Source organism: Phaseolus vulgaris, chromosome 4 (assembly GCF_000499845.2).
Source record: "Phaseolus vulgaris cultivar G19833 chromosome 4, P. vulgaris v2.0, whole genome shotgun sequence".
NCBI classification, from domain to species: domain Eukaryota; kingdom Viridiplantae; phylum Streptophyta; class Magnoliopsida; order Fabales; family Fabaceae; genus Phaseolus; species Phaseolus vulgaris.
In genome coordinates this window covers 30,093,279-30,165,367 of record NC_023756.2, presented here as the reverse complement: position 1 = coordinate 30,165,367, position 72,089 = coordinate 30,093,279, and the positions used below count along the sequence as shown (strand labels likewise).

The window sequence follows — 72,089 nt, the reverse complement described above, 5'->3', positions numbered from 1 at the left end:
ACTTATATGAAGATGCTTGCTGGATTTTGAGGATTGGAAGAAGCCATTCACGCCACTTGGAACCTTGAACCAAGATAAGTGATGGAGTGCCACCACTTGAAGCTCACCATAGCTCACAAGATAAGGCAAAGAAGAGGAAAGACTCAAAACTCACAAATTCTCTTCCAAATTGAGTATAGTCTCTCTACTATAAAATTCCAATCTGAATTGTACAAGCTAAGCACCTTTATTTATAGCCTAGAGGTGCTGAAAATGCAAGCTAAATGGCACACAAATGCAATGAAATTCGGTTTGGCACCCCCTAGGCTCCTATCTACACTCCCCCCTAGACTCCCTTACTACTTACACCTTTTTATTACATTCACACCCCTATTCTACAAAAGAAATAAGAAGAGCCATTTTATTATACTCTTGTCCCAAAGCTCTTGCCATGCTCCTAGTAATTCGTTGGGCTTGGGCCCCTTGTTGGGCTTGGACCCCTTGATGAGCTTGGGCCCCTTGTTGGGCTTGGGCTTCATGGCCTAGAGCATCCTCTACTTGGTTTCCATCATACTCCCCGGGTTGGAGAGAATTCGTCCACGAATTTGGGAAACCTGCAGCAAAAGGAGTGAGATCAGTAACATTGAAAGAATTACTACCAAGATAAGTAGAGGGCATATCTAACTCATAGGCATTATCATTAATCCTCTTGATGACTTGGAAAGGGCCATCACCACGAGGCATAAGTTTGGACTTCCTTAGAGAAGGAAATCTATCCTTTCTCAAATGAAGCCAAACCCAATCACTGGGCTCAAAGATTAATGCCTTTCTCCTTTGGTTGGCAGTGTCAGCATACTTACCAACTTTCTTCTCAATTTGTAACTTGATGCGGTTATGCAAATCTTTAACAAAAGATGCCTTTTCAAAACCGTCTTTGCATAGAACCTCATCAAGGACAGGAATGGGAAGCTGATCTAGAGGTGTGAGGGGATTAAACCCATAAACAACCTCAAAAGGAGAATGGTTAGTGGTGGAATTCACTACTCTATTATAGGCAAATTCAACATGAGGTAGTAAATCCTCCCAAGCCCTTGGATTCCCGGAAATAAAGCATCTTAATAATTGACCCAAAGTTCTATTAACCACTTCGGTTTGACCATCAGTTTGGGGGTGGCAGGTAGTAGAAAACAGAAGTTTGGTGCCAAGTTTCCCCCATAAGGTCCGCCAAAAGTGACTTAAGAACTTAGAATCCCTATCAGATACTATACTTCTAGGAAGTCCATGCAAACGAACAACTTCCTTTAAGAAGAGATTTGCAATATGGCATGCATCATCCACTTTGTGGCATGGAATAAAATGAGCCATTTTAGAAAAACGGTCCACTACCACAAAGATGGAATCCTTACCCTTCGATGTCTTGGGTAGTCCTAAGATAAAATCCATAGAAATATCAACCCAAGGCATTGTAGGGATAGGAAGAGGGGTATATAAACCATGGGGTTGGACCTTAGATTTAGCCTTCCTACATGCTATACATCTATCACAGAAGGTATGTATGGATTTGCGCTTGTGAGGCCAAAAGAAATGTTCATGCAATGTTTCTAAGGTCTTAGCTACCCCAAAATGTCCCATAAGCCCACCCTCATGAGCCTCTCTAACAAGAGATTGTCTAATGGATCCTTGGGGAACACAAAGTCTTTTTCCTTTGAAAAGAAAACCATTATGTAAGAAAAAGTCTTTGTGACCTCCCTTGGAACACTCTTGATAAATTAGAGAGAAATCTAAGTCATCATGATAAAGTTCCTTTATGTGATCAAAACCTAAATATTGAACATTTAAAACATTTAATAAGGTATATCTTCGTGAAAGAGCATCGGCCACTACATTAATTTTACCTTGTTTATGTTTGATCACATAAGGAAATTGCTCAATAAACTCCACCCACTTAGCATGTCTCTTATTAAGCTTGCTTTGGCTTTTCAAATATTTAAGGGACTCATGATCACTATGAATCACAAATTCCTTTGGAAAAAGATAATGTTGCCAATTTTGCAAAGCTCTAACAAGAGCATAAAGTTCTTTATCATAAGTGGAGTAATTGAGATGACTCCCTTTGAGTTTCTCACTAAAATAAGCGATGGGGTGTCCTTCTTGAAGGAGGACGGCCCCAATGCCTATATTAGAGGCATCACACTCTATTTCAAATGTCTTAGCAAAGTTAGGAAGGGCTAGAATGGGGGCTTTAGTTAATTTATCCTTCAAAGTTTGAAAAGCGTTTTCTTGCTCTTGTCCCCACTTAAAAACCACATCCTTCTTTACTATGGCATTTAAAGGTGCGACAATTGTACTAAAGTCTTTTACAAACCGCCTATAAAAACTAGCAAGGCCATGAAAGCTTCGTACTTCATTGACATTGGTGGGTGTAGGCCAATGTTGAATTGCTGCAACTTTTGTTTGATCTACATGCACCCCTTTATGACTAACCACAAACCCTAGGAAGTCTATATGATCTAATGCAAAGAAACATTTAGCATGGTTAGCATACAACTTCTCCTTCCTAAGGGTTTCTAGAACTTGTCTAACATGTGACTCATGATCTTCTAAGGACAAGCTATATATAAGAATATCATCAAAGTAAACCACAACAAACTTGCCAATGAATGCTCTTAAAACATGATGCATGAGTCGCATGAAGGTACTAGGAGCATTAGTCAAGCCAAAAGGCATGACCAACCACTCATATAAACCAAATTTGGTCTTAAAAGCGGTTTTCCATTCATCACCATGTTTAATTCGAATTTGATTGTAACCACTCTTAAGATCAATTTTGGAAAATATTTTAGACCCATGTAATTCATCCAACAAGTCATCTAACCTAGGAATGGGATGCCTATATTTGATGGTGATGTTATTTATAGCGCGACAATCCGTACACATCCTCCATGTCCCATCCTTTTTAGGGACAAGTATGACAGGCATAGCACATGGGCTCATGCTATCTTGTACCCACCCCTTAGCTAATAAATCCTCAACTTGTCTTTGAATTTCTTTGGTCTCTTGGGGATTGGTCCTATATGCAGGGCGATTTGGTAAAGAAACCCCGGGCATGAAGTCTATTTGGTGTTCAATCCCTCTTAGAGGTGGTAAGCCTTTAGGAGGATCTTGAAACACATCTTCATATTCCTTTACCAAATGGTCCAAACATGTGGGACTATCCTTAGCCAACTCATATTCAATAGGTCTAGGAATAGCTAAAAAAATAGGCTTGTGAGTAACTATTACCTTTTGAACTTGTTGGGAAGATATGAGAAGGCTTCTCTTGGAATTTTTAATTTCTTTTTCTTTCTCTCTCTTTTCTCTCATTTTGACTTGGTCCTCATGTACCTCCTTTGGAGAGAGAGACTTGAGAATGACTTTGTGTCCATGGAAGTTAAAAGAAATTTTGTTGGTAAAGCCATCATGAAATTTTTTTCTATCAAATTGCCATGGCCTACCTAAAAGGATATGAATAGCTTCCATTGGAACAACATCACACAAGAACTCATCTTTATATTTGCCAATGGAAAATGTAATGAGGACTTGTTTGTTCACCACTATCTCACCCACCTCACTCAACCATTGTAACTTGTAGGGCTTGGCATGAGAGATGGTAGGCAATCCAAGTTTGTCTACCACTCTTGTGCTTGCCACATTTGCACAACTCCCTCCATCCACAATCAAAGAGCTAACTCTATCATTAATAAGACACCTTGAATGAAAAATATTTTCTCTTTGAGTTTCATCAAAAGGTTTTAACACTTGTCCAAGCATGCGTCTTATTACTAATAGGTCACCCTCATGTGGGCTTTCACTTTCACTCTCACTTGGGGATCTAGAAGGTGAGGAATGTCTAGAAGATTCGGACCCATGCTCACTACTATCAACCCCATCATGCATATACATAGTTCGTTTAGTAGGGCAATTAGAAGCAATATGTCCATAGCTTAAACATTTAAAACACTTCTTACTAGACGATTTTTGTGGTGATTTAGGCCTAGCATTGGAAGTGGAAGGCTTAGACTCTCTAGGTTTGAAAGTAGAGTCCTTAGAAGGGATGTTTGAAAAAGAGTTTTTATTTTTCCAAGAAGAGTGGTAGTAGTTATCTTTAGAAGAATTTTTGAAAGCATTTTTCCTTGCAAGTTGATTTTCAATTTTGCTAGCAAGGTGCACCACATTTTCCAAAGAAGAATATTCTTGTAACTCTACCACGTCTTGAATATCCCTTCGAAGTCCACTCACAAACCTAGCTATCTTAGCCTCCTCACTCTCATCCATATTAACTCGAATTAAAAGCGTGTCTAGTTGTTTAAAGTAATCATCCACACTTAGCGCGCCTTGATGAAACCGTTGGAGTTTCAACATAAGGTCTTTCCTAAAGTGTGGGGGTACGAATCTAGCGTGTAAACATGCTTTCAAATCGTTCCAAGAGACCACGGGCGGCCTCTTGTGTAGGTCAATGTCCATGAGGTATTGATGCCACCATTGCATGGCATAGTCCAAAAATTCTAAAGAAGCTAACTTAACCCTATGCTCATCCCTAACCCCATTTACATCAAAAATTTGGTCCACCTTAGCCTCCCATCCTAAGTATACATTGGGATCACTATCACCACTAAAACTAGGAAGTTTTACATTAGGAGAATAAGGGTCAGCCACATGTTGGCGCCTCTCTTCATGGTGATGATGTCTTGGCCTTGGATTATCTTCATAATAACCATGGGAGTGCCTTGAAGAATGCCGACTAGGAGGAGGAGTTCTTCTCTCACGATTGTGATGCATTTCTTCTCGGTTTAACTCCAAACTTTGGAGCCGTGCTTCCATCTTCCTTATCACCTCAAGATAGTGAGCATTGGATTGCTTGGCATTCTTTAAGTCTTCATAAAGGGCTGCCTTTTGTGGTGAACACGGTTTGGAGGACTCTCCACTAGAGAAATGAGCCATGAGCAGAAAATACACAAAAACAGAAAACAAAACAGTGAAAGAAACTTGTTAAACAATTAAAAACAGTGAGATATAGGTTGCTGGAAAATGCCCAAGAAAGCACTCAAACCACTCCAAGAAAATATTTTGTCCTCAACCAAGCCTTGCTTGTGAAATGGAGTAGCTTCAACACGGTCGAATTCTCTCCAACCTGGGGGGCATGATGCAAATCAAGCCAAGAAGGAGATGCCCAAGGATGCTAATTTACACAATGAGAAGTGATCTCAAAGTGGAGAGCTCACCAGAGGGAGAATTGGACATAGACCAGAGCATCTAAAGTTCTTCCTGCTGGTCTTCTTAATGATTAGAAATGTTGTAAATAAGTTGGGATCACTTGAGGGGTCCAAATAGTAGAATAAACAAAAGTAGGTCCATATAGAATAAATAGGAGGTGAAGTTATAAAATTAGGCCTATGAGAAGTCCATTAAGGAAGGAAGGAAGGAAACCCTACCTTCTAGAATATGTATGATGGTGCGGCATTGACCTTAGTCAATGACCTAGGCCGCACCATATTTGCCTTTCCCTACCTACCCTCACAACTTGTTCTCCAAGGCTCCTCATCCTATAAATAGGAGGCCTCCCTCATTGTATTGTCAAGTTGAATGAAATAGAGAAAAGTTACTATGCACATTTTGTGTGAAATGCTAGTGAGGCTTGTCCTCTTAGCCTTTTAGTCTTATCTTGTGAGAATTTGAGAGCTCTCAAGTGGCGGCTTCCAACACTTATCTTGGAGTCATTTCATCATCCAAGTGGCCTGCTCATCATCTCAAAAACTATTTCTCATAAGCTTCCTTTTCTTTCATCTTTTCCTTCCATTGTCATTCCATTCAATTCATAAATATGTTATTGTTTTGCTTCCTTATTTCTATTTGGTCATTTCCTTTTGTTATTGCTTTCATTGTTTAATTCTGCACCATATCTTGTCATCATCTTCACATTATAATTGTGTTTTCCTTCTGCCTTTGTGAAATGAACCTTCACATCTACTTAATCACTTGGTTAAGTTAATATCCAGTGGGGATTTTCCTTAGGTTTTCACTCCCAATTGCCTTAAAAATATCAATCACAAATATAAAGTGTCACCTTAATGAACAATCCTAAAATCAACTCACATCACAAATCACATCACAATGTCTGATGCTCTGTCCTATCTCCAGTTCTTCTTCTACTGAGGTCCTTCTAAAGTTTGGTGGGGCCTTGTCTTGGATGTTAAGATAAATGACTTAATTGTGAAGTTTCTGTTGTATCCTTGGTTATCTCATTGTCTAGTTGGTTTGCATCATGCCCCCCAAGTTGGAAAGAATTCGACCTCGAATTTAGAACTCCTGTAAATAACATAGTTTGTTCACTAGACAGATAGAAGCATTTATAGTAATGGACTGTGAATCAAACTTTTGTTCATGAAGCTTTGGGAGTTCACATGGGTGAATTCTAGATACATGCCATGTAAGAATTAATGGCCTAAATAAGAGGGGGTGAATTGTTTTTGAAATATTTTCGCAATTATTGAAGGTAAAGTGAAAGACTACGAAAAACTAATCAATGGAAAATCTGTCCAGCGAAATATAAAACTGTTTTTAAGGTTGATGCAGAAAATCAACCGGTTGTTTTTACTAAATAGTTGGTTCTTTTTATCAGCACTCTATAAAAGTAAAGTTAAAGCAGTTTAAAGAGTGTAAGGATAGAGAGATTCATACTAAATGTTTATACTGGTTCACTCTTCACCAAAAGCTACATCCAGTCCCCAGAAACCACTAGGTATTCTACTATGTAACCAACAACAAATTACAAATTACACACACACACACACACCAAAGAAGTGATCTTGAACCCCTCAAGCACATTCACTTCCTTTGGCTACAACACAACACATATCAAAACACTCTCTAACTTTGTGCAACACTACATCTTTACAAAAATACAAATCAAACAGAGAAAGGAATAGAATACACTTGATACAATCACAGATTGGATTGAAAAAATACACAACAGTCATATTCCACTCTTAGCAAAAAATCCAAAGCCTTAAGCAATATTGGAAAAACTAATTTTGAAAGTGTTACTTTGAATCCATAACAACAGGAGCATATAACCACTTATTTATACTCTAATAAGTAGTTAAAAACATTTAATGCAAAAGCTAAATCAGTTTTAAAACAAACAAAACAGATTGAATCAGTTAAACAAAATTATGTTAAGGATTTTAAAAAAACAATCGGTTGATTTTTCGAAATAACCGACTGAATTGGTTTGACAACAAAGTCAACCAAAGTCAAACAGTTTAAAAACCCTTCAAACAAGCTGAGAAAAAAACAACCGATTAAAATGAGAAATCAACAGGTTGTTTTTCTGTTTCTCTTTGAAAACAAATATTTTTCAAAAGGGTTAAAATAAAATAATCTTGGATCAATTCTATGAGTGGATTACAAATTCATACTACCCAAAACACACCCAGAAACCCATCGTCAAAGTCTTCAAGAAATCCACATAGATTTGGAGACATCAAAGCCAATGTTCAACAAGCCATGCTTGTAGAGAATTTTTATGGAGGAAATGATTTGTTTGTGAAAATCGTCTTAGAAGGTGGGAACCTTTAGAAGCTTTTTCAATATCATCCCTAAACTTCTTTATCAAAGATGTCAAGTATTTACAATGATTTGATAATGCAAAAGAGAAGGAAGAAGTATACCTAGGAGGCGCAATTAGGTTTGGGGTCAACATTATTGTTTTGACTGTGTAAGATGAGATGAGACCCATTTTGATTTTTCTTTCCTCACATTTTTCATTTCTCTTTTGGTTTTCATTTTTACTTGATCTTCATTAACTTCCTTGGGAGAGAGGGGTTTTAAGATAACCTTATGCCCTTGGAAGTTGAAAGAAATCTTATTGGTATGGTCATCATGTAAATTTTTTCTATCATATTGCCAAGGTCTTCCCAATAGAATATGTCTTTCTTCCATTGGCACAACATCACATAAAACCTCATCTTTATACTTTCCTATAGCAATAGTTATGAGGACTTATTTATTAACCATAATTTCACCCTCTTCACTAAGCCATTGTAGTTTATAAGGCTTTGTATAAGAGATAATGGGTAATCCAAACTTCTCCACCACTCTTGTACTTGCCACATTAGCACAACTACCCCCATCTGTGATCATGGAACATAACTTGTTGTTGATAAGGTTTAGGGTTTAGTGGATGTGAAAAATATTTTCTCCTTGGGTGTAATCAAAAGGTTTTGGAATTGTGGCCAACATTCGCCTCACCATCAATAAGTCACCTTCACAAGGTGTCTGACATTCATTTTCACTAGGGTTTTTAAGAAGGGGTAGGGGAGTTAGACCTAGAAGATTGATCACTATGGTCAGTGATTACTATCACCCTTTTTACCATCATGGTTCTTTTATTAGGGCAATTTGCAGCAATATGACCAGAACCTAAACATTCAAAACATTTTTTATTTTAGGTTTCGTTGGCGATTTAGTCCTAGAATGAAAATGATTGTCTTTAGAAGTTTGTAGAGTGGATTCATTTGAAGGATTTTCTTGTTTTGGAAAGTTATTTCTATCCTTCCAAGATGAGTTGTAAAACCCATTATTATGAGTATGTTTGAAAGATGTTTTCTTTAAAAGTTGTGATTCAACCTTTATGGCTAGGTGAACCAATTTTTCTAAAGATGTATACTCATAAAGTTCTACAACATTTTGAATTTCTCTTCTTAAGCCACTTACAAATCTAACTATCTTTCACTCTTCACTTTCTTAGTCAAAGTTACTTCTAAATATTTAAATACTTGTCTACACTCCTAGATCCTTGATGAAGTCGTTGAAGCTTCAACAAGAGTTCCTTGTTATAATAAGGAGGAACAAACTGTGTGCAGATGCATAACTTTAAATCGCTCCAAGAGACCATGATTGGCCTCTTGTTTAGCCCAATGTCCATTAAAATTTGATTCCATCATTGCATGGCATAGTTATGAAATTCTAGGGAAGCTAACTTAACCTTTTTGTCCTCTTCGACCTTATACACATTAAAAGTTTTTTCGACCTTAGCTTCCCATCCTAGATATACATTTGGGTCATTATCCCATTAAAACTAGGTAATTTAACAAAAGGAAAATAAGTCTTTGGTGGTTGGTGTTGGTGGCGCCTAGTGTCCACATTTTGCACTCTCCATTGTTGTTGTTGTTCTTCTTCTTCACTCCATAGTGCCTATGATGTTGTTCTTGCCGATTGACTGAGTTTCTGGTTGACTCGACATTGAATGCCCCCTCCTGAATCTACCTCTCTTGGAACCGAGTTTGTCAATCTTTGCTGCACTAGAATAAGGCTCCATTGAGACAGAGGGCGCCCTACCTGTTGATTACACTTCGACGATCAAGTCAGCTAGGGCTCACCAAAAGTAACCAATCAAGAAAGTGCGTAAAAAATAGCATACCTTTACCTGGAGACTCACTCTCTTTTTATTGTCGCACATGCCACATGCAACCATTCTCTGTGGAGATAAGCAAATCTTAACCGAAAATATTCTAAGCATATTAATCTTTTACCTGTAACAAAAAAATTTACCTACCATGGTCACCAGTGATCTTCAGGTACCATCCGTAGGCCCTTTTCTGTTACTTCCGCATAACCCTATTTCAATAGGGTTATAGCTAGCCCCGTGTAACAGATATGCAACAAAAAATATGCAATGGGAAATATCTCATGTATTCATAACAAAACATGTAAAAAATAACAACATTATATTTACTGCCCCCAAATCTATCTATAAGCAGGTGTACATATAAAATTACTATTGGCAATGACCCTAACGTGCGCTAGGGCCTTCCCTGAAAAGGGCCATCTGCGCGGGTCCATCTAAGCCCATCGACCGAGCTGACCTCTCATACCTCAAAGAATCGAGCACACGAAAATAGTACCGAGAGCCGAGCACTGGTCAATACAGATATCTCGTAGTGCGTCTTGGTTCCCGCCTCCTTTCTCTAGGTAGTTTCTCTTATGTATCTTCTGGCCTTTGCATTCTTTCCACTAATTGCCTCATTTCCTCTTCTTTGTGGGCCAAACTCCTCTTGGCATCAACAAGCTCCCCCAAAAGATGTGCCTTTTGAGGAAATTGTGGCTTTGAAGACTCTCTCGAAGACAAATGAGCCATGATTTTGCACAAAAGAAAGCAAACAATAAGTGAAAATAACAATTTAATGCACTCATTCATGTGTATCACTCAACTATTTAGTAAAGTACGGAAAAAATAATAATTCTCTCAAGGAAGATTTGAATTCCAAAAGGTCTACACTTGGTAGCAAAACTTCAAGTGAAAGAGGTCAAAATTCTTATCACTCGCTCACCAAAGAGCCCCCAACAAAACTAAAGAAAAATTTGAAGACAAACAAGAAAAGATAAATGAAATAAAGCTAAACCAAATTAGAATTTAGAGGATGACAAAACTTTTAACAGGACAAACAAGAAAAGCTCTTATGAAGACTCAAAGAAACTTACTTAAACTTTTAACTACGAAGTTTTTTAATTTCTTAGAAAGTGTAAAAGTAAGAAGGATTAAGTTCCACAAATGTGAAAACAATTTGCCACATAAAAAGAATCCTCTTAATATTTTAATCTTGAAAAGTGAATTGCATTCAAATTGTTTTTGTATTTGTTTTTATGGATTTAAAATGTCCACATTCTTGACATGCATATTTTTACTTCACTTTCAAATTTTCACAAAGAGAAAGGGATTCAATTCATATGATCATTTAAACTCTTTGTTAGGAACTAATTCAGCTACCACTTAAACAATTTCTAGTTTCTTTTAGTTCTTTGCAATTAAAAGAAAAATAAGCAGAAAGGAATTAAAGACTCCTAGAACACTAAAAACATAAGACTAAAGAAAAATAGGGAAGGGAAAAAAAGTGACACAAAATAATTTAAAATCAGAATTTAAATCGCTTATTGAATAAAAAAGGCGGAATTATAAATGACAAGAATTTAAAGGTGAAATTGAAATTGCTTGAAGAGAAAAACAATAATTGAAATGTGCTGAAATTTAAAGGCATAAATCAACTCAAAAGCAATTAAGCACAAGATAACCATGCTCTGAATACCATATAATGTGAGTTGATTTTAGGATTGCACATTTTATGTGTTACTCTTTTGTTTATGAGATTTGAGATTAACAATTATGTTGAGAAACCCGAAGAAGATTCCCATTGGACACGAACTTAACCAAGTGGTTAAGTAAATGTGAAAGTTCACTTCTAGTAGGCAAAGAAAAAACACAAATATGGTGATTATGATGAAGAAGGTGCATAAATAAAGGACATGAAAAAAAGCATAAGATGATGAAGAAAGCCAAACATAAATGAATAAGAGTATGGAAGGAAAAGGAAAGAAAAACAAAAGGGTGAAGAGATTAAGAGATGCTTATGGAATAAGGAATCACGCCACTTAGAGAGGGGGGAGACTTCAAGATGAGTAGTGAAGAGCCGCCACTTGAAGTGCACCAACACCCAAGATAAGACCCAATTTCTAGGAGACAAAGCTCATTAAACACTCCAATAGAGTTTCTTTTATTTTTCCCAAATTCAATGTGTAAAAACATGGGGGAAGGCACCCTTTTATATAGGAATGAGTGACTTGGAGAGAAATATGAGAGAGGGGTAGAAAGAGGAGAGAACATGGGTGGCCTAGGGTTTGACTCTAGGTCAACACCGCCCTCTTAGGCCTAGTTTATAGAAACTAGTTTAAAAACCCTAATCCTAGGTCCAATGTCATGAAATGTGGGCTTTAGCATAACCCCCAAATATACTAAGTGCACCCTACTCTAGTTTATTCTTCTATTTGGATCCCTAAAGTGAGCCCAACTTATTTACAAACACTTGTCCTTTAAAAAGACTAGAAGAAACTTCTTTTGTTCTGGCCTATGTTTAGTTCTTCTTTTGTTGAGGTCCTTATGAAGTTTGGTGGGGCCTTGTCTTAGATGATGAGATAACTGACTTAATTATGAAGTGTTTGTTGTGTCCTTGGTTATCTCCTTGTCCAGTTGGTTTGTATCACTAATTTTCTCGGTCCTTACACCAATCACGTTGTCCACTAATAGATATTTTGAAGTTCTCTATTCTTTGGGTAAATCATTTTGCACTGTAATTTTGTACTGTGATAGAAAAATGTCAATGTCAGCTTTTTCACTAAACATGGCAAGGTTTTCCTTTCCATTATTTTAAATGTAGCATTTGCAACCAAACACCCTTAGGTGACCAATTTTTGGTTTTTCTTCCATTGTACAATTTATAAGGGATTTTCTTCAAAATTGGTCTAATGAAGACTCTATTCATTACATAATAAGTTGTGCTAACAACATCAACCCATAAATATTCTGGTAATGAAGATTCACTTAAAAATGTTTTGGAAAGTTCCTCAAGAGATGTGTTTTTCCTTTCAAGGAGTAGAAAAATTGTGAAGAATACCCTGTTTTGAAATTCTTCACCATTGTCACTGCGAATGGCACACATGTTACTGTAGTAAATCTTGAGAAATCATAAAAAATTACAAGAGCATAGTAATTTTCACCAAGACTCATGGTTTTTGAAGGACCAGAGAGGGTCTTCGTCGAGTACCTCTGCTTGAAAAAGATCAAACGATTTGAGTAGGGACAACGATAGCGGGAGGCACGGTCGATAGCCTAGAAGAAGCGTAAGATGGGGGAGGAGAAAAGATTGGCAGGAAGGGAAGAAGCCGAGAAGGTCACCCCGGGACACCACTATGTACGAATTGGTGGATGGTGCAACCAAACACAAAGAAGCAAGAGAACCATAGAACTCAAAACCAATGCCCATAGAACTCGAAACCAAGCCCCAAATAATATTACTAGCAATCTGCAGCAGCCAGTATTCAAACCCAAGTCTTTCCAGTGATCAGAGGAAGCATTGACCACTAAACCAGACAAGTTCTTTGGTCATATTATCATTTTTATTATACTTATACATATTAATATAATTTATACATATTAATATAATTAATAATAATAATAATAATAATAAAATAAATTATATTCATATTATTAATATTATATTTATATTATTAATATTATTAATATTTATTAATATTATTCATATTATTAATATTTATTAATATTATTAATATTATTAATATTATAATTAATATTATTATTAACATTATATTCATATTATTAATATTTATTAATATTATTCATATTATTAATATTTATTAATATTATTATTAATATTTATTAATATTATTATTAATATTATTAATATTATTAATATTATATTCATATTATCAATATTATATTCATATTTTTAATATTAATTTTGATATAAATATATATTTAGATATTTATTGTGTGTGTATAGTAGTTTTATTTGACTTGAGTAATATTACTTTTATCCGGATATAGATAGATAGAGAGAAAAAGGAAGAAATTATATAATATTAATATAACTTTAATACTATAAATACATATATATTGATTAATATATTTTTTTATTTAATCATTAATTTTTTAAAACTCATGGTTAAATTTTAATTTACTTTCATATTATATATATATATATATATATTAATATAAAATTATTTGATATCTTATTTTCAAATATAGGTTATTATAGGTAGTTGTGAAATTTTTGTTAGATGGCTATATAGGTGCTTGTATCTTACACTTCTTTTCTGATTTGAGATTCTTGTATAAGGACTGAAATATCCTTAAAATGTTTCCTTTAATTTTTTTTTATTCTTTTTCGATAAAAAAATCTTATTTTCAAATATTTACTTACATAGATTAAAATTGATATAATGTATAATTTTTAAAATATTTTAAATTATAAATTATTTAATCACTTTGTCATTATGATTTATATTATATATATATATATATATTAATAGAAAGGGTTATTTAGTAACAACTTTTTACATAAATTTATGAAATAATTAATATAGTTTAAACTATAATGATATGCTAACTAGTAATCTGTATTAGAGATTTAATTAATAGTTAATGTAAAAGTCATCATTCTATGTTAAAAGATAATATTGTTTGTTGACAATATTTTTTACTATAACACACAAGTAAAATCAACTACCTATAATGAACTTAATTAAGTCAATATGATCGTAAAATAATAATTAATATGATAGTTGATTTTAATGTAATAAGTAATATGATGACAATGAGTATGACATATATTAAATGTGATTCATACTAATAGATAATATAATAAATTATGTTTAGATTCAAGTAGATTATAGATAAATTAAATGTGATTCATATGTTAATCTTGTTAGTATCATTAATATTTTTAGTATTATTATTATTGTTAATATTATTAATATTGTTAATATTATTAATATTGTTAATATTATTAATATTGTTAATATTATTAATATTGTTAATATTATTAATATTTTTAATATTGTTAATATTATTAATATTGTTAGTATTATTAATAATAATAAGTATAATAAAACTAAAGAATTTGCTTGGCGTAGTGGTTAAATTTTCTTTGGTTGCTGAAAGGTTGCTGAAGGAACCTGGCTTCGATATTTTGTACATTTCTTGATCCTAGAGTCGTCCTCTTTATTTTAATTATTATTAATTTCTTTTATTGTCACTATTATTATTTTATTTGAATTAGGAAAATTTTCTCAAATGTAATAAAAAGCCCTTTACTACGACTCAATTAACTTTTTAGTATACCTTATAGGTATGTTTCCATTATGATAATGTTTTAATATTATTTCTTCATCATATATCATAATTTTTTGTCAAATTAAATTTGGTGTTTGGTGATATTTTTTAAATATACTTAAATTTCATTTATTTAGTTAGTAACTATTTTATTTTATAAAGGTTAAAATGTATTGTGTTATTACAGAAATTTGTGATCCACAAAGTTTGACATTTCAAATTTGAATGGCATGTGAAGATATAATAAAAAAAGAAGGAAAAAAAATAAAAAAAAAGAGAGTATGAAATGACTACATCAAAACTCATAAAAAGAAATTATATACACTTATATTTAGCTAACAGCCCTAATACAAATTTATTCCTAAAGAAAACTACGAGGCATGACTTATTAGTACTATATATTACGAAGTTGGGATCTCCAACAATATAACCATTCAATAATAAGAAATACAGGAGATTATATTGAAATAGGATGTGAGGGTAACTTTAAGGTCTTGAATTTTAAACTTGTTGAATTCAATCCAGAGAAACTATCCTTAAAATACTGTAAAAATAAAAATAATAAAAAATACTCCTAAATCACAAAAGAAATTTGATGAAACATTAAGTTTGGAGCATCAATAAAGATTTTCATCATATAGTCCAATATGTTATAATAATATAGTATATTTACAAGTTTTAGAATTTTAAATACAATTTAGTGTTAATATATTTGGAGAAAATTAATCTCTCCTAATTTACATGGTCTAAATTATAAGAATTCTAAATAATTCAAGAGATGGTCCCTCTTATTAGTTAATCAATATATATTATTTTTATTGTATCGCAATACACCAGATGAACGTGTCAACAATCTCACGAATTTGGCATCGACAACTATAAAATTTTGTTCTTTGCTATAATTTGGTTTCTGCACACCCCTTCCTTTTGTTACATTAAAGGAAGCTCCATTTTCAAAAACGTCCCTTATTGAATGAAAATTCCATCTATCTTCACCTTTATCATTACCCTTTCTCCATGTTACCTACGTAATAAATCATTAGCATAACAATCATAAATATCTTTATAATATGTATATGTATATATACACAAATATTTAAGTGATTGGTTTTCACTTGGAGATCAAATACTTCAAATGATATTTCGAAAATTTATTACCTCCTTATTTCCTATTGACGGTGCTACAAAGAGGTTAGCTTCACTTTTGAGACTAGGTTTCATGCTTCCACCAATGGCATATTGAAGCCATCCTTGATAAAAATTGTTGGCTACATGTGCGTATCCATGGCGAATCCTAGAATATTAATTTTTTTTATTCATAAGAGCATATAACATTGCTTACTACTTTGTGTATTTTTAACTACTTAGTATAAAAACTATTTACCTTGGCATACGTTGATTACAGTTAGGTCCAAAATGGTTGTACACTACTGTAACCTTCATATTTTGGTCTCTCACATATCCATCATCGTGTCCAAGAAGCATAACTTTATCTTGATTTTTAAACCAATTATTAGAGATAGTCACATCAGTGGAACCTCGTGTTACATCAAGCAAACCATCTTGACAATCATACAATGTATTATGGTCAATCCAAATCTTTGAAGCGGTGACCAATCTTATTGCATCCCCGTCTACTTGGCCTAAAGAAATCACTTTTCCTTCAGGTCCCATTACGATCCCAGGAGGTTGAGGTTTGCAATGATGAACTCGAATGCCATGGATAATTATATTGGTGGCCTATAATCAAATAAGTAATGCATACAAGTTAGTAACTTCTAAAACTATTTTTTTTTAATGTTTAATTAGCAGAAAGTAAAGTGATTACCTTAAAGATCATCAAGCATGCACTATCAGCAATGTGGATGTTAACACCTCGACCATCGATGGTGGTAAAACTACTAATAAGAAGGGGTTTCTCTAGTTTAATGTGCATGTCCTTTTGAAATGTGATCCACACTTTACCTTGAATAATAGAAGTTCCGTACCTCAAAGTGTTGGGTTTGGGGTTTATAGGATCATCACTAGAGTCAGTAACTTTATAATGAATAAGGTCATTACCAATGTTGTTTATCATCTTGCCAACATAACCCACAGAACATGTGGCTAACTGAGATCGGTGTCTCCTCCACTCAGGATTTTGTCTCCAACATCGATCAATAACATTCATTTCCAAACCATTTTTCTTTGATTGCTTTGCAAAACTAAGGTTTAAAAGGAAAAAGAAAATAAAACAAGACAAAAATAGGTGTCGAGGTTCAAGAAAGGCCATAACAAAGAATACTTGTTCTTATGGAAATTAAAGAGAAGATAGATAGATGAAAGAGAGAAAGATGGTTTTCTAGTATTTTTTTTATATAAATTATGGTATAAGGAAATTATTATATATAAGAAAAACATGCTATTAGAGTTAGTTTAAGTTGTTTTACAAGCTATTAGAAGGGATGGTTCCTTACCAAAAAAAGCTATATAAATATAAATAAGTGAGTAGGAATGTTTAAATAGTTCTAAATTTTAACCTCTCACCTAAATGTGTTCTAAATTTTAACCTCTCACCTAAATGTATGCATTAACTACAGAAGCTAAATTATAAATTTCAATATATTAATAATATAATTTTCCACGGATGAAATTTAATTTAAAACTTATTAAACAATAATTTAATTTTTTTCTTACGCTCTATTGGTATGAATATCGTCAATATCATAAATGGATATTGTGATGGGACTTAACTACTTATTTAGTGCCAAATTAAATACACTTTTGTTTCACATTTTATGTTGAAACTTATCTTACAATTTTCTTATTCATGACCAACGCACACGTACAACTGTTATTTGAATTTTCTACGTCTTAACTATAGTTTTCTCAATATTATTTGTCCCATCTATCTAAGGATAATAAACAAATAAATCCATACTTAAACGTTTTGTCTAAGCTCATTTCAACTTTGATAAAGAATACTGACATTAATAAGATATAGGTATGAGTAAGGGGAGGTGTATGTATTCATCTGGCCTTTGTGCCCATATTCATCTTTATTTTTGTTCTCGTCAGTTGACCTCGGTTGGATTGAATGGGCAAGCTCCGCTCTGACTTGTCTCATTTGGTGCTTCGATGTTGCTCCACTAGGACAAAAGGGGTTCTACCTGTTGATCACACTCCGACGCTCAAGTCAGTAAGAGCATTCAAACTTATAAAATATGTTTCAGTCTATTTAGAAAAGCATCCCTTTACTCTAGGTCTCAAACCCCTTTTATAGACATTCCTTCAACAACTTTCATCAATGAGAATAAAATCTCAACAAACAGAGCATGGTTTCAACGAAAAGAATATAATTTCAAAGTGAATATAATTTCAACAGTAAAACTTTTTGTTCACAAACACCTTTATTTCTGGGTGTTATGCCACATCATTCACAACAACTATTATTTGTATTTATTAGACATATACATTATAACTAATTCACCTATTCCTTTTGTTACCTTTAATTATTTTTTTCACGTAAACTACCAAACATCAAGGTCGACCTCATAACTGTAGAGCATGGAAGCTTTGATGTTTCAAATCCATGATGAAGCTTGAAGCTATGCTGCTTTTGGTTTGGGTTTAGATTAGAGTGTTTAGAATCTAAGTAAAGATCAGTTTTTGACCCTTGCACAAAGCATACCCAATCTGTTTTAAAAAGAAAAGTGTTTTTCTAAGCAAAGAGAAAAACAACCGGTTGAATTATCAAAATAATTGGTTGTTTGTTACTTGGCGGCTTGTTTAAAGGTTTTAAAATTGTTTTTGACTTGGTTATGTAACTTCCTAACCAATTCAACCGGGTAAAACGACTTTTCAACTGGTTGATTGTAACATTTCATAAAAGCTTTTTGAAAACCTGTTAATCTGTTTTGGATGTGAATCAAAACTTTTTTGGCAATAAAAGTTGCCTAGAACGGCTAGTTTAGTGTGCTATAAATATAGCTTTTCTTTTGAAACAAAAACACAAGTTCTTTTTACACAATTTGAAATCAAACAAAGTGAGATTGAGATTAGTTTTGAAAGAAGTTTTTCAAAACTTTGCAAGATTACTACTTGAGACTCTTTAATTAATAAAATATAGTTGTTGTTACACTCCAGACCATTTTGAATAAGGAAGCACTCATGCTAAAAGAAAAAACAAAAATGGGAAATGGACCGAATTAATAGTGGGTTGGTTGTCTTTATTCATAAAGTAAGCCACCGAAATAGACTAATTCATTAAAGTTGGTAGAAAATACCGTGAAACCCACATGGTGCTGTCGACAATAATCATCAACAGCTACTCTACTTCCTGGGCATCAATCCTTTATTGAAGTAAAGCCATCTTCAACAGAATACTCACTCATTCACCTTTCGTGCTTGTGACTCTATCTCTTATCTCAAGATTGAGAGCACTAAGGAACCTAGAAAATGTTGTCATTTCTCCCTAATAGAGGCTCTCATCATGTAGAGCTCCATCTTTTGCCTATATTCCTCCACACTTATGGTCTCTTGTTGGAGTCTTTGGAGCTTGCCCATCAACTCCCTATTGTAGTAAGAAGGAATATGGTGGCGTCTCAAGGCTCCCGTAAGATCATTCCAATATGCTATGGGAGGGTCCTTGTTGAGACGCTATCTCTTTCTAGGGTTGTCCACCAATACATTGCATTAGATTGAAAGCTTAAAGTTATTAGGGGTACCTTTCTTTCTTCACTCACACTATGGCAGGCAAAAAGTTATTCTACTTTCACTTCCCAATCTAGATAGTCTTTAACATTTTCTTTTCCATAAAAATAAGGTAGGTCCCCCTAGTCTCTATTTGTTGGCTTTCTCTTCTAGTTCTTCTAGGTGTAGGTTGGTAGTAATAATTAATTCTAAGACTTTCTTTCTCGGCATGGAATTCACTAGACCTAGAACTATATGCATATGATTTTTTTAATTTTCTAATATGTTCATCTTTTTCTCTAGCAATTTTCAATTCTTCTTATAGAATTCCAAGATGAGCAACTTTTTCTTTCTTTTCTTCTAAAACTTGATTCTCATGTTGCAATTGTTTTAGTGAGAGTGATTCAAGATCTTTTTACATCTACTGCATCGTGAAGAAGATCAAGATCAACTGGATTCATATCATCAAAGAACATATGCAAAAATCCATGAGGTTAAGTGACTACCACTATCCCTATGTTGTTTTAATCTATAAATTCTTGCTCTATTTTGAAGTGAATCTTGAAGATGAGACCTCTAAGCTGGTTAAATCAACACAATAAATGAATAATGGTTCTCTAAGCAATATGGGATTCACCAAAATAAGTGGAAGATGGGTGAGCAAAGATGGTGATCATTGTGGTTCATCAAGTGCTGCAACTGCTAACTTTGATGAAGAAGGTCAAGCTGCTTACATGGACATTCACAATGAAGATCATCCAGCTACCTTTGATGCTGGAACCAGTGCAGGACATCAAGGAGATGAGATTCCTTCTATGTCTTCCTTTGAAAGATACATGGTGAATAGACTTGATGGCTTTGCTGAGAATCAAAGAAATCTCCATGATCTTTGTGTGACCAATTTCCTGAGCATTGACAACAGATTTCAGACAATGGACAATCTCTTTATGACCATGGATGAAAATATTGAAGTTGTTCAAAACCAGATTTTTGAGCTTTAGTATGGCAAAGATGACTGAAGAGAGAAAAACAACCGGTTGAAGGCTCGAAACAACCGATTGTTTTTGTCTTGTATCTAAAAGTGTTGTTTTCTTTTAAATTCTGTATAATCTGGAACAATTGCCTTTTTTTTATCTCTTCTTATTGTCTATTTGTGAAGACAAATAGGGGGAGATTTTATGCTGTGTTGTCTTTTATTTTCTGCAAACTCTATGTTTTCTTTAAGTGAACTTTAATTCTGCTGATATGCTAGTATTTTTGGTGGTTTTTGGCTGTTGTTTTGGTTAAACAAAACATGTTTTGTTTTACTGTTCTAACCTACTATCAGAGATATGATGCTTTGCTTAAAATTTGTTTTGCAGGAACTGCTTCAGATTCAATCAAGTTAAACACAAGCAACCAGGGATTTGTCTTATCAAATAGGGGGAGATTGTTGAATCAAGAGTGTTCAAGCTTTGAAGAATCCAAATCCTTTGTGTTTGATGGAAGGCTGAAGGTGCTTGACGTTGTAGAGGTGCTTTAGAAAAGGATCTGGGGTAGATTATATTTGTAATCCACTCTTTGTTGAATCTAAAGCTTAAGTGTTTTCAAATCTTTTAAGTTTAAAGTGTTTTTCAAACTAAGTGAAAAACAACCTGTTGTTTTGTCGAAACAACCGATTGTTTTATACTTAGGTGTTTTTGAAAATGTTTGAAAACTATTTTGGATGATTGACTTGCTATCAAACCAAAACAACCGATTGATTCGCTATTTCAACCGATTGTTTGTTTGGAATCCTAACAGAAACAATTTTGTTTGTTAAAAGAGCTTTAATTGATTTCATAACTGAATATGCTCCTGCTTTAAATGCTTTGACCAATATTTGAATACTATAAATAGTTTGTTAATGTTTTATAACAATCAACAAGAAAGAAAAACATATTTGAGTTTTTCAAAGAGCTTTTCAAAGATTTGAGTTTTCACTTTGAGCTTTGGTTATTCAAGAGAGAAGTGGAATAGGATTACTCTGTATTGATTTCAGTTGATTCTGTAACAGTGTAATTCGTTCTAAAGAATTGTGTACATTCTGGTGTTGTAAAGCCAAGAAGGGTTGTGTGCTCTTGGGGTTGTCAAGATCAACATTCTTGGTGGAGTGTGTGTTGAGCAAAAGGAAGTGTGTGTCTTAAGGGGATTAAGGTCACTTCTTTGGTGGTATGTGTATGTAATCTGGATTTGATTACCTAGTGGATTACCTAGTGGATTCCCTAGTGGTTTCTGGGAAACTGGACGTAGCTCTTGGGTTAAGAGGGAACCAATATAAACTGTTTGAGCATTTCTGTCTTAAACTCTTTAATTTCAATTGTTATTATTTTTACTGGTATAAACAACCGATTGTTTTTGTGGTGTTTTTCTGTTTTGAGCTTTGTTCTTGGCAAACTGAATTTCTAAATCTGGTTTCTTGCAAAGAATTTCATTCTATCTTAAAAAGTTTGCGAAAACCCTCTTTAAACCATTCACCCCCCTCTAGTTTAAAGCCATACATTCTAACACTTTGTACCTTGAAGACACACTCACCGAACTAAAAACAAAATTAATCCACTAAGTAATCAATTTTTTGCAAATTACAACTCAAAGAAATACAATAAAAATTAGGTCAACAATTTTATGCACTAAAAATTTCAATGACCGATTATATGCACTCCACAACTTGTATCTCCTTTTGTTTTGTGTTTTGTGTAATTTTTTTGAGGTTGTTGTTGTTCCTTGCTTTGCCTCTTTAGGATATTCAACCTAAGGTACTCAGTTTTACCTCTTTAGTAATGTGGCTTGCACAACAAAATTTCAGCTCCACAACTCACCAATGCAAATTAGGTCACTTCCACCAAGAGAGGCCAAACAATTTAAAAGCAACAGAAGTCAAATTTAAAAATAAGGACTAGTGCAAATGGATTTGGTAATTGACATGACTTGAAGGATTCATCAAGATATTCATAAGCAAAAAAATTAAGGTTCTCAAGAAAAGGTAGCACTCAAACTGAATCCTATAGAATGACACTAGAATAAATGAAGAAAACAAAAATTGCACTATAATTTTTTTTGTGTAAAATTTTCTCAACTTTCTGAATTTAAGTTGGACAGATTAATTCAAATTTGGACTTGAAATTTGAAGCACATAAACTTCAATTTTCAAACTCAATATTGGCACTGGAATTTCACACAAACAGTGCGCCAATTAATTCCAATAATTTTTTCAAATTCACTGTGAATTCAAATTTTCCAGAGTCAAATTTTTTTTATACTCTATTCGTTTTTCATTTGTCATTTTTTTTCTATTTTGAATTTTGATGTACTTCTTTTTTTCAATTTTTCTTAACACATAGATGTACTGAAATCCAGAATTTCACAATTTTCATTGGCACAATTAATTGTAATAAACGTTTTCAGCCAACACATAAACTTTAAAATAGAGGAATCCTAAACTAGAATTAAAAACATAATTGAAAACTTCGAAAACATAATGGAATTAAGTGGAAATTGAACTTGTATGGAACTAACTACAAGTATGAACTCAAATTTGAAAATATTAAAATGTACCAAAACTCAAATTCAGAATTAAACTTCTAATCAAATTAAATCAAAGAACCAAAATTAACAATAAAAGTACTACATAGAATTGATGACAATTTGGATGAACATGACTTTTAAACAATACTTGTATTGATTCAAAAATTAAAATGACTCAACCAAATTTATTTGCATCGATTGAAAACACAATAAGACTCAATTAAAATAAAAAATAAAACAATTTACTCAAAAGAACCTAAAACAAATGCAAACGGAATGTTCAACCAAACAAAATTTTAAAAACAACATTCTGAACATATTATCAATAATTATATTAATAATACCTATATTAATAATTATAAAATAGAAATAACTATATTTATAATAAAAAATTAAAGGAAAAAGTTATTCTTATCAAGATTTATTATATAACTATTGATAATGAAATAAAATAATCTTAATAAAAATAATATTTTGATAAAATATAATTTTAAGAAATCATAATTATAGTGATAACTAATGTTGGTCAAAGTATGTGTTAGGCTCAGCCTAGCCCACGTATAAAGTAGTGTCAGCTTAGTCCACACATAAAGTAAGTCGGTCTAGCCCATGCACACGCATGAAGTACTGACGAATTAGCCCACAGATAAAGTAGCGACGATCTAGCCCACGCATACGAAAGAAGTAGTGTCGGCTTAGCCCACGCACAAAGTAGCGTCAACTTAGCCCACACATGATTTAGCGATGGCCAAACCCTCTATTCTTATTTTTATTTAGAATTGAAAATAACTAATTACAATTATAATAATATTCAAAACAAATATCATTCTTGTTCTTGCCGATTGACCTGCTCGCCAGTTGACTCCAATCACAAGCTCTAGCTTTATCTGTCTCTTGCTGCTCTGGAACGTATCTCCACTGAAACAGAGGGGGTCTTACCTGTTGATTGCACTTCGACGATCAAGTTAATATAAGGCTAATAAGAAACAAGAAGTAACTAGTTTCAGTCTTAGAAATAGCATACCTTTACCTGAGATCTCAAGTCCCTTTTATAGCCCACTCTTGTAACAACTTTCTATCACAAGAATATAATCTCAACTGAAAGCATACTCAACAAAAAGATATTTCGCTCAAAGCACACCCTCACAGTGTCGCAACAGAACGAAATATTCACCTCATAGAGTGCATAAAATCCTAACACTAGCGCAAAAATGATAATCAAATGCGGCTATTTTACATTTACAAATGCGGCTATAGAGCCGCATTTGATAAAATGCATTCGTAAATCAGAGAGATACAAATGCGGCTATAGAGCCGCATTCGTAAATGCGATTTACGAATGCGGTTATTTCAAATAGCCGCATTTGTATATTCTTCTGAATGAGCTAAGGTTTTAGGGGTTTAAGATTTACGAATGCGGCTCTGGTAATAGCCGCATTCGTAAATCACATTTACAAATGCAACTTTGGTAATAGCTGCATTTGTAAATCTTGTTTTTTGATTTACAAATGCGACTTTGGTAAATAACTGCATTTGTAAATAGTGTTTTTTTCTTAAAGTGCAATTTGTATTGTCCCTAAACCATATAAATTAACCTGCATAATGATCAAACCCAGCCAGACAAATACAGAAATATAGAGATAAATTGAGAGAATCAAAATGTACATTTACAAGTAATCAAATTACATAATAAAACCTACACTATTGATTAACTATGCTAGAGTTATAAAAATTTATGAAATATGTGTACCAAGAATCTCTGACATATGAAATTCCTTCCAAATTCATTGGTGTTTCTTCCGTGAATAACTGCATTGCAAAATATAGTTGACATAAATTAGTTTTTAGATATATATATGTTCAAGAATTATAAAAATGATTTAACATATCATGTTATTACCTCTTTCCAACCAGTTTTAACACCTAGTCTTATAATGGTAATCATTCATTGCATAATGTAATAGCCACACTCATAGCTTCCTGGTTGTTTATTACACTATAATTCAATAAAAAGTAATATGTTAGTATATTGATAAACAATGATAATAGAGAAAGAAAAAAATTACAAACCTTTATTCTTATGTAGTTCAAATTATTTAAACTGGATCGACCTTTTAGGATGTTATATCCACGCCATGAACTGGTTAATACAAAAAACCTCGTTAGTAGATGGTTAATTAGTAACATACAAAGTTAAGTTTATACTGTACTTACGTATCAATGATATCCTTAAATTTGTACTTACGTATCAATGATATCCTTAAATTTTATGGGAATCTTCTTGTGTAAGGAAAATAACCACACAATAGTCTTATCAACCATTGATAAGACAAGTAACTGCCAATGATGCCTATATCATCCATGAAAAGAGTTAGTAAATATTTAAAACATGAAATAGTAATAATTGATGACATATAATTAAACTTACTCATTAACATAAGGGCATAAATAAAAAAAATTTCCCTCTTTTTCCAGGGTGTTAGTGATGTATGCTTGAGTCTCAAATGACCTTGGTCCAACGTGATTAGTATATGCAGGATTTAAGAATCCATACACATTTTCCTTCCCCTCAGTGATACAGACTCTATGCAAAAACCTACAAGTTTTTAGTTAAAGCATAATCAATAATAATTTAACATAAAGTAAATTGAATAATAGGTAAAGATACTGATATCATAAAAAATTGAATTATACTTATATTGAGTTCCTGATTCCCAGATATAAATTCTAATAAATCTGTGTTGTACATCATCAGTGGCAGTTCAGTGTTTATTTGAAAAAATGTATCATCCCACGGAACTGGAAAAGGTTCATTACCAATCTGACTAGCAATGAGACCTAATGAAGCTATATGATTGTCAATTGGAACCTCACGCTTCTTCTCCGGACTTGGTGCCCGAAAATGTTTCTACAAGATAAAGAACATTTGTATTAAATTATATGTAATATATAAATATAATTAAAAAATAATATAATGAAATGAAATTATTACATGAGGTTCGGGCATAAATCGAATGAGGTCTCTGGGCCAGGCAACGAGTGTCTGAAATGCATCAGCCACAGTGGTTACCTCATCTGAAGGTAGTGGAACACGAGCATCAGGAAATCGTACTTTTTCAACTGTTACCTTCGCCACATCAAGCGAGAGAGGGACGTTATGTAAGGTGGTGGTGTCTTGATAGACTTTTCCAAGGGCCACCACTCGAGGAAGTTTGTCGCCCACTACCAGTAGCTCACAATCCTTTGTCTGCCCAATGATATCATCCCCTGATGTTGGAGGAGCCGCACAACTCCCCTTTGTGCTATTGGGAGTGGGACTAACAAGGGGTTCAATCGGCTCAACACAAAGTTGTTGTGATAGAAACTCTTGTCGCATTCGGTCATTCTCCTTTTTCATCTCTAGCCGCATCAAATTAGTCTCCTTTCTCATCTCCTCCATTAATTCTTCACGTATCTTAGTCTTCAATTGAGTTTCGTTCTCTTTGGAGGAGGAGGATGACTGTCGTTCTGAAACTCCAAAATATAGTTTAATTCCAACCCCTTGTCCAGCTGTACGAACATGACCACAATGCTCAGGTCGTCCAATTGCTTCAACCAGGATATCGTGACGACCTTCAACAACAAATTTACCGTCGGATTTCAAGGAATCCTGCAAGAGTAGATAAAAATCATATCAATTTTTAATATAATTAATGCTTTAAAATAAATGAAAATAAAAAAAAATAGCTTACAATTTTTTCAATGATAACCCCGGATTGCTCAGAACTTGGTGCACCCAACTTTTTAATTCGGGCCCTCTTCCATTTTACATGGCGAAAAGGTGGTGATGGAGGAGAAGTGACCCCTGTTTCCACATTCTCAGACAATGTCCCCTGTTTAGATTGCTACTTTTCCACCATCAGTGCTTGCTCAAGTTTTCGATACCCCGAACGAAACATAACGTGCGGGGTAACATTCTTCAAAGCAATCTCTTGAGCTTTCTTCCGACGATTCTGTCATAATTGAAATAAACAAAGTGAAGTAAATAAGATAAATTTATTAATGTTATATAAACAAAAAAAGTTAAGTTACTTCACTTACCATGCAATCCTCATTTTGACGGCTTTCTTTAAAAAGACGCCATGTCTCTTCATCAATATGTTTGTACTTTAAACATGGATTTTCGTCTTTAAGGTCGCCAAAAACGTATCTCGAAGTTAGTCTTGACTTAAAGGTACGAAATTTAAGTCCGATATTGGATATAATCTTTGATCGAAGCGGTTCCACATCAGGAATTTCAAAGTTTGTCTGCAAAATAACATCAGCAAATTAAAATTAATCAATGAATATTAAAAAGCATTATATCAAAATGTAAAGCTTACCAGAACATCCTCCCAGATCATGTTCCGGTCGACCTCTGACACCTCATCCCATAAATTAACCAGAATGGAGAGCCTCTCACGAGAAACAACTCCAAGATAGCTCATAAACTTATCTCCTTTAGGACCAAAAGACACTCCAGTGTTGACGTCAATGTCAACACGTGTCTTCTCACCAGCAGCACGTCTCAATGCGAGACGCTTCAATCTAGTAGGTCCTTTGCTACCTCGTCCGGATCGAGGTCTGAGTGGGGTCTGATCGTCATCCATGTCTCTGTTAAAAAAATTAGGTAACAAACATTAGTTAATCTGCATCGAATTAAAATCTTATAAAAACAATACATAAAATTCTAAATCTAAATGCTTATTTACAGGTTGCATGTGGGTTGAAAGTTCATATGTAAATTCCTTCACTGTGGTCTTTACGGGTTGCATGTACATCATCAAGTACATCATCAACTTTATTAATTATCATTGGTGTGAATGAACGGGGGTCACCATTTTCAATATCATCTATGGCCTCCCCTTGTTTTTTCCCGTGTAAAACGACATACCAATGTTCTGACGTAGGATCTTTCACGTAGAAAACTTGAGATGCTAGTTGAACCATAATAAATGGCTCATCTCGATACCCTATCTTTCAAAAGTCCACTAGTGTGAATCTTGAATCATCAATTTTAACCCCACTTTTATTGTCAACTCATTTACACTTGAAAACTGAAACGAAAAACTTAGTGTAGTCAACCTCCCATATCTCTTCTATAAACCCATAGTATGCCATTGATCCAAGTACTGGATTTGTATCTTTCGAAGTCGAAAACTGCATTGACTTGGCTTCAAGAGTAACACCAGAATTTTGAACTGTACTCTTTTCATCCATGGACTTCGTGTAAAATATACTATTATTCACTTTGTACGTTGTACATGAGATGACATCAAACTTCAATCCAACAGCCAACCAGGTCAAGGTCTCTGATGCCGTTGAATCCTTGAACACCTCGTCGTTAAACCAAGGCATGAAAGTTCTATTATGTTTCATTAAAACCCATTTCTCTGCCTGTCTTGGGTTATTTGCCTTCACAATGGCTTTATGAGCTTCTATGTGAGATATAACTTCATCTGTGTTATTCAATATGTACAAATGTGCTTGCAAGACTTCTGATCGAGATTTGCTTACAATATTAACACCACGTAAACATTTACCTGTAGAACGCCTGTGGTGCCATGAATTAGCTGGAACACCTATTGGATTTGCTTTTGTCATATACTCTGAACAAAATTCAATACTTTCTCCAGCTATGTACCTTTCAGTCATTGAAGCCTCTGGACGATAATGATTTTTCACATAACCTTTCAAAATTTTCATATACCGCTCAACAGGATACATCAATCTTAAGTACACTGGTCCACACAATCTAACCTCTCTTACCAGATGCACCACTAGATGAATCAAGACGGAGGAAAAAACATCTCCAATTCACACAAGATAACAACAATTTCATTTTGAAGTTCATCTAGTTTTGATGGATCAATGACTTTACAACAAATGGAAGAGAAGAATGAGCACAAACGGGTTATGGTATGTCTAACATTTTTTGGTAAGATCCTACGGATAGCTACCGGCAACAACTGTTGCATCAAGATGTGACAATCATGAGACTTCAACCCAGTTAACTTAAAATCTTGCATTGACACCAGGCTCTTCACATTTGAGGAATGTCCTTGTGGCCCTTTCACACCCTTTAGACTTTGACAAAAACTAATTTCTTCATCTTTTGACATTGTGTAACAGGCTGAGGGCAAATATGTACGCTTACCCATTTCTATGGGTGCCAACTCGCCGCGTATGTTCATCTCAATCAAATCTAAACGAGCATTTAAACCATCCTTCGTCTTCCCGTTAATGTTAAGAAGTGTACCAATTAAGCTATCACACACATTCTTCTCAACATGCATTACATCTATACAATGTTTGACTTCTAACCTCGACCAGTACGGAAGATCAAAGAAGATTGATTTCTTCTTCCAAATGTTTGTCACATATGACTTTTTTTTTTACTTACCTGTGGTCTATGTTATTTACCTTTTTGTAAACCTCAACATTGGTTAATGGAGTTGGTGGACCACTAGCCTCTTGGGGTCCATTAAAGGCTTTTTTTCAACCTCCGGTAAGGATGATGACTTCTAAGAAACCTCTGATGCCGAAGATATACTGTTTTCCTTCCATATTTCAATTGTTGAGAAGCAATGTCTTCTTCGCATATTGGACATGCTTTATGACCCTTAACACTATAACCTGATAAGTTACCATATGCTGGAAAGTCATTGATGGTGCAAAATAACATGGCATGAAGCTTGAAAGTTTCATTAGCAAATCCGTCAAATACTTCAACACCCTGGTCCCACATTAACTTCAAATCTTCAATTAAAGGACTTAGATATACATCAATATCATTCCCTGGCTGTTTCGGACCGGATATCATCCTAGACAACATCATGTATTTTCGCTTCATGCACAATCCAGGAGGTAAGTTGTAAATAACTAGTAAAACAGGCCATGAACTGTGATTTGTACTCATATTACCAAACGGATTCATTCCGTCTGTAGCTAAACCAAGTCAGATATTTCTTGATTCTTTACCAAACTCTGGAAACTCATCATCAAATTTCTTCCACTAAATAGAATCAGCTGGATGTCGGTACATGCCATCACATTTCCTCTCATCTACATGCCATCTAAGATTCTTAGCATCGTTTGGGTTTGCAAACAAACGCTTCATCCTTGGAATGATGGGAAGATACCACATAACCTTCATTGGGGGTCCATGCTTTTCTATATCTTCAATAGTATCATCATCTTTTTGTTTCAACTTATAACGTGATAACCGACACCTCGGACACCTCGGACACCTCGGACAACTTTTCAACAATTCAAAATATTTTCGGTATAATATACAATCATTAGGACATGCATGTATCTTTTTATACTCCATACCCATTGGACAAAGAATCTTTTTGGCCTCATAATTACGATTAGGTAGAGTATTTCCCTCTGGAAGCATATCCTTCAACAACTAAAGCAATTCCGTGAAGCTTTTATCAGTCCATCCATTTATTGCCTTCAAATTCATCAATCTTAACACCGCTGACAACCGTGTGATGTTAGTTGATCCAGGATACAATGGAGTCTCTGCATCGCTTGACATACTTTCATATCCATGCGCTTTTGTAAAAGACTCAGCTCCTACATCACGAATCATGTCTTCCAATCGATCATCATCTACATCATCGTGTACTACTTCATCCATGGTGGACCCCACGCATTCTTCAGTTATAGAAACACATGGTAAATTTAATAATTCACCATGCCATGTCCAAGTTGTATAAGATCAAAGAAACCCATCACATAACAGGTGCTCCCTCATTATATTAACATCCAGTATCCTTCCATTCAAACAATTAACGCATGGACACCTAATCTTTGCTCCATCATGACCACTATTAATCGCGTTACGTTGTGCAAATTGTATAAATTCTTCTACTCCTCTTTCGTTCTCCTCAATTATACGAACATAATTCATCCAATTTCTATCCATTATATATTATAGAATAATTAGAATTTTTATATCTCACGCGTTTACCGAGGGTCGAACACCCTCGGACTCAATACCATAACGTATTATTGCTAAATATAACATATAAAGTAACAACTAACTACTAAATAATATAAATTTTAATATAAATTACATAATACATAAAAAAACATACAAATTCAAATTATAAATTATAATAATATAAATTTTGAAAAATACAAATTATAATACATAAAAAACATACAAATTCAAAATATAATAAATACTAAATAATATAAAATTTAAAATACACAATAAATTATAATACATAAAACAAAACAAAATGCAAAAAAAAAATTTAAAAATTTAAAAACCAACCTTGTGCGTGAACCAAGTTGGTGGTGAAGAGTGGTAAGGGAGCAAGAGGAACAGCGGCAGCGGCGGCGACAACGGCAGCGGAAGCAGTGGCGGAGCAGCAACGGAGAGCCGCCAATGAAACAGTGCCTTCGACCAACAATGGAAGGAAACGAAAGGCATTAAAAACGAAAGCCAATGTGAAGATTGAAAGGAAGAAAGCGAACCTCTGGAATCAATATACGTACCTTCGACCAATGCAATGAAGTGCGCAAACGAGAGGCAAACGAAGAGGATGAACAGAGCAAACGAAAGAACTGAAAGAAACTATGCGGCTAAACGTAAAAAGCATTTAAGATGATGTGATTCCAATAGCATAGAAGAGAATGATTCTTGACATTCTTGGGAATCAACTTGAGTTGGACAAATGTTAGGCACTTTTTCTTAGAATTGGATCAATGTTCTAAGTCAAGAACTCACCAAAACTAGCACCAAATCCAAACTCACATGGAAGTTCCTCATATTCTCAAATTTAACCAACAAAAAGAGGTAATACTTAAAAACACCGAATAGAATTGAACAAGAACACATATGAACCGAACAAAATGTAATTGAAAGGCAAAGAACTGAAAGTACTTGCTGGAAAATAAGAACAACCGAACCAAACACAAAGAAGAACAATAACAGCTGCTGGAAAAACTAAAGAACCGAACCAAAAACTCAAGAAAACAAGACAACATGAACAATTAAAAGAGAAGAAATGAAGGAGAAGAGAATTGCTCATGAAGATGGATGAATGATGAATGGTCACGCCACTAGAAGTGTGGTTGCTCCTAGATGAGTGTGCTGCCGCCACTTGAGGACACCATGGATCCTTCTAGATAAGACTAGAGAAGAAGGCTCAAAAGCTCTCCAATGCTCACTCCAAATTTGAGTATAGTTTCTTTAGATAAATTCCATTCTGAAAAATACAAAGGAAGCACCTATATTTATAGCCTAGAGGTGCTGAAAAATAGGTGGGAAATTTCAAATAAACTCATTTCAAATTCCCACCAAAAACAAGTCACATGGGAGGTGTGACCTTTTTCTACTATGACACCTCCCAAAAACTACACCTACACCACTCTCCTAAGTCACATGGGTAATGTGACTTTATTTTACATTTTCACACTCCTTTATTTAATAACCACTCCTCCTAAAACTATACAAGAGTATTTCAAAGCTTGGCCTTGCCCCTCATGGGATGGACTTGGGCTCTTTGGGCTTTGGCCTTCTTGGGTTTGGGCTTGGGCCTCATCTTTATTTTATGTCTTCTTTTAATTTTGAGAAGACTAGAGGAAGAACTTCAAATATGAGGGTGGATGTCCTTTTCCTCCATTAATAAAAGCCTCCTTTATCTTCGACCAATTCAATGAAGTGCGCAAACGAGAGGCAAACGAAGAGGATGAACAGAGCAAACGAAAGAACTGAAAGAAACTATGCGGCTAAATGTAAAAAGCATTTAAGGTAAAAAGCATTTACAAATGCGGCTAAACGTAAAAACCACATTTGGAAATTAAGCTTTTTGATTTACAAATGTGGTTATTCAAACAACCGCATTTGTAAATCAAATTAATTTAAAAAATGCCACCGTGTTTTTTACGAATGCGTTTAAGCGCAGAGCCGCATTAAATAAAGAGCGCTCTTTTCTTCTTTTTGTACTAGTGTAACAGAATAACTACCAGGGTACCAACTCATGTACCAGCATCAAAGGTTCAATTTGTTTACGTAGCCACCCTCAGCGTGGTGCTACGCTATCTTTTGAACACATGCAACCTAACCTCTGCATGCCCTATCACACATGGGCTTAGGTTTTAAAAGGAAACGTTCACTTAAGCTAGACCCCTTGCGTACTAAGTACACCCCAAGGTCCAAAAGTATCCCTCATTAGTCGCCTAGGCCTTATGCGCAATGGGTTACACGAAAAGGAACCAACACACACATCTAGGGCCCAATCCCATAGCCCAAGAGCCGACCTGACCTGCCTACGGCAAATGCTGAGGTTCGACCTCCGAGCGCTAAGCTTTGAGCGCTCTGGTCCATTACACAATCCCCCTAGGATCGAGCTGAGCTTGCTTCAACAAAGAGGCTATTTGCTCGCCCTTGGTTGCTTACATGTCTTGTGGGTAGTGGCGCGTGTGGCGCGACGCACGAAGCGTTTCTGAGTGGCCATCTCACCACCCTTCATCATGAATGCACACGTGGCCCGTATCAACGACTGAAAGGCAACATCGCTTACTCTTCCCAACAATGTGCCTTTTAACGTTCGAAAAACTTCGTTGTTTCTCAATGTTACATCTCTCCTTTACAAAGCTTTTGCGCCTTCACTCAAACTCTCTGCACTTCTTTCATTAACCTGGGCAACCTCCTCGCCTTGACTCACTCTTTGAATCAAGGTACCTTCCCTGACTTATGACTTATGTACTGGTATCATTTAACACTTTCATCATGAACACATAATCTATTCTAGGACTTTTCTGTATTCATTCGATTATGATTGTTATCTTTGTTTAGCTTCGTCGTCTTTCTTGAATTTGGAATGCGTGTTGCTTTCACTGCCTGAATGTGTGCTTGTATTTTACTTGTTTGTTTTTCTTGTTTTAGATACTCTTAGTGATGGATTACCAAAACTTGTACCCCTGGTCTCCTGATAATCTTATAGAGGAAACCTCTATGTACACCTCTTCCGAACAGATAGTGTTGTACATGAAAAGCGAGTGCTATAAAAAATGTACTCTTGGTAGGGAAAATGATAGGGGTCTTAGAGTAGTGTCGTGTAGGGAGGACGAGCCTGTTTGTTGCAATGAGTCCTCAAATCCAAACGGTCCTTTCTGTTATTTCTACACCACTGTCTTAAAAAAGGTTCTTGTTCGCTTACCTTTGTATAACTTTGAAAAAGAACTCCTCACTGAAATAAATGTCTCCCCAACCTAGCTACATCCAAATAGTTGGGCATTTGTTCGGGGTTTTTCCATTCTCTGCACCCTTATCGGCCATCTGTCATTTGTAGAGGTCTTTTTATATTTCTTTGAGGCCAAACTCCTGGGCTGCCAACTATGGGTCTCCTTCAATGGAGTGGTTGAGAGAGCATTTATTTCGCTGTTCCAATAGTCTTACAAGGGTTTTAAGGGCAAGTTTTTGAAAATTCGCTGCAACAAGAGGGACGCTATCCTTCTTCATGGGTTCCCTTTGTACTGGACCCAGAACCCCAACTTCCAAGGTGCTCGGTGCCTAAAGGACATGCCACAATGGGACCAAGAGGTGTGCCTCTTCTTCTCCAACTTGAAGGTAGTTTTTGACACACGAACCCTCATAAGTAAAAAGTTCTCCCCAGTAGGATTAAAAGCTTACATTGGTATCCTTCGTCCTCTTGCTCTTACTGATGTTAACTTGTGTGTTTGCTTGTTGATCTACCTTTGTTCTTTTGCAGACAGTATGCTGGGTAGATTGAACAAGAAGGACGTGGCAACCACGACCAAGAAGATGAAGGAAACGACCAAAGCTCGCCCTGTCCAGGACCTGAAGCTTAAAGTTGTTGCTGAGGTTGTCCCTGCTCCTACTGAAGATGAGGAGACCTATTCCGAGTCGGTCTTCAAAAGGAGGTGCAAGGCTGACACCGAGCCCTCTGAGCATTCTGTCTTAGATGGGCGTGCTCCTTCTCCACAAGCCCCTCTGCCAAGCCCACCTCATTCTCGTGACATGGTGGTGGTGCAGGAGGATGAGGGTACAAGCGCTCCAGAGGGAAGACTGTGGGATCCTAGCTTGGATGCCCCTTCTTTCCTCAAGAAGATCCTCCTATCCGCCAAGGCCAAGGAAAAGTTGGAGAGCCTGGAGGAGGACCAGCCAGTGGAGCAGGCAGTGAGGCAACTGGGGCAGGCCTTGGCTGCCAATTGTTTGGCCATTTCCAAGATGCGGGGGTGGAAAGGCTCAGCTAAAGAGGAATCTCACAAGGTTGTCGAGCTTTCGCAGCAGGTGGAGGGTCTCAAGCAAGAAACAGCCAGACTCCTCGAAGAGCTCCAGCGAACACAAGAAGAGGCTATGACTCTCCTGACTGAGAATTCCAAGGAAGCCCTAGAATTATCCAACAAGAACACGGAGCTCCAAGCTGAAGTGGAAAGACTAAAGGGGGAGCTGACCAAGAAGGATGAAGAGCTGATCCGAAAGGGTGAGGAGTAGGTGCAAGAGAGGGAAGCTCTCACTGGCGATGCTGCTAACTCATACATGACGAGCTTTGAAGATGTCGTCACACAAGCCTTAGGAATCTACCTAGAGATGGATTTCTCCCAACTTGGTTTGGAAAAAAATGGTGGTAGATGGTCGTCTTGTGGATGAGTAGCATCCTCTTGTAATCAGCTACCTTGTGTAACCCTTTGAACAATATTAAATTTATAAAATCTTGTATGTAGCAGTGCCTTAACTCATTTATCCAACTCGTTTAACTTTTGGCACACTTCGACTAGTATATTGCATGCCTTGACTAGCATAGCCTTATCATCCAGCGGTAACATAACTAACTACTTTAACAATGTAATGTGCCAGACCAGAAAGGGAAATCACAATGCTCCTATAGAGATAACCTGTGTATGACTTATACCCTTTGTCTGCGAAGAGTGTCTCGCTTGTTCACATGTTGACTAGTCACATGAACAAGGTCTTAGCGTTTTAGATCTTGTCGTACAGGACTTGTATGCTTGAAAGGGCTATCCGTTTTCCGCACACACCCATCCCCATCGTTGGGGATGATCTGAGTATCTTACTTGAGTGCCAATCCCTACACCAAGTCTACTATTAAACAATTACCTTTGTTTAGAGCCTTTGACCCATGTGTTAGCTTTACACACCAAGTCAACTCTTGAACCTTTTTACTTTGTTTAAAGCATCTGACTTGGGTGTTAGCTCAAACACTAGGTTTGATCTTAAATGACTTCATTAGTCTTGAAGTATTCGAGATGTGTGTTGGCTTACACACCGAGTCTACTCTTCGAGAACTTTATTTCTTAGAGTATCTGACTTGTGTATTGGTTTACACCATCAAGTCTACTATTCGAGAACTTTATCGCTTGGAGTATTTGAGTTGTGTGTTGGTTTACACCATCAAGTATACTCCTCAGGTATTCTTATTGCTTGGAGTATCTGGCTTGTGTGTTGGTTCACAAACCACCCTACTTTTGACATTCTCATGGTGTATTGTTACCCTACAAATTTTACCTTAGCTTTTCCACAGAGTGTCCGAGCTGGAGTGCTTTTTCCAGCGTCGTGGTGGGTACACAATTTTCTCATAGCGCCTACTCAGGTATTCTGGCCGAGTAAGGTTGCCTTGCCTGTCTTTAGCCACGCCTTCTCATTCATAGCGAGTCGTACCTAAGTACCTCCAAACTCAAAATCTTACGGAGAAGAGAGCAAACTATCTCATGGTGGATACTTTGGGTGCCTAAACTCGGAGTCTTACTCAGGTAGGCCATTTTCCCTCATAATGCATGATCAAGGTGCCTGAACTCGGAGTCTTACCGAAATAGGTTGACCTCCCGTTTAAGCCAAACAGTCTTAGTTATGGCTGACTTATGATTCTGGGCACATGAGCTTAGAATCTCACTGAGCAAAACGTTGTCCCATCTGAATCACTACGAATTTCATAACACCTAGACTTGGAATCTTCCCAAGAAAGGGTTGCCTTACTCTATTGCGCTTGGACTATCTAACTTGGGTGTTGGCTCACACGCTAAGCCTACTCCTTAATGACTTTGGTCGGAGTATCTGACTTGGGTGTTGGCTTTCACTCCAAGTCTACTCTTCAACACCGAGGTAGGTTGGCTTACCTACCTTAGGCCAAACAATCTTAGGGCAATTCAGGGTGCTTGGACTCAGAATCTTACTAAGAAGAGGTTTTTCCCCTCTGAATTGTACAAGTGTCGAGTTGCCTAGGCTTGAAATCTTACTAGGGTGCTAGATCACGTTGTTGCCCTTCTGCAAAACACTCAACTCTCACATCACGAATCATGTCCTCCAATCGATCATCATGTACTACTTCATCCATGGTGGACCCCACATATTCTTCAGTTACAGAAAAACGTGGTAAATTTAATTATTCACCATGCCATGTCCAAGTTGTATAAGATCGAAGAAACTCATCACACAGAAGGTGCTCTCTGATTTTCTTAACATCCAATATCCTTCCATTCAAACAATTAACGCACAAACACCTAATTTTTGCTCCATCATGACCATTATTATTCGCGTTACGTTGCGCAAATTGTATAAATTCTTCTACTCCTCTTTCGTACTCATCACTTATGGAAACAGAATTAATCCAATTTTGATCAATTATATTATGTAATAGTCATTCAGGTGTTTTCTAATGAGTGTTCGCTCTCACTTTGCAGAGGGTCGAACACCCCTAGACTCAATACCAGCACATATCAATTGCCAAGGGTCGAACACCCTCAGACTCAATACCAACACGATAATTCTATTATAAACTAACAACTAACATAATATAAATTAATAATAAATACTAAATATACAAATTAAAAATTATTAAATTAACTATATTTATTAAATAAGATAAATGTATCTACCATCTAATAATTTAATAATTCTATTCTAACCTAAAAAAATAATATAAATTTTTAAAAATACAAATAATAATAATAAATAAAAAATAAACAAATTCATAACATTAAAAAAAATTCAAAATAAAAATAAAAGTAAAACACCACCAACCTTGTGCATGAAGGCAACAGTGGTGGTGAAGAATGGCGCGGGACCGACAACGGCGACGGTAGCAGTGACGGAGCAAAGCAAAAACTCAAACAAGCAGCGAAGAATGCAATGAAACAATGGTACTTCGAGCAGTGCAAGAAAACAAATAAGAGAAATAAAAAAAAAAAGTTATAAAGCATTGGTGAAGAATAAAGAGAGTTGATCGAAACAAACTTACTATGGCACGAGAAGATAATGAAGCTCATAGAAGAAGAGAGGAACACTAGAGCATAAACAAAGAGAAAATGCATACCAAGAAAAAAGCAAGTATGAAAGCGTAAGTGGCGCACTTCAAAGTTAGAGTAAAAAATGATTTAAGAATGCGGCTATTACAAATAGTCGCATCGTAAGTGAAGTTAATTTCAAAAAGGCCATTGTGTTTTGAATGACAACGTCTAATCGTAAAAACGCATTAAATAAATAGTCGTTGTTTTTACATTTTGCACTAGTGGAGATGTGAAATATGTGTAATCGGTTGTCCATCAAACAATATACCACAACCAAACTATAATGGAGCCAAATGATAATGGAAATAGGATATGAAGATGTACGTGGATATTTATAGTATGAAGCACATGGAACCAAAGTAATGGAGGTTTCTTTAGAAATGAAAGGATAGACACAGAACAAATATATATTAATTATCAGACACTGACACGCATATGACACGTATCAGTGAAGTTTCCATTTCAAAATATATTTTTTGGGTCTCTGACAATTCAAACACAATTTTAAAATTGACAAATAAAATGATTTTCTAAAAATTCAAACTTATTATATAAGTTTCTATTAAGATTATAAAAATAAAAAACAGACTCTATATATATCGGAAATAGTTTAGTTATATATATATATATATATATATTATTGAAAATGCTTTTATTTAATCTGTGAACATATCTTTATATAAAATGATTTTTTCTAAAGTTATTAATTTATCTTTAAATGAATTTAAATCAAAGTATCTTTTTAAACTATGGTGATCAAGAAAGGGATGAAATGTCTTAAATGAATTATATTCTTTTTGCACTTTTTGAATTTTACACAGATGAATAAATAATATTCATTTTTGTTATATTCGACTAATCTTATTCACATAAATCACACTGTCAATTTATATAATTTATGATGATTTATAATATATAGATTTATATTTTCATATCCTGTATTTTATAAATTACATGTGTGAAAGTGTTTGTGTCAAAATGAGGGTTAAAGGAAAAAATGACACGGTCTCAAAATTAAGAAACAACATTGGGGGAGTCAGGGGAGTTCAATAGAAGGAATAATTAGGTTCAAAAGGGAAAAAATGGTAGACTGGTTGAAAAAGCGAATATGTAGTGGCTACAGGTTTGGCCAGATAAATTTAAAACAATGATATACAGGAGTCTTAGGCACTTGTAAGATAAGATACTGAGGGTAGGTAGACCACTATTGCATGTTATACTATGTGGTTCTAATGTTGTGGGGGCCAAACATCATTATTGCTACACCCTTTCTTCCCTCCTTGGTTTTAATAGCTGCAGTAATCCTTACATGAGCCAAATGAAAGACGTGTATATTCATCATTGACTGACTTGACAAAACCTGTAGTTAGAAGGTGTAGAGCAGAGGTAGTGATGAGCAGTAGAGGAGATATTTGGAGGTTATGATGCAACCGGAACTGGATATGATGCATGTTAGCTTTTTTGGGTTGAAACTGTTGTTGACTCTATGGAAGCTGTTTATTTATACTGTGACTGTAATGTTTTGGAAAGATACACTGGGTAGTGTATAGGTTTTGATACACGCGTATTAAACTTTTATTTGTGAGGGGCATGTAAGAGGATGAGCACTAAGAGTTAATTTGAGAACTTTTAGATGTATATATCTTGTAAATAGCTTGCATCATCCCTACAGGGCCAAGAGCCTGTTCACTTATCAATATTCCTATTGTCCTGGACTTCTATTGCTCTCCTATTGTTTAATTAGGTAGATAAGGAGGCCTCCAAGAACAACAGCAACAAGCATAAGATTATAAGATTATTAAATGATGTATTAAGTTGTTGATCGGATTCTTAATAGGATTTTAGGTGGTTGCAGGTATTTTGTTTTTAAGTAGAGAAGGATAAAATTAAGTATTTTTTTGGTCGTATAATTGTTGATTGTCTCTAAAATAGTTCACATTTATTTATTTATTTTTATTTTTTAAAATATAAAAAAGCAAAAGATTGGATAAACTATGAAGAATGGAGCAAATATTATCTTATACAACCAAACTATGATATTAACCATCAATATATAGATCTATAACGGGAATTCATTATTTTTCTTTTTCTATAGAAGAGGACTTAAATATATATATATATATATATATATATATATATATTTTTTTTTTTTTTTGGTATGATATTTTTTCCGGAAAGGATAAGAATACTTTAAGGATTCTCTATTTTTATATAAAAATTATTTATTGACTATAAAAAAATCATGAAATAGAAACAAAAAATAATTAGTTGTTATAGTGACTAAATTAGACACCATTTTAGGGACTAAATCAATTTTTGGTTTCTAAATTAGTTTCTATTATTGTTAAATGGTTTCTAAATTGGTATCTAATTAGCAACCAAGATTTTTGCAACCAAATTTAGAATCTAAATAATTGGTAGTTAAAACATTGGTTGCTAATTAGATACCAATTTAGACACTATTTAACAATAATAGAAACTAATTTGGAAATCAAATTTTTATTTTAGTTTCTAAAATGGTCTCTAATTTAGTTACTACTGCAACTAATTATTTTGATCTCTAAAAATTGGTTTCTATTTGATGATTTTCTTGTAATAATTGTTGATTAAAAATATAATAAATTGATTTTCATAAACTTCACAATAGGTTTTACCAACATTTTTAAAAATAATTTATAATAGATATTAGACTTCAATAAAATAATTATGATCTAGATAGTATTTGACCTAATCTATTTTCACTCACATATATAACATATATATACAACCTCAATTTTCAACATCAATTTATTAAGCATGGACCTTAAGATACTTCCTTCGGAAGACCATGTATTGTGCTACAAGCAATACATAGAATTATGTGTGCCTCATGACTTACGTGTTGCAATTTGACAAAAATATAAACTAAATCAAGGTTGGACTAAGTTATTAATAAGTAATACTTGAGTGCCTTACGGTGTTCAATATTTCATAAATAAAGTGAAACAAGTGAACATTTCTTCTAGACCCCAAGTGTATTACTCTTCAAATTATACATTTACAAGGGTACAGTTTTCTCATGTCATTATCACTATTAATAGTTTTTTTAATGTACAATAAATAAATAAAAGTATTTTAGGGATTTTTATATCATTTTAGAAAAGTGTTCTTCAAGAAATAGTATTGATTATGTTATTGAATAAAATTTCATTGCCAAATTAAGTGAAAAATATGATAGTTAGGCAATAACATACCTGGTTTTCAAAGTTTGGTATGCAAACAAATAAAGGAGCAAAGTGACAGAAATTGAAAAGTAGTATCATGAAGACTTCTTTTGCTTTTGAATATTTTAGTCTTAAAAAAATTGCTCATACAAAGCTAAAATAGTTAAACAAGGTTGGTGTCTTTTTCTACAGAGAAAAAAAAAAAGGTAACGTCAATATTACCAGCTGTTTAGTTGGATACTTTCCTTTGCTAAATTAGATTGCAGTCTTCGATCAAAATCTATATTATTGGTCCAACACGAAATATAACTAATCTATATTTTTCTTTACCTCTTTTCTCTTAACTTTATTTTATATATTTATTTTCCTTTTCATCGTACATACAAGGACAAAATGCATTGTAACAACTTTCTTGTACGGGTAACCACAATAAAAAGTCCAATTGAAACGCGATATCACATCTCTCAATAATTCATTTACTGATAGTATTTTATACAATGATGAGATAATTAAATTTAAATAATATTATAATTGCCATTCATGTAGACTTTGGTTTTGTTTGAAAGAGTTTTTCACACAAACATTTACAAGAAAAAAAATGAACTAACCATTTTTTATGATTTAAATTTACTTGCATAAAAACTAATTTATAAAACGTTTCTCATGTAGTTTATGCAAATTAAATAGAATTTGTAAGAGAAATTTAACTCTTAATTTATGGTTTCATATTTACTGCCTTATAGAGATTTATATATTTAAATGTTCCAGAAATTTGAATAGAGTTAAGTTGAATAGATCAAGTCAAAAAGGGGCTGCTTCCAAGATGATTAATGAGTTTATATGTTAGCTTGGTAAAAAAAAAACTATATATAGGGTTTAGTACCTTTGCTAATAGCACAACAAAACCCTTTTAGAAGTTGGGAGAAATGGGGTCTCTAATGGCCTCTATTACTCTTACTCTTGTGTTGGCAATAGTGTCTCTAAGCTTGCCATCTCAAACCTCAGCTGATAACTACCCCTATTCATCTCCTCCACCACCCCCTAAGAACCCTTACTACTACCACTCTCCACCACCACAAGAGTACTCACCTCCCAAGCATCCTTATCACCATCCTTCACCACCATACAAGTACCCTTCTTCTCCACCACCAATTTACAAGAATAAGTCACCACCTCCACCCTATAAGTACTCATCTCCTCCACCACCTCCTAAGAAGCCTTACAAATACCCTTCTCCACCACCACCAGTTTATAAGTACAAGTCACCACCACCTCCGGTTTACAAGTACAAGTCACCACCACCACCTCCTAAGAAGCCTTACAAATATCCATCACCCCCACCACCAGTGTACAAGTACAAGTCACCACCACCTCCAGTCTACAAGTACAAATCACCACCACCTCCAGTCTACAAGTACAAGTCACCACCACCTCCCTACAAATACCCTTCTCCTCCACCCCCTCCATACAAGTATCCATCTCCTCCACCACCTGTTTACAAGTACAAATCTCCTCCTCCTCCTTACAAGTACCCATCTCCTCCACCTCCACCATACAAGTACCCATCTCCTCCACCACCTGTTTACAAGTACAAATCTCCTCCTCCTCCTTACAAGTACCCATCTCCTCCACCTCCACCATACAAGTACCCTTCTCCTCCTCCCCCAGCTTACTATTACAAGTCACCTCCACCTCCACCTAAGTATCCCTCTCCACCTCCACCACACTATGTCTATGCATCACCACCTCCCCCTCACCACTACTAGATATGATTTAGTATAGCACCCCATGGTAAGCTAAGAAGCTTCATATAGAAAACCTATGCTCTCCATGTTATTTCAGTCAAGGTTTTAAATTACAAGTATACGTAAACTTCTAGAATTTTAGTACATACCAATAACAACCATAGTTAGAGCACTATAGCTTAAAGTTTTAAATCCAACAAAATTTTCTATTATGATGAAAGTGTGAAATATTTCATTATTTATAAATAGCATCTACACTGTTGCATTTAGACCCTCCCTTGAGCATTTTTAATCCATGAAAGAGAAACTACACCTTTTGTTTTTACTCTCCATTCTCTCTCCCTCTATTTCATGGAAATGTAAAAATAGCATATGCAAATAATAAATCAAAACTTTAAAAATTGGACTGCTAATATTATCCTACACTATCTTAAATTTTTATACTCTAAACTTCACATTTATCATATACTTCTTTTAATCTTTTCCTGATTGTGTAGATATGTTATTTGTTCCACTTCAATAACAGGTGTGTAGGAAAAAATATTGTTCATTTTAGGATGCATTCATATACCTAATGTGAAAACTTTCTCCATACATGTTATGACAAATTAATAATATTCGTGCACACGTGTGAATTTTCAGGATCTGAAGAACGTGTGTGCAAAATAAAGGGATGGATTGATGGAAGGAAGAAGCACCATTCGGTTTATATAGTGAAGAGTGGAACGTGTTTTAGGAAAGTAGTGTTTATTTGGTTTCACTTTATTTTTTATTTTGTATTTTAAATATTCAATGTTTTTAGGCACTGTTCTGATCTGATCCACGTGGTCTTACCCGAGTTATTATATCATATAATAAATAAATGCCCTGATTTTTTTCACTTTGAAAATGTCCATTTAAAATTTCTATAAATTTAGTAGACTCTCCACCAAGAGTTTCTCATGCAAGACACGCGAACGTTAAAAGAAAATGATGCGCCTCTTTTTCTAAGATTATTTGTCTGTATTAACAAGTGGTGTGACTATAACAAATTATAATAATGTATTAACAAAATGATTATTTTCATTTTAATAGAAAAATATATTTATAATAATTAGTATAGCAACATCACAAGAAGTGACATAATAGATGCCAATAATAAATATGTAAAAAAATCTAAATATACTTTTACTCTAGTACACAACAAGATAATAATGAAATAGAAACCAATTTTAGAGACAAAAATAATTAGTTGCTATAGTGACTAAATTAGATATCATTTTATGAACTAAATAAATTTTTAGTTTCTAAATTAGTTTCTATTATTGTTAAATGGTTTTTAAATTGGTATCTAATTAACAACTAAGGTTTTTGTTACCAAATTTAGAATCTAAATAATTGGTAGTTAAAACATTGGTAGCTAATTAGATACCAATTTAAAAACTATTTCACAATTAAGAAACTAATTTAGAAACAAAAAAAAATAGTTTAAAAAATGGTCTCTAATTTAGTTACTATTGCAACTAATTATTTTGGTATCTAAATATTAATTTCTATTTGATGATTTTCTTGTAGTGGTATAACTTTGGACAAAGTTTGATTATTGTTGTGTCGAATTACAAATCAATGAGACCACTAGTGTAATTTCCTTGTAGAAACCTATGTGTTGCAATCATATCAATTTGCATGAGTATGCAAAAAAAATGATGAAGAGTGTACCGCCTTGGTAGTCAGAAGTGATGACGTGGCGTCGAGCTACTATACAGGCGTGTTGGATGGGACACCTGGCTGGCAGAAGGGAAGGAAGTCGGGGGGGCTCGTGTAGTCGCCAGTTATTAAGTTGGCGTGCTCCGATCTCCAGTATACCTAAACCGGCGGTCACCAGGTTGAAGATGAAGTCGCCAGATGTGAATCCAGGTGACCAAGTGATTAGAGATCGCCGAAACAAGGACATCGCCGAAGATGAAGTCAGATAGTTTTTCCCAGCTGGTCAGAAGATGAGCTCGGGGGATAGCTCACATGAACATACCCGGTGAAGCAAGAAGAGTAGATCATGAAGGCGGCCGGCGAGACCACAGGGAGGGTGTGTACGAAGGCACCCGAACTCGCCACCCAGAAGAGATCACGCTCCAAGGCAACTATGCACTGAGTTGTGTCATGCATAAGTAACTTAGCCAAAACCCTGAAGAGTAAGAAGTGGCGCCCAAGTCAAGGATGCTCCAGATGATGGCACGTGTACAGCTGGATGCGAGCCACGTGTCCAGATGTGTAACTGCCAGGAGAGAGAAAGTGCCCAGGTATATAAGAGTTTTTCAACGAACTTTGAGGTACGCACGCGTTTAGATTACTTCTTTACAACTGCGAGTCTTGAGTACGCTGAGAGAGAACTTTTGCACGGTTCCTTAGAGTTCTTGAGTTTTTCTCTTAGTAATTGGTGGTGCAGTCGCTGACTTGGGCGTCGGAGCGTGATCGGCCGCAGCGGCGCCGTTCTGTCTTTTGCAGGTTCTTGAGGTGAATCACGGTGAAAGACGGAGGCTAACACGGCGCAGAAGTCGATCCAAGTTTGACTAGGCAAGGCTCCAGCGTTTTGGTCAACAGGCAGGATCAAAGAGGATAACCATAATCTTGTTAGCCCAATCCCAAAACATATTACTATAAAAAGAGAGAAAAAAATCACCAAAAACAAAATGAGTCAATAGAAATTTTTCTAGTGGATACATTAGGAAGATTTAATATCCCACTACAGCCTCATCCTGCTGGCTCTCCAGAGCAATCAATGCTTCGAACATATAGGGACTCTTATAGTGGGGTGTGACTTTGGAGGGAGAATCTGAGGCCCATCTTGATGCTAGTGTTGGCGAAAAATTTTCAAAATCTAAATGCTCTGAACAAGGCGGTAGGTACGAAGAGAGGAGAGAGGAGGAGAAAATTGTTTAGTTTCCGATGGAGGGTGAAGACATTCTAAAAGGCGATGATTGCATTTGTGGGGGAATTAATTATATTGGGAAGAGTCAGAACGTCACTTTGAAAAATGTGGTGGTGGGAAAACTAAAAGCTTGGTGGAAATTAATTGTGGAACGACTTCTGCTAGGGTATGGGCAAATGACCTAATTTGTAGTGGTTCGATTCAGGCCCAAATGAGTGCAAAAAGCTGCATGGGGGAAATCCTAATTTTTTACCCTATTGCTGATGTGGCCGCACAGCTAGGGTTTTACGGTCCAAGAGGCGTGGCGAACAAGGCGAGAGGCGGTGGCAGAGCTAGTAGAGGGCACAATAGGGAAGAAGGAGGAGAGCATGTCGGCGTGCTTGAGAGGGAGATCTCGAGCGCCGCCATTGGTGTGAGAACCTTTGCGACACCGATAGTAGACCAGGTCGGTGTGGGAATAGGGGAAAAGCGTTGCGGTGGACGACACTCGCATGGGAGCATGTGCAGTGCTGGGGACACATTGTTAGAATATATGGCCTTAAACGAGAGGGGGTTGAATTGTTTAAGAGGGATTTTCGCAAACTTTGAAGGTATAATGAAAATCAATGCTAAATTACAGAGAAAAGAATCAAGGAAACAAATACCCAAAATTGTTTTAAGATGATATCAGAAAAACAATCGGTTGTTTTATCGAAACAATCAGTTGTTTTTATCAACAGTTTATAAAAACAACTTAAAAACAAAATTTAAAGAGTTAAGGGTAAGAGATAAGCACACAAGCAATTTATACTGGTTCACTCTTACACCAAGAGCTACATCCAGTCCCCAAAAACCCACTGGTATTCCACTATGCAATGAAATCCAGATTACACACATCACACACCAAAGTAGACATTGAACCCCTCAAGAAACACACTACCTTTGGCAAACCACACCAAGAATGTTGATCTTGAACACCTCAAGAACACACAACATTCCTTGGCAACACAATTACAAAAATACAGTAATCAAGGAAGAAGAGAATAGAATACACCTGGGTATTACAAAGCTTAAAGTTCAGAAATACAACCCAATCCTATTCCACACACTTAAGAATGATCTAAAGCTCTTTCAAATCTTGGAAAAACTGTTTTGATAAACTCTTTCTGTTACTCCAAGATTATAAGCGTAAAACCACCTTTATATAGACCAACCAAGTAGTCAAAAACACTTAATAAAGGAGCCAAGTTAGTTAGGATCATTTAAAACATATTAAAACCGCTTAACAGAATTTTGTTAAGGTTTGCAGGAAAACAATCGGTTGTTTTGTCTAAACAATCGATTGTTTTGGTTTGACAACAAAGTCAACCAAGTTTTTCAAAAACTGCTAAGGTAAAACAACCTATTGTTTTGAAAAACAACCTATTGAAATTTTGAGAGCTTTTTAGAAAACATATATTTTCAAAAGGTTAAAGATTCAAATGAACTTGGATCATCTTAAGGAGTGAATTAACAAGTTTCAAACAACTAGAAAACACACACACACCCAACAACAAGGTCTTCAAGCTTTCCTCTTGGATTTGGAGACATCAAAGCATCTTGTTCAACACACAGGTCGTGGCGGACAGCGCTGATGCGAAAACGGTGCGAGGTGGCAGTGCGGTGGCGGTTTGTGATAGCGCGATGTCACACGATGACAGTGCGGTAGCTCACGGTGGTCGTGTGGTGGCATGGGTAGTGTAGGTTAGTGAAGGAGAGGTGAGGAGGATTGACGAAGCAAGCAATGGGACTATTGGGTGCGAGATAGATTACAAGACAACAAGTGCTGCAGAGAAGCTGAGTATGGTGGGGTTTGCACAGAGTGGAGAAACCGAAGCTTTTTACGCCAATGCAACCATTTTTTCCACTCCCAGGGCTAAGGAAAGAGAGACAGAGTCACTTTTAGCAAGTTTTTCAGAGGGGAGGATGATGGCTAGTATCAGAGGAAGGGTGGGTGTTACGTCTTATTGAGAGATGAAAATGCACCTTTGGCTGAAAGGTTATCAAAGTCATAGTCGTTAAGGGGATTAAGGTCAGAAATTAACATCTCAGATAGAGATGTTAGACACTATAGTACAATGCTTTGGTTAAAAGAGGAAAATGATGGAGCTAGAAGGATGTGGAATATCAATAAGGAGATAGGGTTCACACTGTGAAGAGAAGAAGAGGTTGTCTTAAACAATCTTCGTAGTCTGGAGAGTCAGGACTACAAGAGTATTCAGACAGAGAATAACGTTTCTGATAATGAGTCTAATTAGTATGAACATAAGGGGGTAGGAGGAAGTATGATAAGAACATACTTAAGATATTTGATTAGAAAAGAGGAGGTTGGAATGGTCTGTCTACAGAAGACAATATGCTCAATGTTTTGTAAGGAGAGATGCTATTATTTGTGGGGTTCAAATGAAATTGATTGGGTGGAGAATGGTGCAATTAATAATGCAGGAGGAATTATTACTATGTGGAGAAGAAGTAGTTTTAATATGACAAGCTACGTTAATGGGAAATCTTATTCTGTTGTTGAAGGAGTTTGGAAAGTAGGAGCTGGAGTACAAATTACAATAGTGAATGTGTACAATTTTGGCTTGTTGAAAGAAAGGAATGAGGTGTGGGATGAGATTAGTGAACTCAGGAAGATTCAACAAAACAGGATGTGTTGTGTTGTTGAGGACTTTAATTCAATTAGAAGGAAGGAGGAGAGAAAAAGTGTAGTTTCAGTATCAGATTATAGTAGAAAGACAAGGGGTTTAATGGTTTCATCGAAAATGCCGAGTTGTTGGATATTGTGATGGTTGAAAGAAAGTTCACTTGGTACAAGCCGAATGGGACAATTAAGAGCATAATTGATAGGATTCTTGTTTCTAGAGAATGGTTGGATGTCTGGCCGAATAGTAAATAATTAGTTCTCAGCAGATCAGTCTCTGATGATTGTTCTCTAGTGCTTAAAGTTTCATCGGTGGATTGGGGGCCGAAACCTGACAGAAGTCTGGACGTCTGGCAAAGAGATGGAAGGTTTTTAGATTTTGTTCGCAGTAAATAGAAGAGTTATGAAGTGTTGGGCGGAGGGATGTTTGTATTAAAAGAAAAATTGAAAAAGTTAAAATTAGATTTAAAGAAGTGGAATAAAGAGGTTTTAGGGACTGTCAATCAAGAAGGTGATTTATTACAAAAGAAAATTCAAGAGATGGATACAAGAGATGATGAAAGTGATTTAGATGAGTTTGGGCAGGAGGACAAGAGACTCTTGCTGGCTGAACAAAGTCAGGACTTATTCAAACAAGAAGCGATCTTGCATGAAAAAGCAAGGCTAAAGTGGTTGAAACAAGGCAATTTAAATACAAAAAATTTCCACTTGTCTGTGAAGTGGAGGAGAATGGGAAATGGGTCAATGGGGGTAGAAGTGAACGATTAGTGGTGCGATGATAAGAAGGTGGTAAAGACTAAGGTCAGAGAGTTTTTCGAAGCTAGGTTCGTTGGGGAATGTGAGCCCATGGTTAGGTTGGACAATGTTCGGTTCAACTCTATATCCGATGAAGATAATGAGTCACTCGTTGGAGTCATCTCTGAAGAGGAAGTTAAGAATGTTGTTTGGAGTTGTGATAGTTTGAAGAGTTTTGGTCCTGACAGATCCAATTTTAGTTTCATTAAGTATTATTGGGTTTGCCTTAAGGAAGATTTCATCTCGTTGGTAAATGATTTTATGGTCAACGGTAAGTGGCCTAGGGGATCAAATGCTTCTTTCATATGTTTGATTCCTATGACTGATAATCTGCAACAGCTTAGCGATTATAGGCCTATGTCGTTGATAAGGGGTGTGTATAAAATTGTTTTGAAGATTTTGGCTATTAGGTTGAAAAAAGTGATTAGTAAAGTTATCGACATTAGGCAATCTGCTTTTCTTAAGGAAGGGGGGCTTTTGGATAGCAATCTTGTAGCAAACAAAGTCTTAGAAGAGATGAAGAGGAAGAAGAAAAATTGTTTGTTTTTCAAGGTGAACTATGAAAAGGCCTACGATTGTGTGAGGTGAGATTTTATTTATTATATGCTTGACAGGCTCGACTTTTGGGAAAAATGGATTTCCTTGATTAAAGCTTGTTTGGAATTAGCGTCGATGTCAATTCTCGTGAACGTGAGTCCTACTAAGGAATTTATTCCGAAGAAGGGGTTGAGGCAAGGAGACCCTTTAGCTTCATTCTTGTTGTTCGAATTATAGGCTTTAAACAAGAAGGGGTGAATTCTTTAATGAAAGATTTTCAAAAGTACTGGACAAGAATGAAGATTAATGCAGAATCACAAAAGAAGCAATTAAAGTGGTGACACTTGTTACACTCTTGATGTGATTCCAATAGCCACATAGAACAAGATTCTTGACATTTTTAGGAATCACCTTGAGCTGGAAAATATAGAGGCACTTTTCTTAGAGTTGGATCATTGTTCTAAGACAAGAACTCACCAATAACTAGTACCAAATCCCAAACTCATTTGGATGAACCAAATATTGTCAAATTGAATCAACAAAGAGATTAAAACTGGAATTGATCGAACAGAATTGAACAAATGATCAAATGAACCGAACCAAAACAGAAATTAAAAACAGAAACAGAACATAGTGCTGGAAAAAATAGAAAAACCGAAACTGAAAAACTCAAGAACACAAAGCAACATGAACAATTGAAGAAGAAGAAAGGAAGGAGAAGAGAATGCTCATGAAGATGGAAGGAGGATGGATGATCTCGCCACTAAAAGTGTGGAATGCTCCTAGATGAGAGTGATGCCGCCACTTGAGGACTCCATTGATCCATCAAGATAAGACTAGAGAAGAAGGCTCCAAAAGCTCTCCAAAGGTCACTCAAAATTTGAGTAGAGTTTTCTTAGATTAATTCCAATCTGAATTTTACAAAGGAAGCACCTCTATTTATAGCCTAAGGTGCTGAAAAAATAGGTGGGAAATTTCAAATAAACTCATTTGAAATTCCCACCAAAAACAAGTCACATGGGAGGTGTGACCTTTTTCTACTATGACACCTCCCAAAAACTACACCTACACCTATCTACTAATACACCCCCCTCCTAAAGCTCCTAACTAAAGCCTAAAAGATGCTAAAACAAAAGAGGTTTCTAATGTTTCCCTCTAAGCACCTTCAACTAAAGAAATTACAAAAAAAGAAAATAAATGTCCTCTAGCTCCCAAAGCTTTGAACATGCTTCTTGTAATCCTTTGAGGTGGACTTTGACCTCCATGGGCGTCCTCCATTTGTGCCTCCACCTCTTCTTGATCTTGTTGATTGGCCTCCATGTCCTCTTGAGCTTGATCTCCATCATACTCCCCGAGTTGGAGAGAATTCGACCACGAATTCTGGAGACCTACAGAAAAGGGAGTTAGATCGCTGACATTAAAAGTATGAGTACCTAAGAATGTATCAGGCATATCTAACTCATAAGCATTGTCATTAATCCTCTTGAGGACTTGGAAAGGTCCATCCCCTCGAGGCATTAGTTTGGACTTCCTTTGAGTAGGAAAACGATCCTTCCTCAAGTGAAGCCAAACCCAATCGCCCTCATCAAACAACAATGCTTTTCTCCTTTTATTGGCAAGTTCAGCATACTTGCCAACCTTCTTCTCAATTCTCTTATTGATGTCTTTATGCAAAGTTTTCACAAAAGAAGCCTTTTCATCCCCATCTTTACACAAGACATCTCCAAGAAGGGGAATAGGAAGAAGATCAAGAGGTGTTAGGGGATTAAACCCATAGACCACCTCAAAAGGAGAATGGGAGGTGGTAGAATTTACTACTCGGTTATATGCAAACTCAACATGGGGTAGTAAATTCTCCCACACTCTAGGATTCCCCGAAATAAAGCATCTCAATAGTTGTCCCAAAGTTCTATTCACCACCTCGGTTTGACCATCAGTTTGTGGGTGGCAAGTGGTAGAAAATAAAAGCTTAGTTCCAAGCTTGCCCCACAAGGTCTTCCAAAAGTGACTCAAGAACTTAGGATCTCTATCGGACACTATAGACCTAGGAATCCCATGCAAGCGAACCACTTCTTGAAAGAAGAGGTTTGCAATGTGGCATGCATCATCCACTTTGTGGCAAAGAATAAAGTGAGCCATCTTTGAAAAACGATCCACTACCACAAAAATGGAGTCCTTTCCCTTTGATGTCTTGGGTAAGCCTAAGATGAAATCCATAGATATATCTACCCAAGGCATTGAAGGGATAGGAAGAGGAGTATAAAGACCATGGAGATGCATTTTAGACTTAGCTTTGCGGCAAGCTATGCATTTATCACACAAACTATGAACATGTTTATGCATATGTGGCCAAAAGAAATGTTCATGCAACACATCCAAAGTTTTAGCAACCCCAAAATGTCCCATTAAACCCCCCTCATGAGCTTCTCTAACAAGAGATAATCTAATAGAGCTTTGGGGAACACAAAGACGTTTTCCTTTAAAAAGAAAGCCATCTTGAATAAAAAAGTCTTTGTGTCCTCCTTTAAGACACTCTTGATAGATGGGAGAAAAATAAAGGTCATCATGATAAAGTTCCTTAATGTGATCAAAACCAAGATATTGAGAGGTTAAAAGATTTAGCAAGGTGTATCTTCTAGAAAGAGCATCCGCCACAATATTTATTTTGCCTTGCTTGTGTTTGATCACATAAGGAAATTGCTCAATGAATTCCACCCACTTAGCATGCCTTTTGTTAAGTTTGTTTTGGCTTTTCAAATATTTAAGAGATTCATGATCACTATGTATCACAAACTCTTTGGGAAAAAGATAGTGTTGCCAAGTAAACAAAGCCCTAACAAGTGCATATAATTCCTTATCATAGGTGGAATAGTTGAGATGACTTCCCTTCAATTTCTCACTAAAATAGGCTATGGGGTGGCCCTCTTGAAGGAGAACAGCCCCAATACCTATGCTTGAAGCATCACACTCAATCTCAAATGTCTTAGTGAAATTAGGAAGGGCCAAGATGGGAGCATTAGTCAATTTTTCTTTCAAAGTATCAAAAGCATTTTGTTGTGCTTCTCCCCAATGAAAGACCACATTCTTTTTCACTATGTCATTGAGTGGTGCGGCAATGGTACCAAAGTTGGGGACAAATCTTCTATAGAAAGAAGCAAGCCCATGAAAACTTCGGACCTCATTCAAAGATTTCGGTGTAGGCCAATTTTGAATGGCCACCACCTTTGTTTTGTCCACATGGACCCCTTTACAACTCACAACAAACCCTAGGAATTCTATATGATCAAGAGAAAACATACATTTAGCAAGGTTAGCATACAAATGTTCCTTCCTAAGGGTTTCCAAAACTTGCCTAACATGCAACCTATGGTCATTCAAAGATAAACTATAAATGAGAATGTCATCAAAGTAAACCACAACAAACTTACCAATGAAAGGTCTAAGAACATGATGCATGAGGCGCATGAAGGTACTTGGTGCATTAGTTAAACCAAAAGGCATAACTAACCACTCATATAAACCAAAGTTGGTCTTAAAAGCCGTCTTCCATTCATCACCCGGTTTGATACGGATTTGATTGTAGCCGCTTTTAAGATCAATCTTTGAAAAGATTTTAGAACCATGTAATTCATCCAACAAATCATCTAGTCTAGGTATGGGATGCCTATACTTAATGGTTATGTTATTTATGGCCCTACAATCCGAACACATTCGCCATGTGCCATCCTTTTTTGGCACTAAGATGATAGGCATAGCACAAGGACTCATGCTATCTTGCACCCACCCTTTCTCAATCAAAGCCTCAACTTGTTGGCGAATTTCCTTGGTTTCACTTGGATTGGTCCTATATGCTGGACGATTTGGTAAAGAAGAGCCCGGTATCAAATCAATTTGGTGCCCAATCCCTCTCAAAGGTGGAAGTCCATTTGGAGGATCTTGAAACACATCTTGGAACTCTTCTACCAAATTTTCCAAGCAATGAGAACTATCAACAAGTGATTCTACTCTAAGAGTTCTAGGGATGGCTTAAAAAAGAGGATGATGAGCCAATATTTCCCTTTCAATTTCACGCCTAGACACAAGGAGTGTAGGCTTAGAACTCTTATCTTTTTTTATCTTTTTCACTCTCCCTCTTTTTCTTCATGATAACTTGGTCCTCATGGACTTCTCTTGGAGAGAGAGATTTTAAAGTAACCTTGTGACCATGGAATTCAAAAGATAGTTTGTTGGTAAAGCCATCATGTAAAACTTTTCTATCAAATTGCCAAGGCCTTCCCAAAAGAACATGAGTGGCTTCCATGGGCACAACATCACATAATACCTCATCTTTGTATTTTCCAATGGAGAAATGGATGAGGACTTGTTTATTAACAATTATTTCTCCTACTTCACTAAGCCATTGTAATTTGTAGGGCTTTGTATGAGAGATAGTAGGCAATCCAAGCTTATCTACTACTCTTGTACTAGCCACATTTGCACAACTACCCCCATCCACTATCAAGGAACAAATGTTGTTTTGAATAAGACATCTTGTATGGAAAATATTTTCCCTTTGACTTTCATCAAAAGGTTGTGAAACTTGTCCAAGAAGTCTTCTCACAACTAACAAGTCCCCTTCAAGTGGACATTCACTCTCTTCCTCACTAGATGCATGAGAATGCAATGAATGCTTAGGAGAATCCGAATCATGCTCACTAACTACAATGCCCTCATGCATGTACATACTTCGTTTGGAAGGACAATTTGCAGCAATATGACCATAACCCATACATTTAAAGCATTTAGTATTAGATGTTCTAGTGGGAGACTTAGGTCTAGAAGTTGATGGCTTAGATTCCTTGGGTTTGAAAGAAGAATCTTTGGAAGGATGTTTAGAAAAAGAAGTTTTGTTTCTCCAAGACTTGGAGTAGTATCCATCATTGGAAGCATTTTTAAAAGAGTTTTTCTTAGCAAGTTGGGCTTCCACCTTCATTGCAAGATGAACTAAAGAGCCCAATGATGAATACTCTTGTAACTCAACAATGTCTTGAATATCCTTCCTAAGACCACTCACAAACCTAGCAACCATGGCTTCTTCACTTTCTTCTAATTCAATTTTAAGCACAAGCGTCTCAAGCTCCTTATAATATTCATCCACATTTAGCGTGCCTTGTTGAAACCGTTGGAGTCTCAACATGAGGTCTTTCCTAAAATGTGGGGGCACAAACCTAGAGCGCATGTGATCCTTTAAAGAGTTCCAAGAGTCCACGGGAGGACCCTTGTGATAGATAATGTCCTTTACAATTCCATGCCACCATTTCATGGCATAATCACTAAACTCTAGGGTGGCTAGCTTGAGCTTATGCTCATCTTGGATCTCATGGATCTCAAAAATTTGTTCACACTTAGCCTCCCAATCTAAATATACATTTGGATCACTAGAACCATTAAAACAAGGTAACTTGACCGAAGGAAGCTTGGACTTTGCATCATGATAGAAGCCATTGCCGTAGTGAATTCTTTCCCCTTGGTGATGATGTCTTTGTTCATGGACTTGGGGTGGAGGTCTCCTTCTCCTATGCTCATCTTCACGGCCAACATCATTTGAAGAAGCTCTTGAAGATGGTCTATGAGAATGATGTCCATCATGGATAGAAGGAGATGGTCTAGCTTGTTGGACCTCCATCTTTTGCATTTTCTCCTCCAACCGTCTAATTGTTCTTTGAGCTTCATGTAATTCACCAAGAATTGAAGCTTTGGAAGGAGAATTCTGCTTGTAGGATGCATCACTTGAAAATCCAGCCATTTGTAATTAAAAACAGCAAACACACAAAACAGCAAACAAGTTAAAAAATTAGCAAAAACAGTGAGCTTGGCAATGAAACTGCCTAAGTGAAATGAGGCTGAAAAAAAAGATCACTCTCAAAGAAATAATGTTCTTGCACCAATCTGATCTTGAGGCCTTGGAATCCTCAAATGAAATATGTCAAAGCAAGCACACCAATCTCAAGAGCAACCACCACAAAACCAATGAAACAATAAAGACAAACAAGAAAATGTATAAGCAAGGAAAGGTAATTGCAAAAGGAATACTATATGTAAGACAAACTCAAAGAGTAAGAATGAAAGACAATCAAGAAAATAAAGAACTCAATGAGAAAAGTAGGCACACAAAAGAATACTTAAGGAAAAGCACTAGAGTAGATGAAGAAAACAAAAATTTAGCTACTGGAAATTTTTTTTTAATGCAAACTGTGCTTGATATTCACTGATTTAACTGGAATGATGTAGAGCGAACTGGATTATGAAATTTAAACCACAGAAACTTCAAGATGTTAACTCAATAATGGCACTGGAATCAATTAAAAATAGTAAGCCAATTGAGAGAAATAAATTTTTCAAAATAGCTGCCAGATTACCGTATTTTTTTCGGCAGAAATGTACACTTTTTTTATTTTATTTATCATTTTTTGTGTACTTCGTATTTTTGAATGATTCTTTTTTCTATTCTTTTCTAACACTTTGAATATCTCAAATCCATAATTTCAGAATTTTCCAGTAAGTAAATCAATTGCAATAAGGAAAAACAGTAAGCACTTTTTCAGAAACAGAGGAATCCTAATAGGAATAAAAAACAGGATGATGAACTAGCAAAGACATAATAGAAAATGATGTATTGGAACTTGTATAGGTCTAGAATACAAGTATGAACTCAATTCTAAAAAGAAAATGCACAAAGGATCAACATCAATTCAGAAAATTATATGACACTAAAGCAAGAAACAATCAAAAACAATAAAAGTACTACTAGAAGTAATGACAATTATGGAATAACATAACTAAGACAAAACTTGACATGATTACAAAATTAAAAGACACAACACAAATTTTAACAACAAGTGAAAGGAAGCTTAAGGTAAACTCTAGGAAGGATAATGCCATTCCAAAAGAGCAACCATACTCATAAGAAGAATGAGTGCCATAAACCTTTTCACAAGCACTTGGTGTAAAAGAAAAAAAAAAAACAGCAAGAATACTCAAGTAAAATTCTAAAACAGAAACTTAAATTGCAAGAAAATTAAAGAGCTCTTGAAATTAAAGTGCACACAACTCAACAATTAAACAAGAAGAACCTAAGACTCATGATACCACATGATGTGATTCCAATAGCCACATAGAACAAGATTCTTGACATTTTTAGGAATCACCTTGAGCTGGAAAATATAGAGGCACTTTTCTTAGAGTTGGATCATTGTTCTAAGACAAGAACTCACCAATAACTAGTACCAAATCCCAAACTCATTTGGATGAACCAAATATTGTCAAATTGAATCAACAAAGAGATTAAAACTGGAATTGATCGAACAGAATTGAACAAATGATCAAATGAACCGAACCAAAACAGAAATTAAAAACAGAAACAGAACATAGTGCTGGAAAAAATAGAAAAACCGAAACTGAAAAACTCAAGAACACAAAGCAACATGAACAATTGAAGAAGAAGAAAGGAAGGAGAAGAGAATGCTCATGAAGATGGAAGGAGGATGGATGATCTCGCCACTAGAAGTGTGGAATGCTCCTAGATGAGAGTGATGCCGCCACTTGAGGACTCCATTGATCCATCAAGATAAGACTAGAGAAGAAGGCTCCAAAAGCTCTCCAAAGGTCACTCAAAATTTGAGTAGAGTTTTCTTAGATTAATTCCAATCTGAATTTTACAAAGGAAGCACCTCTATTTATAGCCTAAGGTGCTGAAAAAATAGGTGGGAAATTTCAAATAAACTCATTTGAAATTCCCACAAAAAACAAGTCACATGGGAGGTGTGACCTTTTTCTACTATGACACCTCCCAAAAACTACACCTACACCTATCTACTAATACACCCCCCTCCTAAAGCTCCTAACTAAAGCCTAAAAGATGCTAAAACAAAAGAGGTTTCTAATGTTTCCCTCTAAGCACCTTCAACTAAAGAAATTACAGAAAAAGAAAATAAATGTCCTCTAGCTCCCAAAGCTTTGAACATGCTTCTTGTAATCCTTTGAGGTGGACTTTGACCTCCATGGGCGTCCTCCATTTGTGCCTCCACCTCTTCTTGATCTTGTTGATTGGCCTCCATGTCCTCTTGAGCTTGATCTCCATCAACTCTCGTTTGAGAGGTTTTGAGAGACCTTCTCCTATAAATAGGAGTCTCTTGTACATGTTTTTTTAACTTTGATTTGAGGAATGAAATGTTGTCCAATTGAGACATATTTACTTCTTCAAAGTTCTCTCTAAAGTTGTCTTCTCGCTAGACAAATTTCTAGACTCCTCCTAGTAGTGTTGGCCTAACCTCACTTAGATTAACAAACATAATTTTCATCTCTTCCAAATTTTCTACAATTCTTCATGCTTCTGCAAAAGTCTTCATCATCCGTAGAAGATATTCAGATCAAAATAATGAAGAATAAGATCTACAAATGAAAATGTAAGTTAGGATTGCATTAAGCATCAATATCTATCAAAGGACACAATATTGTCATGTTAATCAAAAGACAAAAGAGTGAGAAGGATGAACCCCAATCCCTATTTTTCCAATTGAAACAACAAACTCTTTGACTTGTTTTCTTATTAATCATTGCCATCATAACAAATCCCAACAACTTTATTATTCTGTTTTCTGTTTAGTCAATCTTTTACTTGATTATTCAACTGTTCCTTGTGGATTCGATATCCGTCCTTATGGAAAAATTATTACTTCTGACAACGCGGTCCACTTGCTGTAAAAAGTCTGCTCCTTGTGATCATCTGAGGAATGATAGGCTCTGAGGCACTGGCTAGTGGATGGTCTTGACCTAGCCCTGGATTCTGTGTAATGCTTTGGGTCATCCTTCTTGAAGGTTGGGCTAGTTTAGGGAATGCTCTATCTCTCAAGTCTTCATCAAGTAATGGAGATCAAGCTCAAGTGGACATGGAGGCCAATCACCAAGATCAAGAAGAGGTAGAGGCTCAAATGGAGGATGCCCATGGAGGTCAAAGCCCACCTCAAAGGCTTACAAGAAGCATGTTCAAAGCTTTAGGAGCTAGGGGACATTTATTTTCTCTTTTTGTAATTTCTTTGGTTGAAGGTGCTTAGAGGGAAACATTAGAAACCTCTATTGTTAAAGCATCTTTTAGTCTTTAGTTAGGAGTCTTAGGAGGGGGGGGGGTGCGTTAGTAGATAGGTGTAGGAGTAAATAAGGAAGTGCCAAAATGAGAGGAGAGATCGCACCTTCCTTATGTTGTGTTTTAGGCGCCGGTTCCATTAGTTTTTAGGAGGGAATTTTGAATTCTTTTAGTTTGATTTTCAGCACCTTTAGGCTATAAATATAGGTGCTGCCCTTGTACATTTCAGATTTGAATTTAGACTAAAGAAACTATACTCAATTTTTGACAGAGCATTGGAGAGCTTTGTGCCTTCTTCACTAGTCTTATCTTGATGGTTCCATGGTTACCTCAAGTGGCGGCTTGCACACTCATCTAGGAGTCTCCATCCTTCTAGTGGTGTGATCATCCAACCATACATCCATCTTCATGAGCTTTCTCCTCTCCTTCCTTCCTTCTCTTTTGATATTCATGTTTTAAGCTTGTGTTCTTGTGTTTTGGTTCGGCTTTTTCATTTTCCAGCAGCTGCTCTTCTACTTTTTCATATTTTGGTTCGGTGCTTTTACATTTCCAGCACTCCTTTTCAGTTTTCTTGCCTTTTAATTCATTTTAATCGGTTCAATTCTGTTCTTAGTCTTTTCTATTCGGTGCAATTGCTTTTCCTCTCATTTTAATCGGTTCAATTTGACAATATGTGGAACTTCCAGATGAGTTTGGATTTGGTGCTAGTTTTGGTGAGTTCTTGACTTAGAACATTGATCCAATTCTAAGAAAAAGTGCCTAACTATTGTCCAACTCAAGTTGATTCCTAAGAATGTCAAGAATCATTCTAATTGTGCTAGTGGAATCACATCATCAAGGCTTGTCCCTCTCTAATTTAGGAGGAAGCTTACTCTTAACGATGATGAAATGAATCTAACCTTACTCTAACAGTGAGGGTTAGGTCGTCTTTACTACCTTCAAACTAGAGAGGGTTAAGCCTACCTTAGTAGCTACAACCCCTCGCATGAACATTAGCTTCCAATCTTTTAGCTTCAGTTGGCCAACCCAAGTTATGCCGATGCTAAAGGACATTTAACATCCACAATCCAAACTTTGAGTCTGTATTTGGTGGAGGCTATATACACCGTTTCTTGTAGTGTCTACATTATTAAAATATAATTAGTTCATAACAAACGTAAATAAACTTTAGATTGAATGAAGTAAAAACAATTACATACTAGAGTATCTTGTCAAATCATGTTTCTCTCAAGCTCGATGACGTTATCCCAAGAAGAAGTTAAGATAAAGATCCTTTCACAAGCAACTACTTCAAGATAACTCTTAAAATTATCTGAATTTGGCCTAGTGGCGACGCCATTGTTGACATCAATAGTCAATGGAACTTTTGACCTCTATTTATCTTGATACACATAGTCTTTAATCTAGTAGGTATTCAACTAGTTTTTGAATGAAGAAATTGATCATCAGTCATGTTCCCGTTGCCAAACGAAAATGATAAGCATTAAGAATATGAAACATATAGCAATTATATAATGTAAAAATAAACCTAAAACACATACACATACAAATATCTATTTCTTCATCATGATCATTTCGAGTTTCATGTACAACATCAACATCATCCTCGTACTCTTTATTAATCGTTGTTCTTGTAAGTGATTCAATATCACAAACACGAGTGCAAAATACATAAACAAGTGCAATTTATTTAGTGCGACTTTGCACTCAAACGCTTTCGTAAAAAATGCGATGGCATTTTTGTAATTAAGTTCATTTACAAGTGCGACTATTAATAAAGCCACACTCGTAAATCAAGCGTTTTCCATGTAGCACAACATACCATTTTTCAGACGTAGGATCTTGGATATAGAAAACTTAGGAAGCTTGATATGTCATTATGAATGGTTCGTCGTGATAACCTATCTTTCGAAAGTCAACCAAAGTCATTCCTGATTCATCAAATTTCACACCAGTCTTATTGCCAATCCACTTTCATTTGAAAATAGGTACAAAAAAGTTGGTATAATTAACCTCCCAAATCTTACTATGACACCATAATAAAGCATTGTTCCCACAACAAGATTTTGATCTTTTAAAAGTGAAAACTGCATGGAATCTACTCCAAAGTGACTCCACTATTATGCATTTTACTTTTATCATCTTCAGACTTTGTGTAAAATAAATAACTGTTTACTTCATAGCTAGAACAACATAAAACATCAAACTTTAGACTGTTTGCAAGTCATGTTAATGTTCTAGATATTGATGGATCATTCATGATTTGTTTCTTAAATCATGGCATGAAAGTTTTATTATGCTCGATTAACAACCATTTTTCTGATTGCCTTGGATTATTGTATTTGACAATGTCTTTATGTGCAACTGAGTATGGTAACACCTCATCAGTGTTATTCAGAATATACCAATGTTCTTGCATAACCTCTTCACTAGATTTGCTTATGACATGTACACCTTTTGAAGATTTACTTATCAATCTACGAGAGTGTCAACATTTTTTAGGAACTCCTATAGATTTTTCTTTTGACATGTACTCAAAACATAACTCAATAGCTTATTCTGAAATGTATATTTATATAATGGAAGCTTTCAGACGACATTGATTGTTCACATATCTCTTCAAAATCTACATGTATCGTTCAACAGGATACATCCATCGAATATAAACTAGTCCACACAATCTAATTTCTCTTACAAGATGAACAACCAAATGCACAATGATATCAAAAATGATGAAGAAGAAAACATCTCGAGTTGACACAAGATAACAATAATTTCTTCTTCAAGTTCATCCAACTTTTGATGGTCAATCTCTTTACTACATATCGAATTGAAAAATGAACCTAGTCGAGTTATTGTATGCCTAACATTTTTTTGTAAGATTCCATGAATAACCACCGGTAGTAATTGTTCCATTACAACGTGAAAATCGTGAGACTTTAAGCCAATTAGTTTCAAATCATGCATAGATATAAGTCTCTTAACATTTGAAGAGTAGCCTTATGGTAACTGAAAACCTTTAAGACATTCACAAAAACTTGTTTTTTCTTCCTTCAACAAAGCATAATGCGCTACAGGCAAGTATGTACATTTACCAACTTCTCGCGGTGCCAATTCCTTTCATATGTTCATCTCAATCAAATCCAGATGTTTCAATCACACCATCCTTTGTTTTGCCTTTAATGTTCAAAAGTGTTTCGATTAAGTTGTCACACATATTCTTTTCTATGTACATTACATTTATACAGTGTCTCACATCTAACTTACACCAATACAGAAGATAAAAAAAGATGTTGAATATACACTATTTTCCTTCAATGTTTCAACTGCTCATATGATGTGTTCTCTTCGCATATTGGACATGCTCTATGACCTTTCACACTCTAACCTGAAAAATTTCCATATGCTGGGAAGTCATTGATAGTACAAAATAATATTGCATGCAATTGAAAGATTCGTTCTCAAACACATCAACCCCTTCATCCCACAATCTGCAATGACTGGATTATGATAAACATTTTTGTCATTTCCAAAGTTGTTTTGGACCAGAGATCATCATAGATAACATAATGTATTTTCGCTTCATACACAAAGCAAGAGGTAAGTTGTAAATCACTAACAAAATGGGCCACAAACTATGATTACAACTTAAATTTCCAAAAGGATTCATTCCATCAATAACCAGTCCAAGTCTTAAGTCACTACAAAAAAAACTTTTATTAGAAAGGGTCAAAGGCGGACACTAATCACAAAAAGCCCACGCAAAGATGCAATTAACGTGGGCTTTGCCTTCACACAACTTTGAAGCTAATATCCTCGTCGCAAAAAAAATTGTCGGGTGTGGCGTCGCAATAAGTTGGCTTGCGTGGGCTTTGCCCACAAGTTGCCAACACAAAAAATTACAAATGTTAACCTAAGCGAGGGCTTAGCCTTGGACAGAAAGTGAGGGCTTAGGCTTAGCTAGGGGGACAATAAAATTAGCGTGGGCTTAACCTTGGATAATCGAACAATAAAATTAAAAATAAAGCGTGGGCTTAGCCTTGGATAGCGGGACAACAACACACCACCATTTTCAATTCTGTATCAGAAACACCAATTTCAGTAGTTTTGTAATTTTAGCAAACACTTTATCTACTTCAATTCATAGAACATTCTTCAAATTACATCACCACACCAATTCACAGAATGCTTCAATCATACTACATCACAACATCATGAGCAATTCATCAAACAGTTTATCTGCAGTTTTAACAAGTACACAGATTATTGATCCAATTTGTTTGGCAATTCCAGCAACCAATGCATTACCAACCAGCAACAAATCACATAATTTCGTTTCCGACAACGTCTTCTGTTTTTCAGTTTCGCACCAAACTGCTTTGCACAAAGGAATCAGTTCTTCACCGAGCCAACAAATTCACTCGCGAATCATCAACTAAGCTTGAGATATTATCTCGTGCATCAATGAGCTTGTATTCTCCGTTAAGCTTCTCCAATATCGCTCTAGAAAACGAAGAACAGTGAACGCAAAAGGCAGAACCAAAAATCGTTGGAATCGAAAGTGAAAGCGGAAGAAGAACATACATAAACCAATTTCGACTAAGAGCAAAAGGAATCGAAGCTTTTGATTCTGTTTTTGGACTTCCAATTCCAGTTTCGAATTCTCCTCCACAACCACTGCAAAAAACACTCCAAAATCGCCTTCGCCGAAAATCAAACACTTTCGTTCGCGATTCTTCACTGCTTCGAGTATTAGCGTTCTCCAATCAACTTCTGACGAAGCTCCGAGACATGAACAGATTCATATGGAGTGAAAGAGGATTTGATGAATGAACAATCCACGAACAGCACCATCAGAGGCAAACGAAAATTGAAATTCTGCTTCAACAATGCTTGAATGCTCAACAGAGAGAGATTAAAATGGAGAGAAGATGTGAGAATGTGAGTATTGCTGAGGAAAAGTGGAGTGAAGTGAGTATTGCTTCAGAATTGAAAAATGAAAGAAGAAAAAGAAAAGAAAAATAAAAGAAGAAAAAGAAAAGAAGGGATTAAAGTAAAGCAAAAATAAAAATTAATTATTTGTGTGTAATTTGCGAGGGCTTAACCTTCATATTATTTAAATTTAATTTTAAAAATTTTAGCGTGGGCTTAACCTTCAAATATTTAAATTTTAATTATTTTTATAATTTTAATAGCTGTCATATCAGCAACGCAACCATTATTTTTTTTTTTTTTTTTAACTTTACGTGAGAATAACTCACGCTTTCCTCACACCTTATTTAATTTATTTTAATAATGAAGGTTTAATGAAGGTTTAATGGACACTATTTAGTGTCCACTTATGGCCTTCAATATTTGTTTGCAGCTAAATTAAGTTTTCCTTGTAGTGAGTTTCTTGATTCTTTTCCAAATTCAGGAAATTCTTTATCAATTTTCTTCCACTGCAAAAAATCAGCTGGAAGACGAAGTAGTTCATCACATTTTCTATTATTTGCATGGCATCTATGGTTTTTAGTGTCATCTATATTTGCAAACAAACGCTTAAGTTTTAGAATTAATGGAAGATACCAAACGACCTTAACAGGAGGACCTTCCTTTGTGACTTCATCAATTTCATCCTTTTGACCAACTTTAACCTTATAACGTGACAAACCACACCTGGGACATGAATGTATTTTTTTTATATTCAATACCCATCGAACAAAATACATTTTTTGCCTTGTAATTTATATTAGGTAATGTATTTCATTCTAGAAGCATGTGTTTCAGCAATTGAAGCAATTCTGTAAAGCTTTTATTGATCTATCCATTCATTGCATTCAAATTCATTTGTTGAACAAGGTTACTTTGATGATTTCCAAATCAAGCTTTGAAAACTTGAAGAATCTGTTATTGTGTGTATGTAGTTAGGTAGATTTTGAGTTGTTAATTTTCACTTAGTTATGATCCAAGTTCATATGATTTGAAATCTCCTTTGAAATTTTTATTTTTTTAAATTTGTATTAATTTTAGTTAGTTGTTTCATATTTTAAATCAATTGAAAAAGCTTTTGTTCAAAGTGTGGTGACTACAACAACTTTTTCAACAGGTTGATTTATCGCGACAACCGATTGAATTATACTTAAGGTTTTTAAAAGGATTTAAAAATGATTTGTTTTCTTTTGTTTTTTTGTAAAACAAAAACTGTTAGTTATTTTGATAAATGAACTGGTTTTTATGTTCAGTTTTTAACAGAAACGGAAAACAATTAGTTTGTTTGAAAAATCAATCAAGTGTTTTTAACAAAATTTTGTTATGTTTTTTTCAAACTGTTTTTAAATGCTTTTAACATATTTCATTTAATGATCAAACAATTTTAACCACTTTTTTAATTCTATATAAAGACTGTTTTATGATCATTTCAAAAAAAATAAAATAAGAGAGTTTGGATAAAACATTTTTAGTAGAAGATCAAAGAGTTTTTAATCATTCTTGGAGTCTTGGATCATTGCTTTTGTGTGATGTAGTAATATAGGTTTTCTTTTCTATTTTTCTAAGTGTATGCTAATTCTTTCTTTTAGTTCTGTATTATGTTGTAAAATAGTTTCAGATAGTGTTTCTGGATATTGTGGTTTTGGTTGAGGGTGTTGTGTGTTCTTGAGGGGTTCAAGATCAACACCCTTGGCTTGTGTTTGTAATCTGATTTTGATTACTTAGTGAAATCTCATTGCTGAACTGACGGCTGGATGTAGCTCTTGATTAAGAGTGAACCAGTATAAATATCTCTATGTGAATCTCTCGTCCCTTACTTTGATAAATTTTTATATAAATTTTTCCATGTATTCTATTGCATTAAACAATCTGTTGTTTCGATTAAACAACTGGTTTATATTTTTCTATAACTGTTAATCTGTTAATTAAACGAGCTTAGCAGATAAATCATTTAATTGATTTAACTGATCCCTTCAATCTTCTTCCACTATTTGCAGAAATCTTGCAAAAATAATTCACCCCTCCCTCTTGTTACAGCCATACATTCTGACATCATCAACCTTAACATTGTTGATAATTGTGTGAAGTTAGTTGAACCAAGATACAAAGGAGTCTTTGTATCATTAGACATATTTTCAAAATCCTATTTAGCAAAAGATTTTGCTCGGACACCCCAAGACTTGTAAACTAGGAAAATCTAAATCAAACTTGTCGATGGTCGGACACCCCTGAACTCAGCATCAACACGTTTAATACATATAAATACTATGAAATTCATTATATAAAATTAAATCAAAATTTTTGTAGGTCGAACACCCTCAGACTCCGCATGAACGCGTTCCATATATACAAATACTATCTAATTCATTATAAAAATAAATCAAAATTGTCGAAGGTCAAACAACACCAGACTTAGAATCAACACATTCAATATATACAAATACCATGTAATTCATTAAAACCTAAATCAAAATTGTCGAAGGTTGAACACTCCCGGACTCAAAATCAACACGTTCAACACATACATACACACATTTAATAAAAAATTAAATAGTAAATAAAACAATAACCTCAAATTTGGTGTGATGGCATAAGTGGTGGCGCAAGCGGTGGCACGATGGCATAAGAAAAGGTGCAACTGGTTGCGCAACCGCTGCTACTAGCAGTGGCACAAGTGGTAACGCAGCTCGCAAGCGGGTCGCAATAATGAGTGCGAATGTTGCGGTTGCCAAGCGTCTGTGCAGGAGTGACTGTTATGTGGCTTGTTATGGGAGTGAGTGCGAGTAGGGATCGGAGTGAGTGAAAGTGAGCGATGGTGTTGTGGTGCTACGCGACGCAGTTAGAGGTGCACGGTGGAGAGTATAGCAGGACAGGGTGGAGCGCAGTGGTGGTGAGTTGTGGTGTGGTGGAGTGTGGAGTGGGAACATGAGTGAGTGAAAGTAGGGCACGGAAGTAAGAGGAGTGCACGAGAGTATAATGTCAAATTTCATCCATTTTTAATCACGGTTCAGAACAGGATCCGTTAATATTTCTCTACAAAAACAACTATTTTAAATACGGTTTGTCGTTATTTTAAATATGGTTTCTCCATATTCTTTTTAACGATAGTTCTTCATACCATCGTTGTTAAAAAGTCCTAATAATAACAAAAAATATTACTGCTCTTTTATATGAAGGTTTTCTAATAAGCATTATTATATGGGATCGTGGTATTGATAGTTTGTAGTAATGCGTGAACTCATTGTTTAAGAAAAAAGTTGTATTGCCTTACACAACAGATTGAACAAAAAATTCTATATTGAGACAATGAAAACAAGTTATCTCTACTAAATCCTATTGAATCCACGCAACAAATTAAACACATAATTCCAAATTAGACCTTACTTATAAGTTGCTTAATAATAATGTCCAGATATAATAGTTGGTGACTGAGTTTGGAGGCATAAGGTGGCCATTTAGTTGCTGCAATTTTTTTAATATATCCTTGCAAGCTCCAAAACCCCCTTCACCTCAAGTTTAAGGATCCTTGTCATTTTCTGCAGTGCCCGTATTATATTATAATGGTTGTTAATGTAATTAATTTAACACGTGGATATGTCACTAGTTGGATTAACAACAGATGGAATATTTAATAATCTAATTTTACAATATTTAATTGGAAAATAATATTCTATATCAAAATTAATACACTTGGCTAAATCATGTGAAAACTTCCTAGACGGAGTTGTACAAATCTACAACTAGTTTTTGTTTGACAGTTTGCAACTTGGTTTTTCTAGCATACTGGCAAGACAAATTCAGCCTCCACACCTTCATTCCCCAGCCTCTTCCTGTAGCTGAATAATCTCTACTCATAGCAATCAACCCTACTCATTTTTGGATCTACGTGCTACCAACCACATTTAAGCCTGCAGTACAACATAAGTAGAGAATTCTAGCCTGATTTGGTTAAAACTCTAAGTCACTATTTTCCCCCTTATCAGTTTTGTTGTCACATCCCTGCATTCGGAGTGTAGCATTCCCTCCCTGTGATCAAAAGGCCTAGTCCTACAATCCCGTTGGCGGTCTACTATCATTCGAATAACACCCAACCGATTACAATTATCTATCTTACCTATGTCTCCCTCTCCTACCCGACTCAACACACTAATTAGGTTATTTCTATTAGTACCTATCTCAAGGTTTTGATGCATTGAATTGGACAAAAATGCCAGTATGAGTAGGAAAAGTTCACTTTGCTTATTTTACATTTCAAACAAACTCACTTTCAGCTAAGCCCTGCAAAAATATTCTTCTGCATCTGATTTTGAATTTATAAACACTAAGCTATTTTCTTTGATTCCAAAAGCACCAAATTTGCACTAACGCTAAAGTCTATCATGTGATAAAAGCCTCGAAGAGTATTTGTGATTGCTTACTTACTGTACCGGCCGGGTCATCAGGTATGATGACGTGGACAAGGGTAGGTGGTCAAGAAATCAACGTAGTCGTCGCATGTAGAAGCGGTGTTCTGCAGTAGTAAGGTAATCGGTTATCGTCGAGATGTGTCACCACCCCGAGAGAAAGACATCGCCTAAGCGGGACATCGCCTAAGTAAGACATCGCCCGAAGAGTCAACCCGCATGACATAAGCATTTCACAGAAAGGGGGGGCCCACATGATGGAATAACCCTAAGTTGGGTGGCGGCGCTGTGGGACCCTCCGCACAGAATAAACGATCAAGTCAAAGGGACACGTGGCAATGCCCACGTGCTCATTAAAGATCTCCAGGGAAGGCTGCACGCATGACACGTGATTAATTAGGGCACCCACAAAAGCGAGGTGGTGCGAGAGATACAACGCTCAAGTTAGAGCCCAAGCGGCCACAAGTTTATTCATTGCACTCCAGATAAGGGAAGTCCATGGGCCAGATACGCTAAGATCCTAAGGTTAGCGGTGCAAGGACCTTCTCCAAGGAACCCTAGATAATAGCAGCAGCGCAAAGGTAAACCCTAGTTTCCACCTATATAAACGGCATGAAGGACCCTAGTAAGGTACGCTTTTATAGTTACACGAGTTTTCACCTAGTTCTCAGATAGACGTACAGAGCACAAACCCTAATTGTTCTTGACGGCGCATCCGCTGAGAACACAAGGCAACTAGGGCATCACAGTTATAGCCACACAGTTTCAGTCATTGAGATTATTGCATAGTTTCTAGTCACTTTGGTGTTTCTCGCTAGCTGACTTGATCGTCGGAGTGCAAACGGCCGTGAGGGCGCCCCTTTGTTCTTCTTTTTTCAGGTACTCATAGACGAGACAAAACGAAGGTGCCCTAGCTCGTGAGGACAAGGCACAGATACGCACGCAGCCTATTCGGGTTCACCAAGCCGTCACGGAGACAAAACACTCCGACAGGAAGCGCGTTTACGAGCCACGGAGGACCCAACCTAAGGGTCAAGCAGAGGAAAGGAGAGAAGGAAGCAGGCCACCGAGGCACAACTTTGTGATGGAACTCAAAGATCTGATTGCAGTGCCCAACATAACCGACAGGTTGAGGCCCCCGATAAAAACTGACAGGGTGCTGGGGCCTCGCAAGGAGTCATGGTGCGAATTCCATGAAGCGTTCGGGCACCATATTAACAACTGTTTGGCGCTTGGCTATCAGTTGGATGAGCTCGTGAAGAATGGTTTCCTGAAGGATTACTTGAGGGAGAAGCAGGCGGGGCGATCGTCGGGTTCGCAACCGGAGGGCAGTGATGGACAGCAGTACGAGGCGCCCGTTCTCGGCGAAATCCACACCATAGCTGGTGGATTCTCAGGTGGTGGGTGTACTGCTTCGCAACGCAAAAGGTATGCGAGGTCCGTGATGTATGTGGAAGTTTTTGAGAATCACTCGCCCGATGTGGACATCACGTTCACCAAGGAAGACCTCAGGGATGTTGTGCCGCACGACAACGATCCCATTGTGATCTCGCTTGTTACGGCAGGGAGGACGATTCATCGGGTCTTGGTCGACCAAGGAAGCTCGACAGATGTGATGTTCTGGCCGACCTTTGAAAGGTTGCAGTTATCTACAGACCAACTGAGGCCATATGGGGGTTGTTTGTACGGTTTTGCGGGTGATGAAGTCGAGGTTAGGGGGTACATTGAGTTAAGAATGACGTTCACAGATGGGGCTGCTTCGCGCACGGAGAAAATCAGATATCTTGTCGTGAACGCTCCCTCAGCATACAATATCCTATTGGGAAGGCCAACACTCAATAGGATAGGAGTTGTACCCTCCACAAGACACATGAAAGTCAAATTACCTTCAATGGAAGGGGTGATCGTCACCATCCGCTCTGACCAAGAAGAGGCGAAGAAGTGTTACGAAAACAGCCTCAAGAACAGGCGATCAATGCGCCATGTGACGACAACGCCACCCCTTGGTGCGAAGACTGAGCCTAAAAACCGACGAATTGTGGAGGCAGCGTTAGAGGAGGCCGCCGGGGGCAACGTAGTTATGGGTGTAGCATTAGAGGTGGCCACCAAGGGCGACGTGGCCATGGAGGATGCTGAGTCGGGGTTTGAGAGCGACGCCCGAGTAGAGGAGGAGGAAAACTGCCCGGAAACCGCCAGGGAGTCAAGCATTGTGAGAGCACTGCTCGCTGGCGAGAAAAGGCCTCGGCCAGTTGGAGATTGGCTCGAAAGAGAGATCGGCGGCAAAACTTTTAAGTTGGGAAAGACGTTAGATAGCGAGACGCAGGATCAGATCGCCAGGGTGATAGGCAGACATCTGGATGCATTCGCGTGGTCTACCTCGGATATGCCGGGAATTGACCCCGATTTCTTGTGTCATCATTTAGCGATGGACCCTCAAGTCAATCCAGTCCGACAAAGAAGAAGGAAGTTTAATGAAGAAATGAGACAGGCGATCAGAGATGAAACGCAAAAACTCCTCGAGGCAGGCCACATCAAGGAAATACAGTATCCGGAATGGCTCGCCAATGTTGTATTGGTGAAGAAGAGCAATGGGAAATGGCGAATGTGTGTGGATTTCACAGATCTGAACAAAGCCTGTCCAAAGGATTCCTATCCTTTGCCAAGTATAGATGCCCTCGTGGACAGCGCAGCAGGATGTAAGCTGTTAAGTTTCTTAGACGCATTCTCAAAGTACAACCAGATTAAGATGCACCCCATGGATGAAGAAAAAACCGCCTTTATGACGGAGAAGTCGTGCTATTGCTACAAGGTGATGCCCTTTGGGCTGAAGAATGCGGGAGCTACGTACCAGAGGCTGATGGATAAAGTGCTTGCACCCATGCTGGGGAGGAACGTGCAAGCCTACGTTGATGATATGGTCGTAACATCCCTAAAAAAAAACCAGCATGTTGCTGACTTAGAGGAGCTGTTCGTTACGATAGCCAAGTATAAACTGAAGCTAAACCCGGAGAAGTGCATTTTCGGCGTGGAAGCGGGAAAGTTCTTGGGTTTTCTCTTGACTGAAAGTGGAATTGAAGCAAATCCTGATAAGTGTGCGGCCATCTTGGCGATGAGGAGCCCCGTTACTGTTAAAGAGGTGCAACAGCTTACAGGTCGGATGGCCGCCCTGTCGCGATTCGTGTCTGCTAGTGGAGAGAGGGGCCACCCGTATTTCAAGTGCTTGAAAAGGAATAACAGGTTTGTCTGGATGAGGGAGTGTGAGGAGGCTTTTGTGAAGCTCAAGGAGTATTTGGCGAGCCCGCCGGTTCTGTGCAAACCTCAAATGGGAGCGCCCCTCAGGTTATACTTCGCCGTAACCGAGAAGGCGCTGAGTGCGGTGCTCGTCCAGGATCAAGATCAAGTTCAGAAACCCGTTTATTTTTTTAGCAAGGTGTTGCAGGGCCCAGAAGTGAGATATCAGGCCTTGGAGAAAGCAGCGCTGGCAGTTGTGTTTTCGGCGAGGAGGTTGCGCCATTACTTCAAG

At 36.2% G+C, this 72,089-nt stretch overlaps 2 protein-coding genes across 2 annotated transcripts; one reads left to right on the top strand and one right to left on the bottom strand.

The window, feature by feature from the left end:
* Window positions 1-15,500: 15,500 nt before the first annotated feature.
* Window positions 15,501-16,871, bottom strand: LOC137838633 (probable pectate lyase 16). The gene is made up of 4 exons (XM_068647872.1): window positions 16,530-16,871; window positions 16,086-16,441; window positions 15,860-15,995; window positions 15,501-15,725 (listed from the first exon to the last, which is right to left on the bottom strand). Exons 1-4 carry the CDS (start codon window positions 16,869-16,871, stop codon window positions 15,501-15,503), a joined length of 1,059 nt encoding a protein of 352 aa, XP_068503973.1.
* Window positions 16,872-42,312: 25,441 nt separating this feature from the next.
* LOC137837519 (extensin-like) lies at window positions 42,313-44,052 on the top strand. The gene is made up of 2 exons (XM_068646534.1): window positions 42,313-43,218; window positions 43,815-44,052. The coding sequence occupies exon 1, from the start codon at window positions 42,354-42,356 to the stop codon at window positions 43,191-43,193; it is 840 nt and encodes a 279-aa protein (XP_068502635.1). The 5' UTR covers window positions 42,313-42,353; the 3' UTR covers window positions 43,194-43,218; window positions 43,815-44,052.
* The last annotated feature ends 28,037 nt before the right edge of the window (window positions 44,053-72,089 follow it).

Coding starts and splice junctions, on each gene's coding strand:
- LOC137837519 (XM_068646534.1), top strand. CDS start 42,354: ATGGGGTCTCTAATGGCCTCTATTACTCTTACTCTTGTGTTGGCAATA.
- LOC137838633 (XM_068647872.1), bottom strand. CDS start 16,871: ATGAATGTTATTGATCGATGTTGGAGACAAAATCCTGAGTGGAGGAGA. Junction 16,442..16,529: donor CATGCTTGATGATCTTTAAG/GTAATCACTTTA, acceptor ATTTGATTATAG/GCCACCAATATAATTATCCA. Junction 15,726..15,859: donor CGTCAATAGGAAATAAGGAG/GTAATAAATTTT, acceptor TTTATTACGTAG/GTAACATGGAGAAAGGGTAA.